Below are 70,545 nucleotides of genomic sequence, written 5' to 3'. Positions count from 1 at the left end.
AAAAGGGCAGTTGGCTACTTTGTGATCCATTTATCACTGAAGACATAATTTGGATCTGGGACAGACATCAAACCCAACCTAACTTTGTCAGAGGTGTTTGAACATCAGTGAGATTATAACCAGGCTAACTGCTATTAGCAATGCAAGCTGACAACAGCTATGTATTTTCTCTGTGTTTTATCCTTTCAACGAGTGTAGCTGCACATTCACTGTCGGAGGTTGTGTAATACTGTGCATGTGTGAAAAATATAATGAGATGCAAACTGCTAGAATTGTTTTCTACCCTGGCTATCAATAAATTTCATGTGCAAGACAGCAAGAGTGGATTTTAAGGTCAGTGTTGGTGAGAAACTCTCCCCCTCTGAGTTTGTATAACTGAAAACCTTTATGTTTAGTTTTTTCTAACGTTTTTTCCAGGGTCCTATTGATATGATTTATTTTTCTCATGCTGATTTTAGTCTGAAGCTGTTAAATCTGATGTCTAAAGAGGTTTTCCTGAGGCCTGGGGAAGTTCTAAAATGTACAGCGTGCATAAGACACAAACTTTCTTCTTAAAAAAATAAAATGCAAACCATGTTTCCACCCCCCCCCCCCCATGTTATAAATATGCACCCATTCTGTGTTGGTCGACCACCGTGAATCTTTTCAAAGTATGTTGGAGTTTGTGGTTGTGATGTGAACGTGTGAAACAGTTGAAGTAATTGGAATAGTTTTGTAAAGCTCTGTAAATCAAAAGGATAATCCTCTGAGAACCTGGTATTTGCTGAGGTGGTACTTGTTAAAACATTATTTTAAAAACATTCAGAACCACAGTGTTACACTGACCTAACCAGGTTACTATTGACTAAGCATCGGTTTAAAAAACAAGGTATTCACCCTTTTGTCCTGGACCCTAATACTATTAACATTCAGTCCATATTCCTAGCTACGCCCCTGTCCTCACATCATATCACGCCTCACTGAGGTTGCCTCCAATGGATCAAACCCGGTGCATCCCAACGTGCCTGAAAGGGTTAAACTCGTAGTAAAATGTCATTGGCTCAGAGCCCGCCTCCCAATTGTTGAGGGTGGGCACCTAAGAAATCACACCATCTCCAGACCCCGCCTACCCCTTTCCACGGGCCCCCCGTGGCCCCACCCACCCAGGGACCACATTGAAATGGGTCTGATGTTGTCAAACACTGTACTGTGTGTCAGATCCAAACGGCGGGAGCACCTACAGAGCTGCAGAGCAACAGAACGCAGCTCCTATTTATAATAACAGATCTGCCACTGCAGGGTCCAATTACTTCCTTGGAAGAACCTGTGGGCTTCTGAGTCCATTCATCCTCCAGAAACATGAGACTCCCCCTACTCCTTCTCCTCTGCCTCATTGGTCACGCCAGTAAGTTCTGATTTCACATTTTTCTGAGATGAAATGTTTTACTCGTTGATTGGATTTTGTTCATCACTGTAGCTGCTTTTAAAATAATATTTTTTTTTCTGGGAACTCCTTGGGTTGAAATTGCCCACTCCTCTTACTATACCGGATGCAAGCTGAGGAGGGGAGGGTGCATTTCTTTATGCGTGTATGTAGGTCATACATATCTTCTCTGGCTCTCTCCAAATGCTCCACGCAGACTTTTGGAAGGAGGAAATTGTTCTTCTTCACTGGCAGCTTTTTACCCCTGTTAATTTAACACTAAGTCTATATTAGCAGTCTGATTGCAATCTACATTAATTGGATTGTCAAGTCATGTGTTGAGTTTCTTAGAGTGATTTAAATTTTGGCCAGGTCTTATTGTCTTGCCAATAAGGTTTGAACTGAAAAAAAAAAAGCCTGCAGCTTTGCAAAGTTCAAAAGTATTCATACCCCTTGCACATTTTGTCAGGGTACAACCCAAAATGCGATGGATTTTATTGGGATTTTAGATTACAGAACAGTGCCAAAGTAATGCATATTTGTGAAGTGGTTAGAACATGATATATATTTTTAAACCTTCTTTTACAAAAAAAACCCATCTACATAGGGTTGGTGTGCGATTTTATTCAGCCCCCTGCTTTTGGACACCCCTAAATAAAATGAAGTGCAGCCAACTGCCTTGAGAAGTTAGCTCATTAGTAATTAGAGCCCTGTCCACCGTAATGCTGTTCTGTGAAGGCCACAGAGGGAACAGCCTCGTGGAAACCAATGAACACCGGGAGATAGTTGTGTTCAAATCATCGTTAGGTTGTGAAACAATATCCTTAGCTTTGAACTCTCCTTGTATCTAAAAATGGAAGGAGTGGGGCACAACCACAGACCTACCAAGACCTAAATGTTCACCTAAACTAACAAGCAGTGCAAGAAGAGCATTAACTGGAGTAGCCAAAAGGCTCATGTTAACGCTGGAGGAGCTTCAGAGAGTCACAGCTCAGGTGCACCTCACCTTAAATACAGCATCACCACCACTGCTGATTGCTGCAAAACACTGAGGACTATCTGTGAGCTTCCAGCTAAATCCAGAACTAGATGTCATTGAGAAATCATGGCAAACTTGAAACTAGATGTTCTCTTTGTCCAGTCTGACCGAGCCCTAGCCATGTTGCAAAAAAGACTGGAGAACTATTTCAGTGTCCAGATGTGCAAAGCTGGCAGAGACATACCCTAAAAGACTAGCAGCTGTAAGTTCAAAGAAATGTAGTTCTATAAGGTTTTGGCGAGGTCACTACAAATTTGTTGCGCACGCACACACACACACACACACACACGCACACACACACACACACACACACACACACACACACACACACACACACACACACAAAAATAGATTTATATTTTTTCTATGTATGTTTTCCCCACTTCAAAATTTGCAATACTGTATGTTGATCTATGACACAAAATGTCTCTAAAATAAATTGAGGATGCATATCGTGATGAGACTGCATTCCCTGAGTTTTGGTTTTACACTCAGACACTCCTAAGTTTACTGTCAGACCAGTTCTCCGTATGCTGGTTTTGGGTATATGGTGTGTGGTTGAAACATGTTGGAACTAGTTTTCACCCATCAACCTTCCCCCAGCTGTCATTCCCAAGGACATGTAACCACTTTGGAAAAGTGTTTCCACCCTGCATAAAATATGTTTCTTTTTCCCTTCTGTGCTCACTTGGACAGAGAAACCCTATTTATGCCAACCTGAGCATAAATCAATACATTTTCGTTAACTCGTAATGTGTTTAAATATTTCCTCTTTTAATTTATGTGACCATCAAAGGAGTCTTAAAATGAGATTAAATTAGAAACAATGGTAACATTTCAAAGATGTTTAACAACCAAGAGGGTGAGCACATTTGTCACTTTCCCAGAAGTGTTTTGCAGTCAGTCAATAACGCTGCCATTTGGTCCAGTTTGTCTTTGGAGCTCTGAACTTTAAGCCCATTAAGTAAACATCCAGCATGGAAATTTCTTTGGGAACATGGCACCAGTCTCAGCAAAATTAGCAATTATGAAATTAAGGTCAAATAACATCATCGTTACATCTAAGATCTTTCTACCCGTTCAGAACCATGGTGATCTTTGTCTGAAGCAGCTCTGTCAGTTTGAAACTGATCTTCTTCATAATATTGTACAGCATATCATAAACAAATACATATATAAATATATGAAATACATATATAAATATATGAATTGAAAAAAAAACAAGCTGCTAAAATTAAACCAACACAATTAGACACAATTTAATTTTTGGGATTTTAATTAATATTTCAGAGTAGAAATGTTTTAATTACTTAAATTCCAATCATTCTTTAGAAAGAACTTACTTAAGCAACTTCAGATAAATTTTAACTGCTTTTTGAGATGATTTTGCTAATTTGGTTTGTCCTCCCATTTATTTAGAAAACAATAAATAAGGAGTAGTTTGTGATTTAGTCGTAAGATCTTAATGAAAATAAAAACAAACATTCAGTTAAATGAACTCTAACAAGGTGATGTATAACATAAGCCTTTAAAGGGACAAGCACGCCTAAAATGTGCTGTTTATTGTCAAAAACTGGGGGTTACCAAGCTCAGCTTGTTACCGCTGGTGCGAAAGCTGGTTACAAACTAATATTCTTGCTCCAACAAAGCCTTTCTTAACCTCAGTTCTTCTGAATATTCTTAACTTCTAATGAGTTGATGTATCCATAGTACTGCCCATCTGAACACATCTGCTGACCCTTTTTCAGCTGGACATAACACAAGATGAATGAGAATGGCTACTGGCTAACTGAACCGACACAAATGTTTATCAAAGCATTTTGGAAGTATATTCCACCAAAATAAGTTGGCTAGTGTTGTTAGAGTGTAACCAGTATTGAACTTTTATTCACAACTGTGAATATCATTGATTAAAATAGAAATTATTTTATAAAATTCTGTTTAATAATGCAATCTGAAAACAACTTCCTCCACTTTAAGAAGTTTAAAGCAACAAAACACACATTGTTAAACAACCTACACCTACAATAACAATGCCAACATGGGCAAGATAGGCATAAAAATGTCTTATGGTTGAATGATGCCTACTGAATGATTCATTTGTTCTCATATGGTGCATATTCAGGATTTACCTTCCTAAACATAAATAGTTACCATTTTGATCTAATTTTATGATGGTCAAAAAGGAAAAATTTAACATTTTTAATAAAATGTCTTATTCTAAGCTCCATGACGCTGTTAAACAGGGGTGGCCCTAGATTGCATGGGGCCCTTAAATGAATAAAAGTTTTGTCAAGCAGTGCTCATCTCTGCATCTCCTTTATATTTGGCCGCAATACTTGAATGCCTATGCAGTATGCTTCTCAAATGATAAATGTTACTTTCTAACTACAAACACATAAAATTAGCAGGGTGAAAAGACAAATATTGAATTTAAAGCCCAACAAGTGATCCTGATGAGTTACTCTTATATTTGTAAACCTGATAAATATGGAAAGTCAAGGATTGTGTGGGGCCCCATGCTGATGTGAAGAACTTGGACCAGTTCCACATACTCTAGCCCAGGGGTCACCAACATGGTGCCCATGGGCACCAAGTAGCACATTTGGTGCCCAAGAGCCTGTTCTACAAAAAAAAAAAAAAGATCAACCCGCCAGTGAGCTGCATCTAAAACCTTATTTTATTCCGTTCCTCTTCCTGTTAATTCGCACTTGCATTTATATATATATAAAAATAACAATATCTATAACAACTCTGACTCTTCTAGTTCAAAGGTCAGTACTGGTAGCCCTTTCGTATGACAGTACCAATGAAGTAGCCTTCGGTTTCAAAAAGGTTGGGGAGCCCTAATCTAGCCTATGTCAGAAACATGAGGCTTAGCAGCAGGGTTTAGAGCTCTCTAGGTGAGTCAGGATTAATGTCTGGTACCTTTAAATTAAACTGTGCTTCCTCTATGTTAGGTCCAATTTAGTCATTTAGTTCAGTTTCTCCATTTTGTCTTTGGAAAATTCATTTTGGAAAGGGAACTTTGTATTTTTGGAGCTTTTGTTTCAGGGAGCAAAAGTCAAGGAAAACAAGGGTCCGGTACATGTTTCTGTTCAACTCGTAGTTTATACAGGTATTCAAAAGGTTTCAACAACTTGTACTTGTGGGTATGTTTTCATCAGTTAGTTGTATTTTACGGCTGAGCCTCTTGGCAAATATATGCTATATCCACAAATCAGGCATACCGTAAGGAGGCCCATCAATGAAATAATTATTATTTCGTTATCATGGTTATCAACTGTATTCTCTGATGGCTGTGGCATTTTCAGCAACACATGTAAAAACAGATTTAAGGATGGTTTGAGGACCACACTATCAAGTTTGAGGTGTTGATTTGGCTTCTGGATTACCCAGATCTCAGCCCAAAGAAGCATCTGTGAGACGTGGTGAACAAACGAGTCCGATCCATGGATGCCCCACCTTGGAAATTATAAAAGCAACTTGGACAAAATTTGCAATCATGCAAAAGTGCATAATGTAGCAAACTCTTATCAGGACGTATGAGACTTATTTAGTTTTTTTAAACTGACTGGGAATACTTGAGTATGATTTGGTATAGTTTTTAGATTATATCCTAAGATGCGTGTTTGTGTTTCTGCCACAGAGGCATTAACATGTGAGACCAGCCAGTTCCACTGTGGGAATGGGAAATGCATCACAGCCCTGTGGGTGTGTGACGGCACAGATGACTGTGGAGACGGCACAGATGAACTTCCTGGTACCTGTGGTGAGCATCATTCAGTGTGGGACTGTATTCATCATAGGTCCCGTTCACACAAATCCAAATACCTCAAAAAGAAAAATAAAGATAAAGTTTGTCAGATTTCCCTATTTTCTTTATTATCAACTCCAGTGGCCAAAACATGCAGACCAACAGAGTTCAGGTGCACGGACCGCCTAACCCACTGCATACCGAGGACCTGGCGCTGTGATGGAGCAGCTGACTGCGTGAATGGAAGTGATGAAGAAAACTGCGGTAAGCATTTATTTTGTGTTGTTTGGCTTTTCTCAGAACTGGCCTTATCGATTTTCGCTGCTGTATCCTCTGCTTTTGCCCCCGGTTATTTGAAATTAGCCCTGATAAACCTGGCTTCCTCATCTTTCCCAGCTCCCAAGCAATGCACGGACTCAGAGTTTCGCTGCACAAGCGGCCAGTGCGTCTCCTCTTCCTTCGTATGTGACAAAGACGCAGACTGCGACGACGGCAGCGACGAGGCCTCCTGCCCGCCGACCACCTGCAGCGCCAGGTCCTTCCAGTGCAACAACACCGTTTGTGTCCCCCAGCTGTGGGCCTGTGACGGCGACACAGACTGCTCGGACGGCTCGGACGAGTGGCCACAGAACTGTGCCACCATGACCCCCATCCACTCCGCCATTCACCAGTGCTCCTCCCAGGAATACCAGTGTGGCAGCGGGGAGTGTATCCACTTCAGCTGGAAGTGTGATGGAGATACTGACTGCCTTGATCGATCAGATGAAGCCGATTGTGGTAATTGTTACTTTCAAGTGTTTCTTTTCAGATGGTTTCCTTGTGCTGCAGGTGCATATGAATAAATAAGAACCATTGAAAAGTTGAGTTTATTTTAGGAATACAGTTCTTTTAAATAAAGTTTTTAATACAGCTAATGAAAACACAAGTTATTAGAATATTACACAAAGCTAATTAAAAGTGATTTTTAATGTATTGCCAAAGAAGCTGGTTGTTTATTACTGGAAAGTTGAGTGGTAGGAAAAAATGTGCTGAAAACAATATGCAAGCCTTATACAGTAACATGAAAAAGTATTTACCCTCTTTCTTCTACTTTTGCTTTTTATTACACTACATGTTTCAGATCATTAAACGCATTTTATATCAAAGATTTCCTGAGTAAAATTCAGCTCTCAAATAAAGATTTCACTTGTGAAGCGGAAAAAGCTGACCTGGACTCTGTGAAAAACTAACTGCCCGAACTGTTAAATCGTGCTTTAACCATAAAAACTGAGCCACACCCAGGTCTCTTAGACCAGAGGTCGCTTAGACAGAACCTGTCTGACAACATCAAGTAGGGTAGTTAATATCAAAAAGCGTCTTATCCCGCCTTGATTGGAAGAAATTCAAGAGAAGATGAGAAAAACAATTGGCCTCTGTCAGTCTGGAAAGATTCACATAGCAATTTCTAAGCAATTTCCAGCAAATCACAGTGAGAGCCATTATTGAAAAAAACAAGTGTTGAAAACTCGCATGACAAACATCTTTCTCACTGGACTGCCATCTCTCTCTCTCTCTCCCTTTCCATCCCTCTAGCTCATTCCACATGCCGTCCGGATGAATTTGAATGTGGCGACGGTACGTGCATCCATGGCAGCCACCAGTGCAACTATCGCTATGACTGCAAAGACATGAGCGACGAAGTCGGCTGTGCCAACGGTACGTGTCCCCTCGCCTACTCTGTCCTCCCAAAGACCTGCAGGATCCTGGCGTCACCTGATCCCTTGTCTGGTTTTCGTGCCCCATCTCCAGTGAGCCACTGTGATGGTCCGGACCGGTTTAAGTGTCGCAGCGGGGAGTGCATAAGCATGGAGAGAGTGTGTGACAACAAGCGCGACTGCAGGGACTGGTCAGACGAGCCTCTCAGGGAGTGTGGTGAGTGCTGACGCTCATTCATTCAGAGCTTTTTGTTTAATTACTACGTTGTGTGTCTAATCACGGCCTCTCCGGCGTGACAGTCGCAATTATATCCTCAGAAAAAATCAACGTTCCCCTTCTCTCTGCAGGCTCCAATGAGTGCCTCTACAACAACGGGGGCTGCTCTCATGTTTGCAATGACCTGAAGATCGGCTACGAGTGCTTGTGTCCAGCTGGGTACAACCTGGTCGGTAAAAGACAGTGTGAAGGTGAGCAGGACAAAATGACACAACACCCAGTTGCTCTCAGTCAAGTTAGGTTGAACTGTGAACTTAGCTCAGACTAAGAAAGATGCCAGAAATCTGTTTACTCTCTTTCTCTGTCACTCACTGTGCTTTTAGATAAGAAGGAACTGGTTGTTTTTTTATAGGCTCACGATGTTCTGTCTGCTTTCTCCGCTATTTTTTTTCTCCTTTGAATTAGACATCGATGAATGTGCAAACCCAGAAACGTGCAGCCAAATCTGCATCAACCAAATGGGCGGCTATAAATGTGAGTGCGAGGAAGGTTATCAAATGGACCCAGCGACGCAAGCTTGCAAATCTATCGGTAAGTATGAGTTTTTGACTTCATTATTTAAGAACTGTAAGATGCTTTAAGGCGTATTCGCAACCCGTGATCTTTAAGTGTGATCTGTGGTGTTAATGGCCACGGGTTCCATTAACATCACAGCGGTGCAGCTACTGCAGCCCTGGAGTCTGCAGACCAACCATGCCTCACAACCCCTCACCCATCCAGGGAAAAATAATGCAAATGCGCCTTACTATATTGTTTTTTTCTGGTGGACTTTGCAGAAAAGGTTCACCAGAAAAAACTATTTCTTTAACGAGCCACTGTTAGGAATCAATGGTGTTTTGAAAATCTACATATTTTTTAATAATAATTCTGAATCAAATTGTTACAGTTTATATTTTGATTTAATTTCCCAAACAAATGCATGTGTTTAGGGTTCACCTGTAGTTTAACAGAGGCGTTAAATGTATTTCAGCTTTTGACATTTATTTTGCAGGTACGATAGCCTACCTTTTCTTCACCAATCGTCATGAAGTCAGAAAGATGACCCTGGACAAAAGTGAATACACAAGAGTGATCCCCCGGCTAAAGAACGTGGTGGCCCTCGACATGAACGTTGCCACCAAGGAGATGTACTGGTCCGACCTGTCCCAGAAGAAGATCTACAGGTTAGCAAGACTGAAATAAGACAGCAGTAAATGCTGTATTTGCTCATTTTGCCCTTCGGTTTTGTTTGATTGCTGCTTTGACTCTAACCCTACCCAGGACTCAAATGGAAGCAGCAGAGGACTTATCTCATCACCACGTAGTGATAGGCAGTGACATTGATGGTCCTGAAGGTATAGCCTTGGACTGGGTCCATGGTAACCTTTACTGGACTGACAGCATCCGGAAGACTGTTTCCGTGGTAACTGCGGACGGTAGCCGCCGCAAAACTCTCTTCCACCAAGACTTATCAAAGCCCCGTGCCATTGTGGTGGACCCACACAGCAAGTATGTTTGTGTTTTTTGGGTTATTTTTTGAACATTTGTTCGATTTGCAGCTGTCAGCATATTTAGGTGATTGCCCTTAAAATGTGTTTGACCTTACAGCTTCATCTACTGGACTGACTGGGGGAATCCTGCAAAGATTGAGAGAGGAGGCCTTAATGGAGTAGACCGCACTGCTCTGGTCACTGACAACATTGTGTGGCCTAATGGCATCACGCTAGGTGAACCTCAAGCCCCATCTGGTTTCCGCTTGTTTATTTATTCATGCGCACATAAAGATAATGGTCTTTCTAGCCTGAACCAGTAAACCTCTCTTCTTATCCGACTCCCATTGTGACCCAGACCTGCTGAACCAGCGCCTCTACTGGGTGGACTCCAAGCTGCACACGCTCTCCAGTATCGACGTGCAAGGCGGTGGTCGGCGCACCCTGATCATCGACGAGGACCACCTGGCTCACCCACTGGGACTCACTGTATTCGAGGTAGAAATTTAAGAGCTAACAATAATAATTATTGACACCCTGAAACATGATGATAAAAATGTTTCTCTGAACATTTTCTTAGCACAACTTACCAACTGTTTGAGTATTTTCTGGGCTGTTCTAGGAAAGAGTGTTCTGGACGGATGTCAGTAATAATGCCATCCTCAGTGCCAACAGGCTGACTGGTGGTGATATCGCACCCCTTGTAGAACATCTGTCATCCCCTGAGGACATCATTCTTTACCATAACCTCAAACAACCTGCTGGTAAGACAGCTTAACCTGATATGCTGCATGCACTCAAATGCACATGAAACTGAAAGCCTTGTACTCAGTATATATCAAAACATCCATCCATCTGTCCAATTGTCTATACCCGCTTATACGTGCAGGGTCGCGGGGATATGCAGTACAGTGGCCTGCAAGAGTATTCACAGTTTTACAAACGATGCAGACAAATGCAATTTAACTTGATTTTATGTGGCAATAGTTTTAAATTTTAAAGCAGCAAGCTCTTTCATTGTGTAGCCTGAGTTCATTTAAAAAGAACTGTATTGAAAAACACAGTCAATCGAAAAACAGCCATCTGAATGGGACTGATGAATTTATGTCCTTGTTGTTTTATTGTTTCACTGAGTTCAATGATGCTCATTCAGATTGCTCAAGGTGATAAAAATGCACTGAAGCCCTGCTTTAAAATTTAAAGGGATGTTTAGTTTGCGAGTGATTATGACATCTGAACCCGTAAAACTGCTCCAAGTAGCTTTTTTTATATCTGTGCTCTATTTGAAGGGAGAAAATATGGAATTACTGTGACTTGAGAGATTAAAGCTCTTGATCAGGGTTTTAGAAAAAAAAGTATTAGTTTTAAACTTGACGTCTGATGAGTAAACTGATACAGATCTATTTTTTTGCATAGCTCAGTCAACCTCCTGGTGGGCTTATAGGGCCACCAATAAGTATTCAGAGCCCTTCACTTTTTTCACACTTTGTTACATTAGAGCATTATTCTGAAATTGATTTGACCACTTTTATTTTTCAAAAAAAAGAAAACTGCTGAAAATGACCAAATCAAAAATTATTTTTTTTTGGAAGGTTTTGGTAATTTATAAAAAAAAATGTGAACAATTTCATTTTACGATGTCACTCAAAATTGAGCTCTGGTGCATCTGATTTCCATGGATCATCCCTGAAATGTTTCGGCAATTTGATTGGAGACAATATCTAATAAGTTAATTTAATTCAAGATGATTTGGAAGGGAAACACAATTGTCTATATGAGATCCCACAGAACAGAAACAAGTAATGATGTCAAAAGGAGTTTCTGTAGACCACCAAGACTAGATGGTTTCCAAACACAAATCTGGGGAAGGACCGAAAAAGGTAGCATTGGATATCGACATCGGTTATCGGCAGCGTCAAATATCTCGTTAGCCTATTATCCCCGTTATTCAGAAATGGGAAAAGTTTGGAACCATTTGGATCCTTATTAGCTCTGGCTAGCCAAACAAACTAGTAATTTTGGTAAGGGGGGGCTCGGTCAGTGATGTTCCTAAAAACCCGTTTGTCACTAAATTGGAGCTCCAGTGTTGTGTTGTGATGTTTAGCAGAACCATCCAAACAATCGTTAAAGCACTTCACCAGTAGCCTTTATTTTAGAGTCGCCAGAAGGATATTGCAGTTTGAGGCTTTGTGAATCATAGGGGTGGCAGCATTATGCTGTTGGGATGATTTAATTTCATTGCAGATGAAAGGAAATCAGATTAGTTAATGCTGGGTAACTAATCTGTATTGGGAGTAAGTTAACAGCAGTAAAAAAAAGAGAGCTAATTTCAGAAAACCTATCTAGAGCACGGTGAGACTCATCTTTCAACTCAATAAGGACCTGAAACAAACGGTTAAAATAATAGATGGAAAGACCTCAGTAAGGCTGGTCTGCAAAGCCTGTCCACAGGCATTCAGATCGAGGAAGATTGAGAGGATCCCCAGAAAAGAACTGTGCCAATTATCTAAAAAAGCTATACAAGCTTGTAGAGACATGCCCTACCAAGATTTGAAATAGTAAATCCTGCAAAGGTGTTTTAGAAGTAATTTAAAAGTTTGCACTTTTTGCATCGTTCAAAATAGTGTCTGCAAACTGTGTTTCACTTTGTCAGCCTGAGCTGACTAACAAAGGCTTACAGATAAATGATTCCACATCCCTAGTTTTGATGACACTGTTAGAGCTAAGCTAGTCTCCCTTTTGTTTTGCGCTCAGCTCGACTAATTAGCTCCTGTTGACCTCTCATGTAAACACTGCCTGTGACAACTGTTAGCAAAAAACAAACATGAAAAGAACCCGACTAAGTGAATGTCAATACCACCTTCCATCTGTAAAGCAGCTGAACTAAAGCTTCATCTCAATTTCCGTTGCAGGAAGGGACTGGTGTCAGGTGTCCAACAGCAGCTGTGAATTCATGTGCCTGGCTGCCCCTCAAATAGGCACCCACCCTCCAAAATATACCTGTGTCTGCCCAGATGGCATGATGCTAGCAGGGGATATGAGGACATGTGTGACTGGTGGGTAAATCATTACTGAATAATGTTCTTTAATATTTGTTGGATAAAATATTAATAGCCACGTTCTTCTCCTCTTTTCTGTACCCTACCAGCTGTTTCAACACCTGCAGCTACTCCAGAGTCTCAGACCCTAACTACCCATGCTCCTCTTGTGCCTACAACGCCACAAAAGACCACGCCAAAGACAACACAGAAGCCCCAGGTTCACACTACTACAACAGTGCCTCCTGTAATCACAAGCACAGTCACCAAGCCAGTGCGGCGTACCACAAGGCCTACGGTCGGGACCACCAGACCTTTACCGAAGAAGCCCTCGCCTAAACCAGAAAAGCCTAAAATCGTGCAGACCACCACTGTTGCTACTGTCACAACTCCAGGCAAGTTGGCAGAGTAGCAACTCTGAAAAGTTTTATTTCAGTTTTTATAGATTGCTTTGCTCTTATATCAGTGATGATAACATTACTGTGTTACTCTCATCCACAGGCGTTCCGCCAAAGGTTGCTGCATCTTTACCCAAAACTACCTCCAACACCACAAAAGCTCTTTACTTTGTCCTACCTCTGGGTAGGTTTTGCCACATTTTGCTCTTACTTATGAAATGATGTAATTAAAAAGTGACAGAAATGTTTTCTCATCTCACACTTTTGAACTGTCCCTCTGAAATAGCGATCGTTTGTCTGGTGGCCGTCGGGGGCGTTCTGCTATGGAGATACTATAGACTCCGGAGCACCAACACGATTCACTTTCACAACCCTGTCTATCAGAAAACCACTGAGGACCAGGTGCACATATGGAGGAGCCAAAGCCTCGATGGCTACTCTTACCCTAAAGTAAGTCTGCCAGGTTGCTGGTAAGGTGCAGAAGGCATTCGTACCATTTGAACTTTTTCCTATTCTGTCACAGTAGGACAGTAAAGTTAGATACATTAGATTAGGGCTTGTTTAATAATATGCCGTTACAAAGTAGAATATTATGCACCAAGACTTTTGAAGCATGTCTCTATCCGCTTTGCACATAGAGCTTGAGATTCTTGACCCTTCTTCTTTGCAAAATAGGTTAAGTTCGGTAGGATTGGATAGAGAGCATGTGATTAACATGAGTTTTCAAGTCTTGCCCCAGAGTCTCAGTTGGATTTAGGACTGGTCGTTGACTGGGCCGTTCTAGCACATAAATATGCGTTGATCAAAACCATTCCATCATTTCACGTGTCCTTTCTCGGTATTTAAGGCATGCCGTATAGAGAAGCTGCTTGCCTACACATGCTAAGGCAGTTTGTTGCACACAAAGGACATCTGAAGGACATGTAGCTTGAAAGTACAAAAAGCCCATTCATGGATTAGGAGCCTGCATTTGTATAGCTTGAATCTTGTTTGTGTGTATGTGTGAATGAGTATGTTTTGGAGTATTGGTGTCTTGTTGGCAGGGAGGGGTTGGAATGATGAGACGGCAAAAATACCTGCAGCGCTCAGAGCCTGACAGCAGCAAAAGGCGGGTTGCCTCTGCTCCTGAAGGCCGTGGTAGGCAGAGTGAGACGGATACAGGTGGGCTGTGAGGCACAGGAGTAGCAGACACCAGGCCAAGGAAGCTCAGGGAGAGACTCCCGGGACAGCCACGGAGGCATAAGCCAACAGCAGTCTGACGGGAGGGAGGGCTTCATACCAGAACCCAGCTTAGGCCCCGTGGCTCACAGCTTTGAAGCCCGCACAAATCAACTCATACCAGCTGAAAGAAAATATCCCCACAGCATAATGTGGGCACCACCATATTTCACCATGGGGATGAATCAGGGTAATATGCAGGGTCAGTTCTCCACCACCTTCAGCTTTTTGCCTTCAGGCCAGAAGTTTAGTTTTGCTCTCACCTGACCAGAGCGACTTCCTCCACATATTTGTTGTGTCCCCGATATGGTTTATGGATACTAAGAGAGAAGACTGCTTCTTAGGACTTTCTTTATGCAATGGCTTTCTTCTGGCCATTCTTCACCTCAGATTTGTGGACTGAACAGCTGACAGTTGTGTTGACTGATTCTCCTAAATGCGACTGGTTGCACTGCAGTTTAACTCAGAGGGTCAGGGCAAAGAGAACTGCATATAAATGCGCTCCACACTTTTTAGATGTTTTTATTTGAAAAACAGGCTGAAAGCAATTATCATTTGTCTGTCACTTCACGATTATGCAACACTTTTTGTTGGTCTGTCGCAAAAAATCGTGTTAAAAATACATATGCTTGTATTGTAATCTCTTGCATGTCTAACATCCTTTGTACTCTCTTTCTTTTTATCAGAGACAAATCGTGAGCTTGGACGAAGAGGCAGACAATCCGATCTTCACTGAGAACTGAAGAAAAAAAAAAGGACCAAGTGGAAAGAAAGTGCCTCTGTGATCGACGGCATTCAGGGGCCTTTATCGTTGTTTTGGATTGTATTACCTCACGCAGTGCTCATGTAAGCCTGCGTCCGACAGCCTTAAACCACTATATCCTCACTAATGAATTTACTGTGAAAATAACAGGGCGGAAAGTTTATGCCAGGGTACGCAGCACAGCATTTTTGCTAGACATAGAGATAAACTCATATTTGTCGACAAAAACAAACCAGATTTCAGAGGATTTTTCTGGGAAGAATCCTCTGTAATCTGGTTTGGTTTTCATCAAAAAAGTGACTCTGATGATTAAACTGGGGCAGAGCAGTTATTTTACCCAAATTATGTTTTGCTTCCAGCTTCACAATAATCTGTTAAAGCTCGTGCTGAGGAGAAGTCAGAGATGCATTCACATTTGTCCAATAGGAATCAAGAAGCGTTTGAAGGAGATTGTTAACGTCTTGTGCTATTTATGATTTAAAATAACTAAAATAGATTCAACAATATATATTTTTTTACCTCTTGCCGCAGCTGTCCGTTAATCATTAGGTGCTGCATGCAGTAACATTGCAGTTACCACACATCCTGTCAAACTTTTCCTCTCATCAAACAGTAAGTCATGCGTGCACTATGTCGACCACTGAGACCTCCTGATGATGGGTGCATTATTTTAAGTTGCACAGCAGCTACTCTTTTAATTCTAATTTAGTTCTTCAACATCTGGTTACACTACACCCATTTAGAAGAAACGGCAGATGCCAACGCTGCATTGTGCAGCAGTTTGGCGTGGTTCCCTAGAACTTCTCCAGATGTCTCCAGTCGGAAACCTCAGCTGCTGATTTGCGATCAGACTTTGTGCGTTGGACGGCCACCTTCAACATTTAACATTCCTCAGCGGCAGGAAGGCTTTGATGCAGCCATGTGGGAACAGCGGTGCTGAGTCTGATGCCTTCACGTGTATATCTATGTGCTCCCTCAGGACTGCTTCGCCAGATGTCAGTTAATATTCTTGTATTGCTGCGAATGTGTGCCTTTTGATGAGACGTCTGGTTGTGCACTGCAAAAATGGATCTAAAAATAAGTAAAATGTTCTTAAAATTAGTGTATTTGTCCTTGATTTGAGCTGGTAAATAAGATTATCTGCCAATGGAATGAGTATTTTAACCCCTAAAATAAGATAATTAGATATAATGCACTTGAAATAAGATGATGGAGATGAGTTGTTCCTATTTTAAGTGCAAAAATCTTATTCCATTGGCAAATCAACTTTTTTACCTGCTCAAATCAAGGACAAATAGACTAACTTTAAGAACATTTTACTTATTTTTAGATCCATTTTTGCAGTGTGTCCACGTTGGTACTATAAGAACTCGGAGTTTCTGTCGTAAATCGGCTCCTCAGCCTGTGTGCAACTCACCATTGGTTCTGCTGGATTGGCATGACTTCAGTGTCAGTGAGACAGAGAAGTGGAGACATCACTGAAGTCCTCTTCTGCTCAATGAATAACCACAGTTTGTAAATATGTTAATAGCTGTACATATTTGTCCTCTACATGCGTGTTCGTGTGTGTCATCATGATGCTTTATCTTTTGAAGGTGTTCTGTAAATAAAGAAACAATTCTATTTATTACAAAATCAGCTCTGTCCAGAGTGTTTTTAGTTAGCTTCTATTAATTCTTTAGTATTTAGTAAACTCAATTCTCCTCTAACATGACTCTTTAGTTTCTGTATGCAATTAAGTTGCTAGGTTAAGGTCGGATTCTCACCAAACCAGAGAGAATGTGTTAAATTTTAAACTTTAATTATTTATTTTTTTGTAGTTAACTTAACTACATACTTTTTAGGTCTTCGTCTTCACACTGAAACCATTTATTTTAAGTTGTGGTCTATATAAAGTGGAACTGCAATGCTTTGGTTTGAATTCCCCCTTCTTACCCCTGTTCTGAGGAGCGTTTGAAAGCAACTTGTTTTGGTGCTGTCTCTTTAAATCTAAAGGAGGCCCATCGCCACTCGCCCACCTCCAGATCGCAGAGCGTTCCGCTCCAACCCATTCAGACATTTTTGGAGTACGCTGGGGGGTATGGTAGAATCAACAACCGTAAACTTTAACTTATCCACTTGTAGCTTCAGCATCCTTCAGCTAGCAAACCGCTCAGAGAAATAAAAATGGCGGCTTCATAAGCTAGAAGTCCATGGCCTTGTTAAGCAGCTATGCAAATATTGTGATGTAATTGTTCAAAGAGCGTAATAGAAAACAGAGAAAACGAAATGGCTTGCAAAATACGACTCAAAAAGAATATAAAGATATCTACGAAGGTCCTGGAGAGACTACATTCAAATGTTCTGCACTCCTGGAGACTTTAAGTTCACAACAAAATGTGTTTAAAGGCCTAAAAAGGTGGATGTCTCCTTTAAAGCAGTTAATTAATAGTAACCTTAAAAATAAACCAGCATAATATGTTCATGCGTTAAGAGTGCATATCTCAAGATTGAGATCTGTAGTCATATGAAAATAGATCAAGCTCAGTTAAACTGGATGAATTTTCAAGTCCTGCCAAATGTATAGTTTTTTTTTATATTAATATGCTGATAAGCCAAAGAAAAGCATCCCCACAGCATGATGCTGCCCCCTCCATGTTGTGTAAAGTGTGGCATTCAGGAAGATGTGCACTGGCTGTTTTCCACCGCTGCTGGTGTTTTACATGCAGGCCTAAAAGTTCAGGTTTGGTCTCATCTGGCCAGAGCACCTACTTATCTCTTTCCTTCCACATCACAAAAATCCCAGCAAAATACATAGAAGTTTGTGGTGGTGAGAGGAGAAAATGGGAGGAAGTTCATGGGCTATGATTACTTCTAAGCCACTGTGGGAGTAGGAGACAAATTGTTTCAGGGAAAATATTTTCTCCTACTTTCCCTTAAGCATGGAGCAAATCCGTCTATCTCTCCCTTCTCTGTGCGGTCATCTGGACCATATGGTTTATATGCAGCCAGAGGTTGAAATGGGAGGCTGTTTTTTTTATTTATTTATTTTTTATTTTTTTTAGAGCAGCTGTAGCTCTTCCATGGAAAGTGAATCCTTTCCTGGAAGAGTCCTGGGTTTCAGCAAAAACAGGACCATGTTTTTGTTTCATTTAGTTTTTTTGTTTTTTTCATTGTGGTTGTCAAGTAGGAGAAAAAAAAATAATGACTCTGTGAGGATTTCTTCAGGATATTTTTTTAAACATAAATTTTCTGTTACAGCTATCAAATAAACCACAGAGTTTTAATTACAGTATGTACTGGGAAAGCATTCAGTTATGAAATTAAGGCAACAATACAATCTGAGCAGGTCTACATTTAGAGCTGTCCTAAAATGTTCTCAGAAACGTTTAAACAGTTGTTTTGAAATTTCAAAGTGACTTTAACTTTGGGTGATCATCACATAAAATCCAAACACATTAGACCAAAAAAAAAAAAAAAGGTCTTTATATCCGATTTATTAGTAAATGACCAAAACTGGCATCTCTGTGAGTCTGCCCACATGTTGTCAAACCCACTCACACTGCACAAATGCCAAGAGCAAAGGTCAAGGCTGAGGGACAGAGGAAGTGTTGAACTGATAAAACTTTAACTTTGGGTGATCATCACATAAAATCCAAACACACTACACCAAAAGAGGTGTCTTTATATCAGTTTTATTTGTAAATGACCAAAACTGGCATCTCTGTGAGTCTGCCCACATGTTGTCAAACACAGTCACACTAGTTCAAGGCTGACGGACAGAGGAGGTGTTGAACTGATAAAACAAGCAAAAATAAGATTTGGCGTATCCTAAATCCACATAGAATGAAAAAGGCAGACGTTAAGGCCAATCTGAATGGAAAATATATACAGTGATGAGCTAATACAAACAGTCGAGGAGGCCACTGCTGATATAACTCGGATAGAAGGTTGTCCTCAGATGACAGAAGATTTGATCAGAATGCTCAAAATCCAAACTTTTTAAACTTTCTAGTCGCAATCCCAGGTACTTGTTTCAATGTTTTTGGGGGTTTGAGAACTTCCCTGGTCCATAATCCCCTTAATATCTAGAGGAACACATAATCCCAAGAAAAAGTGTTTCTTGCCTGTTGTGTATGTTAATTTTAGGGACTTTTGTCATATTGTAACCACAAACGTCACAATGTTTTATTGGATTTGGTATGATAGACCAAAACCATGTTGAGCACAGCTGTGAAAAAACAGACAAAAGAAAATCTGGAATGTGTTTTGACACTTTTCAAATCTTTGTGAGTTTTTTTTGAAAACCATTTCCATTTCTTAACTTTCCACTACTTTGTGTTGGCCTATCACATAAAATCCCAATAAAACACAGGGACATTTGTGGCTGTAACATGACAAAATAGTTCAAGGGGTACAAATAAGTTTTATGTGTGTGTTTTGCATTCTGGGGATCTTTTAACACGTGTCATCTCCCCACCAGAGAGGATGTGACATCACTGCTCACCCGATCTCCATGGTAAACAACAGCACTCCACTGGGTTGACCATTTCCTGGAGATTCAATGAACTTTGCTCTCATTCTGTTTTGTTGGAGAGGGACCACCCACAACCAAAATCCAAACTCTGCTGATCAAATGTTCTACTAACGCTGGAAGGTTTCCCAACTTTACAAGAGGATCCACTGCGTACACCCTCTGACATTTTCCTCTTTTGTTGACCTTAATTGCACGCATGAATGTTTTTGGGAAATTGCTTACAGCTTTAAAAGTTACAAAAACATTGATAAGTGCAAAATATATAACAAAAGAAAACATGTTTGTACTGATAAAATGATCATTTCCCCCCTTTTTAATTGTTTAGCACTTTATGAAGACATACCTGCTCCCGCTTTATCAGGACAAATAACTTTCTGTGGAGCAATTTTAAGTTATTTCACCAATTCTTGTTGTGACAGAGGTCCACAGAGGTTTTACCAAAACTATTGAACCATTGCTTTTGATGGTGTCAATGTTAAGATATTGTTATAGTGAAAGAAAAACCTTTCTGAAAGTTTTTCGCTTTAATATAACTTGCATTCCTTTTCTTTTTCTTTCTTTTTCATTTATAATTTTTTTAATCACCCAAATAACTTTTGCCTACCATGTGATCAGAAACATGCCCACAGCATGATTCCTGACTGCTCGTGGCAGTTTCCTTGTGAACCAAAACAGAAAAGATTTAAGTCCAAATTACATTATTTGTTCACAATATTTAAGTTGCCATGTTTAAGTTAATGTCTTTGTTTATGAGAACACATCATTGACTCCCCGATAAAGATGTTCAAAAATCCTTATCATAAATGTATTTTTTATGCAGTAGCAAAATTTCACACTGAAAGATTTAGGACAGTATATGCAACAGTTTCATGTAATGAGTGTTTTACAAAAATAATTCTATTATCATTCTCATAATTATTAGCTCCAACTATTCTCACAAAGTAAAAAACAAAAAAAACAAAAAAAAAACATTTTTACACACAGTTGAATTCAATGAACTAGAATATACATTTGATTTGTTAGATTTAAAGTACCTGTTGAAAATAACATTTGAGCAGGTATTAAACATAATTTTTCTGTGCCCATATTTCTGCAGTGTTTTTATTGGTCTGATGTCATATTTAAACCTTAAATGTTGTGTTTTGTCCATCCATCCATTAGCCATTTTCTATTAATCATCATAATCAATAGAAGAAAGGCATGAAAATATCAACCTGAGAATGATTAATCCATATAATGTGTTTCACTTATTTAACTATTTAACTGAGTTACTGAATAATGCAATTTGTAATAATATTCCCATTTATTGAATGGGTTTGCATGTAGTAGCTGTCAGGATTCTCTGTGCTGCTCTACTCTAACTCTATTCCACAGGTGTGTCTGGTTGGCTGAGGAGGCGTGGCCCACACCTGCAGCTCGTTGCAGGCGGCTTCCTCTGGCTTCTTAAGCAGAGCGCTGACAGATGGAAGACGCCAGAGCCTTAACCAGTCGTGATTTTTGTGCTTGGATGCACTCACCCGTCTTGACGTCTCGTTCCGAAGAAACAGACCAGCAGAACCGCCTGCTCAGATTTTGCTCTGGCGCTCCCCTCATACTTCCTGGATGTTACCCAGCGAGGCCTGAGTTCCCCTCTCCCGGTTCCTGCTGGTTCTGCATTCACTCTGGTCAATCCATCTGTCAACCGTTGCCGACGAGGTTCGCTCAGGATCCCTCGCCAGTTGCATCAGCCGTCCTCAGCCACCAGCCGCCTAACTCCAGCTGAGTAGAATCATAGAGTATTCCCGACGCTACTTCTCCCCGGTTAGGTCCGCCCGGCTAAATGACTCGCCAGCCTTGACGTTCTGACCCAGCCGACTCACCCGTAGTCCCGTCCTTAGATCTGCTTGTTTCTTATAATAAACATCTTAAAACTGTGTTTTGCCTCCCGATCGTATCTGCATGTGGACTCGTCACCTGAAAACCATGACAGAAGAAGGCTCTGGCCACCAAAGTCCAGCGGATACGTTCGGGCGGCAGTTAGCCGCACAGCAAGAGCAGATGCAGTCACTAGGTTTAGCCGTAAATTCAACACAGGAGCAGCTTCATAGATTAGCCGCTCAGTTTAGCCAGCTCATGGACACAGTTACTTCCGCGATGACGTCGCCTGTCACTCAAAACATTAGCACCCCGCCTCCCGTCGCTCCGAGCACTGATAATCAGCTTTGGGCTCCGCCACTTGAGAGCGCGTCACCTAGTCCGGAGAAATTCTCTGGTGACCATGGGAGTTGCGGAGGTTTCCTTTTCCAGTGTAAACTGGTGTTTAACCAATCCCCCCAGACTTTCGCCTCAGATGAGGTTAAGATATCTTATGTACTACGACTCCTAACAGGTAAAGCACTTAGTTGGGCTGAGGCTCGATTCCCTGATTGTCAGTCATTCGGGGTTACTTTTCAGGAATTCGTTACCGAGTTTAAGACTATTTTTTCGCCCGAGTTAGATTCGGCTCATCAGTCTCGTCATCTCCTTTCGTTAAGACAGCGCGGTCGACGCGTATCTGACTTCTCAGTGGAGTTTCGTACGGTTGCCGCAGCGGCGGATTGGCAGCCAAGACCGTTAAAGGCAGTATTTTTTCAGGCTCTTGATGAGTCCCTTAAGGATGAATTAGCCCGGGTGGAGGAACCCGGGGATTTTGAGGATTTTGTGGCGCTAGCCATCCGGTTGGATACCCGGCTACGTAGTCGGAGCCGAGTTAGACAGAACCAAGTCATGCGATCATCCACCCCTTCCACGCTCACCCATAGGGAACCGCGGTCCGCTCCATCATCTCCTGAACCCATGCAGTTGGGCCAGGTTGGTTTAACCAATAAGGAGCGTCAACAGCGTTTCGCGGGCAACTTATGTCTATACTGTGGAGGGGAAGGTCATTTCCTTAAGGATTGTCCGGTTCGGCCAAAAGATCCAGTCCACCGTTCGTAACGGGGAGAACGGTGGACGTTAATAGTTCTAGCCCCCGATTAGTAACTAAGGCGCCATCTCTTTCTCGCTTACATTTACCAGTGACGTTAATGTTTGATCAGGATACTTTCGATGTCTCGGCTCTAGTTGATTCCGGTTCGGACTTCAACCTAATTGACCAAACCGTAGTGGATCAGCTTCGTGTGCCGGTCGAACCTTTACCCGAGCCTCTCCGGGTGTCGTCCTTGGATGGGCAGAGTTTAACCTTAATCACCCATCGCACTCGACCTCTAGTAGTGATAGTTTCGGGTAACCACCGGGAACAACTTTCGTTTTTTGTGTTCCCTGTAAAGCGTTCACCCGTTGTTTTGGGTTTAGCCTGGTTAAGTGTCCACAGCCCGCAGTTTAACTGGGCCGAGTCCCGGTTAGAATCTTGGTCTCCAGCTTGTCATTCTCGTTGCTTACAGTCCGCTCGTCCTGTATCTGTTACCCCTTCCCCTGAGACAGAGTCTGGGGACGTTCTTGACCTATCGCTAGTTCCGGAGGAATACCACGATCTTCAGAGAGTATTCAGTAAGACTCAGGCTTGTTCACTTCCCCCACATCGCCCTTACGATTGCGCTATTGACCTTTTGCCTGGGGCTCCACTACCGGTGAGTCGGCTCTACAACATCTCCAGGTCAGAACGTCAAGCGCTCGAGAAGTATATAGGGGAATCTCTAGCTACGGGGTTAATCCGTCCTTCATCCTCCCCATTGGGCGCAGGGTTTTTTTTCGTTGGTAAGAAGGATGGAACCCTTCGACCCTGTATCGATTATCGAGGGCTTAACCAAATAACCGTTAAGAACAAGTACCCGCTCCCTCTATTATCCTCAGCCCTCGAACCAGTCCAGAATGCTAAGATCTTCACTAAACTTGATCTGCGCAACGCTTATCATTTGGTTCGGGTGAGACAGGGGGATGAGTGGAAGACGGCCTTTAAGACCCCGCTAGGTCACTTTGAATACTTAGTCATGCCTTTTGGTTTGTGCAATGCCCCGGCAGTTTTTCAAGCATTAGTGAACGATGTCCTTCGGGATTTTCTGAATGTTTTTGTTTTCGTTTATCTTGACGATATCCTGATTTACTCTCGTGACCTAGAACAACATAAACAACACGTCCGTCTTGTTCTCCAGCGATTATTAGAGAATCGCTTATTTGTTAAGGCCGAGAAGTGTGATTTTCACCAGTCTTCTGTTTCCTTTCTTGGTCTGATTTTAGAGGGCGGACAGGTGAAGTCTGATCCAGAAAAGATAAGGGCAGTGGTGGAATGGCCTGTTCCTGAGTCGCGCAAACAGCTCCAACGCTTTCTTGGTTTCGCTAACTTCTATCGGCGCTTTATCAGGAACTATAGTCAGGTAGCATCTCCTTTACATGCTCTCACTTCCCCCAAGGTACCTTATGTCTGGAGTCCAGAGGCCGAGGAGGCTTTCAGTAAACTTAAGGCCCGTTTTTCCCAGGCTCCCATACTAGTTCACCCCGACCCAGCCAAACAGTTTATCTTAGAGATCGATGCCTCTAATACCGGGGTGGGAGCGGTTTTGTCCCAACAGTCGGAGATAGACTGTAAGTTGCACCCTTGTGCGTTCTTCTCCCGTCGTTTATCACCAGCAGAGCAGAACTATGATGTAGGTGATCGTGAGCTACTAGCTATTAAACTAGCGTTGGAGGAGTGGCGGCACTGGTTAGAGGGATCCGAGCAGCCCATCATAATATGGACTGATCACAAGAACCTCTCCTATCTGCAGTCAGCCCGTCGACTCAACTCTAGACAGGCCCGTTGGTCTTTGTTTTTCTCTCGATTCAACCTCACCATCACCTACAGACCCGGCTCCAGAAATGTCAAGCCTGATGCACTGTCCCGTCTGTTTACATCTTCTGAACAAGAGAGGGAGCCGGAACCGATTCTTCCTCCCACCTGTACAGTTGGAGCGCTGCATTGGGATCTGGAGGACAGAATCAGACAGGCCCAACTCTTAGACCCGGACCCAGGTACAGGGCCACCTGGGCTTAAGTACGTTCCCCAGTCTGTTCGTCCTGAGGTTCTACGTTGGAGTCATGACACGAAGTTTTCCGCCCATCCGGGCATTTTTAGAACCCAGTCCCAGGTCTCCCGGCGATTCTGGTGGCCTTCATGGACGAAGGATGTTCGAGAATATGTTCTCGCCTGCCCCGTTTGCGCCCAGAATAAGTCTTCTACACAGCCACCTTCCGGTTTGTTAAATCCTCTTCCCATCCCCAGACGTCCATGGTCCCACATAGCGATTGATTTCGTTACCGGTCTCCCATTGTCCCAAGGTATGTCAACTATTCTGACGGTAGTTGATCGGTTTTCTAAGTCCTCTCATCTTATTCCCATCCGCAAATTACCCAACGCACTCCAGACAGCTCAGCTTCTTATCAGACATGTGTTCAGACTTCACGGCATCCCTGTTGATATCCTCTCTGACCGGGGTCCTCAGTTTATCTCCCAGGTCTGGCGGCACTTTTGCTCTGCTCTGGGTGCCCGTTATACACTCACCTCTGGATATCATCCTCAGACTAATGGCCAAACTGAACGCATGAACCAGCAACTAGAAACTACTCTCCGCTGCCTTACGTCATCTTCACCCTCCGACTGGAACAAGTTTTTGCCCTGGGTGGAGTATGCCCTTAATTCACACATCACCTCAGCTACTGGACGTTCACCTTTTGAGGTTGCTTTGGGATATCAGCCTCCACTTCTACCCACAGAGGAACTCAGGATTCCCTTCACATCCGTAAACGACTACATTGCTCGCTGCCAGGACATCTGGAGATCAACCATCACTGCACTCACTCGCACCGCAGAGCGGAGCAAGAGGTTTGCCGACCAGCACCGCCGACCTGCTCCTCAGTATCGCCCCGGTCAGAAGGTTTGGTTATCTTCCAGAGACGTTTTGTCCAATCCATCCGCTAAAAAGCTTGCTCCCCGGTTCACTGGTCCCTATGAGATAGAGACAGTGATTAACCCGAGCACTGTCCGTTTACGTTTGCCCCCTCACTCCCGAGTACACCCTACTTTTCATGTGTCCCAGATCAAGCCCGTTTTGGACAGCAACTTGTGCCCTCCTTCCGGACCCCCTCCACCCTCCCAGGACAGTCAGAACCCTCGGGTTCTCAGGGTTGTGGATGCCCGTCGGCGAGGTAGGGGTCACCAATACCTCGTCGACTGGGAGGGTCGTAGCTCTGAGGAGCGCTCGTGGGTTTCCGCAGCTACTATTTTGGATAAGGACTTGATTTCAGATTTTTGGGCTACTCAGCCCAGCACCTCTTCGTCTGGGCCGCCAGGAGGCGGCCGTTGAGGGGGGGGTAGTGTCAGGATTCTCTGTGCTGCTCTACTCTAACTCTATTCCACAGGTGTGTCTGGTTGGCTGAGGAGGCGTGGCCCACACCTGCAGCTCGTTGCAGGCGGCTTCCTCTGGCTTCTTAAGCAGAGCGCTGACAGATGGAAGACGCCAGAGCCTTAACCAGTCGTGATTTTTGTGCTTGGATGCACTCACCCGTCTTGACGTCTCGTTCCGAAGAAACAGACCAGCAGAACCGCCTGCTCAGATTTTGCTCTGGCGCTCCCCTCATACTTCCTGGATGTTACCCAGCGAGGCCTGAGTTCCCCTCTCCCGGTTCCTGCTGGTTCTGCATTCACTCTGGTCAATCCATCTGTCAACCGTTGCCGACGAGGTTCGCTCAGGATCCCTCGCCAGTTGCATCAGCCGTCCTCAGCCACCAGCCGCCTAACTCCAGCTGAGTAGAATCATAGAGTATTCCCGACGCTACTTCTCCCCGGTTAGGTCCGCCCGGCTAAATGACTCGCCAGCCTTGACGTTCTGACCCAGCCGACTCACCCGTAGTCCCGTCCTTAGATCTGCTTGTTTCTTATAATAAACATCTTAAAACTGTGTTTTGCCTCCCGATCGTATCTGCATGTGGACTCGTCACCTGAAAACCATGACAGTAGCTTATTTGTAAGTGTAATAACTATAAAGAATCCTAATATACAATGAATACTACTACTACTACTACTACTACTGATGATGATGATGATGATGATGATGATGATGATAATAATAATAATAATAATAATAATAATAATAATAATAATAATAATAATAATAATAATAATAATAATAATAATAGTAATAATAATAATAATAACTAAGCTGAATTTTGCTCATCGCAAAAATGTGATTTTATTACACGATTTGGAACATTTTTTGTATTTAATCTTACCGTTTAGGTGTTTCGTTACTATTGTGTTTGTTTGTTGATTCCATAATATTGTTGCCTTTTTTAGTGATCAGCATTATTCTAAATACGACGTGTCGTGTATTTGAACGAGACCTTTCTGAGACTCGCCACTCGCAATATGGCCGACGCTCTTCCTGGAGGGAAGCAGAAACTGGTGTCACTGCGCCCTCTGCTGGCTACCACGTCTAAATTTGTAACGTTCACCGGAAACAGCGTGTTGGGGCTGCCGACGGGAGGAGGCGGAAGTGTACGGTTGGAAGAGTTGGATTTGGAGCTGCGCGGGAAAAACAAAACATAAAAATATATCGGATTTGGAAAAGGTGGATTTGGCATAAACTGGTATGTGAATGGTTCTGGTGGAAATGGAGGTAGAAATAGAGGAAGGTATGGATTTAGAAGGGTGGACGCCAGTGGGAAGAGGAAGAGGGAGAGGACGTGGAAGAAATAAAACAGATGAAGGAAAGGGAATTCAAGGCAGTAAACGAGAACTGGAAGGAAGTAGTTCGGATGAAGAAAGGATAGTTAGGAGGAAACTTGTGAGGGAGGAATTTAAAATAATATTAAAACTTAAAAATGAACAGGAACAGGATAACATCAGCCCCATTGTGGTGTCAAGAGAAATAAAAAAGAAAATTGGAGATGTCGAAATGGTAAAGATTTTGCGAGATGGAAACCTATTGGTTGTCTGTAAAAACGAAGAACAAATGAATAAGGCTTTAAATGTGGATAATATTTGTAAAAAAACTGTGTTGGAGAAAAAAGTGTTGGGAGAAAATAAAAAGATTAGAGGAGTGATTTATGGGATCCCTCTAGATGAAGATCTTGAGAAACTTAAGAGAAGTATTGGGGGTGCAAAAGTGAACAACTTGAAAAGATTGTCCAGAACAATAAATGGAGAAAGAGTAGGAAGTTTATCGATTCTCATTGAATTCGAAGAAAAAGAATTGCCACAAAACATTAAAATAGGTTATCTCAGTTTTCAGGTCAGACCATATATCCCTCCACCAATTCGTTGTTTCAAATGTCAAAGGTACGGACACATAGCAGCAGTTTGTAAAGGAAAGCAGAGATGTCCAAAATGTGGGGAAGATCACAAGTTTGAAGAATGTAAAGAAGTACAAGAAAAATGTTGTAATTGTGGAGGGCAACATAGAGTTACATATGGAGGGTGTGAAGAAAGAAAGAAGGCGAAAGAAATCATACAGATGAAAATGACAAAAAACATAAGCTATGCAGAAGCAGTTAAAAATGTGAAGGAACAGAAAACAAGGAAAAGTGAACAAACACCGAGTCAAATTCCATTGCAAGCCAAAATACATTCAGAGGAAAATATCACAATATCAGTAGAAAAACTAATATTATTTGTAGCTTATGTAATCAATTGCACTGACCAAGCCAAGCATAAAACTGAGAAGATTAAAATAATAGTGAGAGGAGCTGAAAAGTTTTTGGGGTTTAAAGAAGGATCATGGGAAAATATAAACAAAAAGTTGGAGGGAGATGGGAGACCAGGACCATCAGGTGAAAGTAGTTTATGTTAATATTACAGTGGAACGCAAGAAGTTTAATTGCTAACGGACAGGAACTTAAAGGTTATATTGACTGTCTTGAAGATCAACCAGAAGTTATTTGTGTTCAGGAAACATGGTTAAAAACAACATTAGATTTTGTGATTAAAGGATATAATAGTATAAGAAGAGATCGACAGGAGGGAGGGGGAGGAGGATGTGGAATATTTATAAAGCAAGGGATACAATATCAGATATTAGGGAAAGGCAAAGAACTTGAATTTATAGTAATTGAGATATGGGAACAAGAAGGTAAATTTAAAATAATAAATTTTTATAATCCATGTAAAACATTATCAATTGAAATAATGGAGGAGTTAACTGAATATTTGGAAGGGAAAGTAATTTGGTGTGGGGATTTTAATGCAAATAGTACATTATGGGGTAAATGTAATGATAAAAATGGACAAGTTATAGAAGAATTAATGGAAATGAAAAATCTTGTATGTATTAATGATGGGAGGGGAACAAGAATCAATGTAAGAACAGGGATGGAATCAGTTTTAGATTTAACAATAGTATCAAATGTTTTAGCTGGAAATTGTGAGTGGTTCATTGATAAGAATTCAACAATAGGTAGTGATCATTATCCCATAACAATTAGAGTAGGATTAAATTTAAATAATAAGAATATAAAGGTCAATAAAAAACTCAATTTCAATAAGGCAGACTGGATTAAATTTAGGTACTTGAGTCAAAATAACTTGGAAAAAGTAGATATGAGAATGGATATAAATGATATAAATCTAAACATTTGTAAGATAATCATGGAAGCAGCAGGTCATTCTATAAAGAAAACAGGGTGTAAAAATTATAAGAAAATGGTACCGTGGTGGACAAATGAATGTAAAGAAGCAATAAAGTTAAGAAATAAAGCATTTAAGGTACTTAAAAGTAATCCAATTTATAAGAATTTAACTGATTATAAAAGAAAACAAGCAATAGTAAGGAGAACTATTAAGAATGCAAAAAGAGAGTATTGGAGAAGTTTTTGTAGTACAATAGGGAGAGACACAAAAATAGAAAAAATATGGAAAATAATTAAAAGAATGAATGGCATAAAAAGAGAGTTTGAATATCCTATATTAAAAATAGATAATATAAATATAATAAAAGATGTAGATAAAGTTGAAATATTGGCAAGAACATTTAGTAAAATTCACAGTTCAAATAATATTAGTGAAGAGGGAAGAAAAGGAAGAGAAAATACAAAACTTAAATATAAAGATTTATTAGAAAGTATTGAAGAAACGAATAATTTATTGAATGTCGAGTTTACAAAAGTTGAATTGAATGATGCACTTAGAAAGACAAAAAATACAGCACCAGGTAAAGATGAAATTTGGTATAGAATGATAAGTCAACTTAGTGAAAAATCAAAAGATATAATATTGCAATTATATAATAAAATTTGGGAGGAGGGAAAATTACCGATTAACTGGAAGGAATCAATTATAGTACCAATAGCTAAACCAGGAAAAGATAATTCAAACCCACAAAATTACAGACCAATAGCGTTAACATCAAATCTATGTAAAATAATGGAAAAAATGATTAATAATAGACTAGTATATTATTTAAATAATAAAGGATTTATGTCAAAATATCAAAGTGGTTTTCGAAAAGGGAGGAGCACTAATGATCCAACGTTATGTCTAGAACATGAAATTAGAAGAGCACAAGTAAATAAAGAAAGTGTAGTGGCAGTGTTTTTTGATATAGAAAAAGCATACGATATGATGTGGGTTGAGGGATTATTAATTAAATTATACATGTTGGGTATTAAAGGGAAAATATTTAAATGGATTAAAGACTTTTTAACAAATAGGAAAATACAAGTCAGAATTGGTGAAGTTATATCAGAAAAATATATAGTAGAAAATGGAACCCCGCAGGGGAGTATTATAAGTCCGTTATTGTTCTCAATTATGATAAATGATGTATTTAAAGATATTGGAAAAGGAATGGGGTGTTCACTTTTTGCAGATGATGGAGCTTGTTTGGAAAAGAGGGAAAAATTTAGATTTCATTGTAAAGAAATTACAAGAGGTTATTATTGAAATAGAGAAATGGGCGTTGCAATGGGGATTTAAGTTTTCAGTTGAAAAAACAAAAGTAATAATATTTAATCAGAAAAAAATAAACAGGGAAATAAAATTAAAATTATATAAACAAGAATTAGAGCAAGTAAAGTGTGTAAAATTTTTAGGAATTATGGTTTGATGAAAAACTAAAATGGAATATACATATTCAAAAGATTATTGATAAATGTAAGAAAATCTTAAATATTATGAGATGCTTGGCTGGCAGTGACTGGGGAGCAGATAGGCAATCACTAAAACAGATTTATACAGGTATGATTAGATCTAACATAGACTTTGGATGTATAGTTTACGGTTCAGCAGCTAAAACACATCTGGCTAAATTAGACATTATTCAACATCAGGCATTAAGATTATGTACTGGAGCATTTAAAACCACACCAACAGCAGCAATAGAAGTAGAAATGGGAGAAATGCCATTAGATTTAAGAAGAACAAAACTAGAAATAAATTATTGGCTGAATTTAAAAGGTAATAACTTAGAACATCCAACTTGTGAAATTTTAAATCCATGTTGGGAAAAAGAAAAGAAAGAAATGAGGAGTTTTGGATGGACAATTGAAAATAAAATAAAAGAATTTAAAATGAATAATTTAGAAATTACTCAAACAACACCAATATCAATTATACCACCATGGATTTTACCAGAAGCGACAGTAGATATGACAATAATGGAAAAGAAACAAGATAAATCTAACATTGTAGATAGTTATTCAGTACAGTTACATTTAAACAATTATTATCATTATATTCAAATTTATACAGATGCATCAAAAATAAATGAAAAAATAGGAATAGCATTTGTAGTACCAGAATTCAATATAAGAATGGGAAAACGAATTACAGACGGATTATCAGTATACACAGGAGAAATGTTGGCAATATTATTAGCTTTACAATGGGTAGAAGACATAAAACCATTAAAAACAGTCATTTGTTCAGATTCAAGTTCTGCATTATTAAGTTTAAAATATAATAAATCAGATAGTAGGATGGACATTTTATTAGAAATATTTCATACATTATTCAGAATACAAAACATGGGTTTAATAGTTATATTTGTGTGGGTTCCAGCACATATTGGGGTTGAAGGAAATGAGAGGGCAGATAAATTAGCAAAGAGGGCAATACAAAATCCTATAAATTTTATCATTAAAACAAGTAAATCTGAGGGAAAGAGTATGATTAAAGAAAAACTTATGGAAAAATGGCAAAAAAGATGGGATGAAGAAAAAACAGGTAGATGGTTTTATAAAATTCAAAAAACAGTAAGAGGAAAAAGAAATGGAAGACGAAATAGAAAAGAGGAGAGGGTGATAACAAGATTAAGATTTGGGCATACGGGACTTAATTATACACTTTATAAAATTCAAAAGCATAATACCGGTAAATGTGATTATTGTGGAAAATATGAAACAGTAGAACATGTTATATTAGAATGTAATAAATATGAAAGAGAGAGAACTTATATGAAGAAAGAGTTGAAATGTATTAAGGAAAAGATTAATTTGTTAGATATTTTGAGGAAGCATTTGGGGAGTAAACATATACAAATAGTTATTCAATATTTAAAGAAAACTAAATTATATCATAGAATTTGATTATAGAAGGAGTAAATTATATAAATGAGTAGAATATTAAGGTACATATAGATAGATAGATAGATAGATTGATATATATATATATGTATATGTATATATAGGTATATATAGATAAAATAGACCATTATGAACCACACTCCATACCAGTAAGTGGCGGTAATGCTACTTAAAGTTTGTTGCCAACCGCCATAAAACTCCACAAGAAGAAGAAGAAGAAGAAACAGCGTGTTGAGCTTGTAGCGTGCTTGTTTTTGCTGCTGTGGTGACTTGTCTTCATTAATGTCTGCCACACACTGTGGTTAAAAAAAAAAACAAGATGCCGGGCAGGTCAGAGCTAAAAATCAACGCCCAGTTTGCGCAGAGATACGAGAAGTACCGACAGAAAGAGGAGCTGCAGAAGCGTAAGTGTGGTGCTGATAGCCAACTGTGAGGCTAACCACCCAACGTGGGTCAGAAAGTACCGTTGCCTTTAAAGCTGTCGCGTTATCCGCGGCTGTGAGAATTAATGAAGTGATCTGTGTGTTTATTCAGTGAAGGACCGATTCGGAGACCGAGCCGATGACAGCGCCTCTCATTCCTCCGAGTCCAGCTCTGACGACAGTGAAGTGGTTAGCATCCCGCTGCTAACGTGGCTCCGGACAACGTGTGTGTGCAGGGTGCTTGACTCAAAGCCTGACCTCTACCTGTTCCCCTCAGGAGCTGGACCCTGCTTTGGAGAGGGATTTTTACAGAACCCTGTCCCTGTTGAAGAAGAAAGACCCGAAGATCTACGAGAAAGACGCCAGGTTCTACTCAGAAGGTGAGCAGCAACCTCCCGACAGCCCGGGCCATAGTTTACACCGTCAGCTGATTTGATCTCCTTTGCTCTCAGATGCATCCCAAGATGAGGACCGTCCCTCTACATCCAAGCAAGCCAAAGTGAAACCCATGTATCTGAAGGACTATGAGCGTAAAGTCATTCTGGAGAAGGAAGGGTGAGGGCATTGATTCAATTAAATTTTACTTATATAGGGCCAATTCATGAAACATGTCATCTCAAGGCACTTTCCAAAGTCAGATTCAATCAGATCATACAGATTGAATCAGATCATACAGATTGAACCTGACTGAATCCCGGGAACTCCACAAGTGACCCTAGAGTTTGAAGATTTATTATTAACATGAATAAAACTGGAATCTGTCAAACAGATTAGATTTAAACCAGCCTAATGCTTTCCCCTTAATCCCTACAGTATGTTCAAGCCTTTCTAGGAGAATATTGTAATCAACAGGACAAGTACAGACACAAGTCCATTATCTGAGGCCATGGGAATATCATTAGTGACCTTCACCAGAGCTGCCACATCACATGTACATGTCAGGGTCTGTGCTTAGAAAGGGCTGCTGGGACAACATGGAGGATAGAACATGTACTTTCTTCATCTCAGACAATCATCTCATGTAGGTGTTATGGGAATTCTAAACAATAGTAACTGTGTTCCCATCTTTTCTAAATGAACAGCGGTGATGAAGTTCCAGCACTTTTATTGACAAACAGAGCAGAGATCACATAGATGGAAAGTAATCGCACCCCCACGGTCCCGCTGCAGTCTGCCCTGTGTCTGCCTGTCTCGCTTTTCTGGCTCCCCCTAATACTGCGTCTGTGGTGACCGTATGAAGACGGCTTTGCTAAATCAACCGTGTTCCTCCATACCTGTCTGTTGACAAACTGATTGTTGGCCCTGCGAAGATCGCTAAAATGCGTCAAAACAAATACTTCTTATTGCGGTAGATTAAATCACGCGCTGAAATAGTTTTAAACAATCTAACCTTTAAATTGGGTTTAATTTATTCAGTGGAGAAAATCCAATGTTTAGTAATGACCGGGCTTTTTTTTATTATTATTATTGATACGCGTATCACTCCCTATGCACATAATAAATGCATCTGAAGGATGAACTACAGTTTCTGCCAACACCTCTGGTTGATTTGTTATGAAACAACAAAAAGAATATGTTTAAAAGGACCTCATGCCCACTGTTACGTACAGATGGAGATCAGTGATGCTGTGGGCTTTTTCTCTCCCAAATGCCCTGGGAAGCTTGTTAGTGGCATCATGAGCTCTTTCGATTGCAAGGATCTTAAAAAAAAAAACTAATCTGGTGGATATTTCAGGAAATCTTGATCTTGGGTGATTTTTATAAATGTTTGAACAGGATAATGATGTGAAACGTTTTAGCCAAATCGGCAGAGAAGTTAACCCTCTCTCTGTGTGCTCCAACCTTTTTGTAATGTCACAGGTGTAGAGAAAGCGCTCTTGAAATATGTTTTTGGCAACAGGGAATTTATTCTAAGCAACTATTCATTGTCGAAATTATCTGTGTGAGATTACGGTTACTGCAATAAAATCTGAACTGATTGCACGGCCCCTCACGGTAGGTGGGGATAAGTGTTTAGATCAGCATTAGGAGCAGAACCAGTGTCCTAATACAGAGGAAATCAGATTTTCTCTTCTGGATTACAGTGTTTTTTGTGACTTTAAATGCTACATGCTGAATTTACCTCCTGATTGATTAATCTCACTGGTGTAGAGAAGGGGTCTCCAAGTCCAGACCCCAGGGGCTGGTTCGTCACAGCATTTCCATTCATCTCTGGTCCAAGGCACCAGAAATCAGGATTATTTTCTGTTTAAACTTTGATTTGATTTATCTGACAAGTGAAAGCTTGGAATTAAAAGAAAAAACGTGGATTAAAAGAGAAGATCCTGCTTTATTTCAGGCAGTAAGGTTGTTTTTTTTTTCCCTCCCCTCCTTTGCAGCAAATATGAAGACGACGATGACAGCGATGAGGAGGAGGCAGCCAAAAGAAGAGAGGTGTGCGGCCGTTTCTAAATGACTAATCCTGGTTTTGACTGAGAAGCGGTGTCTCATTAAACGGCGTTGTGTTCCCTTCAAAGAGAGCGGCCTCGCCGAGCTACATCCAGGAGCAGAAGCAGCTGAAGGAGAGGTGAGATCAGACGGCCGCAGAGCGCTGTTGGTGCCCATCGGGACGACATTCACCCAAATCCAAACGTCCCCGCAGCTTCCGGAGGTTTGTCGAGGACAGCGACGACGAGGCCGGCGAGGAAGGGGGCACGTCCACGCTGCTCACCAGGAGGGTCAAGACGCAGGAGGAGAAGGTCTGAAAACGCCCCAGGCTTGTTGGCGTTGCTCATCTTTAAGCTGACAGAACCAGGCCTGGGCTTTTGTAACAGCGTTTTATTGCTGTTGTGAAAGATTTCTTGTCATGATAAGAATTTGGGCTTATCTTGACAACGATAAATCCCAACTCGTGGTGTCTAAAAACTGCCAGGATTGTTATTTTTGCTATTTTCCCCGCTGTTGGTTTATTAACAGCATCAATAAATATAAAAAAGAAATAGAAAATATGATTAAATGTAGTTACTGTGATGAGTTTAGTAATAAAAATCACTTCTTTATGTCCTTTTGTATAATATGTTACATTTGGGCTATAATTGACAGCAGTGGCAGTTCTGGGCCAAATTTACCAGGGGGGCCAAGGTGGGGCCAGTGTTTTTTCACAGGAGCACAAAAAATAAAAAAATAACAATAAAATGGCAATATTTAACTGTAATAATATTAAGTGAGCCACTTGTGGCTCTGGAACTGCAGGTTTTTGACCCCTGATCTAGCAGTTGAAAACTTTTCCCCGAGATCAATACAGCTAAAGCTAAACGTGAAGCATCTTAAGTTTTAAATTCTTTTTAGAGTAAAACTGTATAGGTAAAAAATATTTTTCAAAGTGACCAATCGGTTATGGTTTCTTTGCCATTGCAAATAATTGAGAAGTGTATTTAATATCATGTCTTTAGTACAGGGGCCATAACAGGGGCCAGGACTATTTCTACAGGGACATGGGCCCCTGTTGGCCCCTTTCTAGAACCGCCCCTGCAAATTGACAAGCAGTCACAGCCACGGTTACCTGAAAAAGGACAGCAAGAAGCTGTCAATATTCTTTTATCATCACTTTTGTCATCACCACAATATATTGTGATCATATTTAACATCCAGCCCTAACCAGAGCCACGTTTCCTGCGTGTGTCTTAGGATAAAGAAGAGGCGGATTATCTGGACTGGCTCAAAGGCCAAGCTGAGCTGGACGGTCCGGAGGAGGTGAAGGACATGGTGAGCTCACTCAGTCAGACTGGAAGGAAGGGGCTTCTGTCCCGTTTGGGGATCATTTGAGAATGAAATCCTGTCGTAACAGAAATACCTGCGGGACTACTGGAACGACCCGCAGCTGGACGAGAAGGAGCGATTCCTCAGAGACTACGTGCTGAATAAGGGCTACCTGGACGAGGAGGAGGACGACGACGAAGAGCGGTTTGTGTTTTCCCCCCTAAACGCTTCAGAAAACCGTAGACTCGTCTAACCGCGGGTTCTCCGGGTCTGCCCAGGATCCCGACGTACGACGAGGTGGTCCAGGACGACGCGGAGGACTCCGAAGAGGAGGGCGAGAGCTTCCTGCAGCGTCAGGAGGACTTCGAGAGGAGCTACAACTTCCGCTTTGAAGAACCCGACGCTCAGGAGATCAAGACCTACCCCCGAAACATCGCCACGTCGGTGCGCAGCAAGGACGACCGCAGGAAACGCAAGAGGGAGGAAGTGAGGGAAAGGAAGCAAAAGGTGGGTGCAGCCGTAAACGCTTCACTGAAAGAGAGATTTTTCCCTTCCGCTCGGCTCACGGAGCTCTTCCATGACGACTGATTGCAGGAGAAGGAGCAGAAGCGGGAGCAGCTGAAGCAGCTGAAGAACCTGAAGAGGAACGAGATCATGGAGAAGCTGAAGAAGCTCCAGGAGCTGACGGGCAACGAGCAGCTGGCTTTCAGTCAGGCTGACCTCGAGGGAGACTTCGACCCGAGTCAGCACGACCAGCTCATGCAGGTCAGGAGATAAACGCTCAGACCGTAGATGAGCAGCTTCAGCCGGGGCGGTCAACGCGTGCTCCGAGCTGAACCTGGAACCTCAGGGTTCTGCTAGTTTGGGGAACTCTCTTCCTGTTTTCATCTTGAGGGATTTTCTGTTTTTTTTTTTTTTTTTTATTCTCTTGGCTTTTTCGTATATAAAAGCTCAAAAGAGATTTCAGATTGAATCCATTTAGCTGGATGTCAACATGCATCTGCTCCTGCGTTTTTTTCCCTTCCTGCCATACTTTAAAATAGGTTCTTACATGATTAACACAGAACCATGAATATTCTCAGGGGTTGGTGTCCCGCTCTTTTACAGACCTGCTTCTAATGAAGCTGTGTTGTTGGGACATAATAATCTTTTCCCCCTGTTTCTGTATAAACTAGACCTTATCTGAGGTCTACCTTTTGTTAATCTAAAAGCAGAATGATGGTAACTGCTTAATTATTCTGTTTGCTGGGAAACCCTATCACCAGGCGACATCCGTCCATCACGTTTTCCTGCTGTCGTGCCGCTGTAGTCAGTAATGCCAGTCACTAATATGAGTTGGTACATTTTTAAAACGTCTACTTGGGGCTGGACCATATAGGAAAAAAGTATATCAATAAAATAGAAATCATTTTGAACGATATCGATAATTATCAAAAAATTTAAAACATGTGTTTTTAGTGCAGCCCTGGCCTTTTTATGCTGTTGCTTAGCGACCTGTTTTTATTTACAGATACACACAAACACTGAATTCAAACTCAACCTTTTATTCAACCAACGTTTTACCAAAACTGCAAGTTTTTCTAAATAGAAAAAAGAACATGTTAGCTCTGAACTCTTTAAAGGGGGTGGAGCTTGATTCCTGGGTCTGCGTTGTGATTGGTTGGGGGAATGTAATGACCGTAATATTAACCTGAATGGCTAGAATGCAAAAGGAAGGAAAGGTGTTAGTCTATTGAACTTTTTATTGACCCTTTTTTTCTATCGTCGATATACGTCTATCGATTGATAAATATTGTTATTGAATTATCATCCAGCCCTACGTATACTCTAGAATAAGTTTCTTAGTTTTATAACGTAAGGAAAACCCAGCGACTGCTTTCTGACACGCGGCATGACGTCGCGTGACTGCTTCTCCCGAACTAAACAAGAAGCTCGAGGACCGGAAGGCGAAAAAAGTAAAAGAAATAAACCGCTTCTTGTATTCTAGTTGTTAAAATAGAAAATGGCTTAAATCGGCATCGGCAGATCGAAGCTGTTCAACAACCACAGATCCAATCTTTTTTGATCTTTTATTTGATGAAATGGAAGTGGGTGATCCGCTGGGAGCTGTATCACGACGCAGAATGAGCCAATCTTTTCTTTTGTGTTGTCTGAAAAATGAGAAACGGTAGTGGTATCGAGACTTTCTCTCCCTGGACTGCTTTTTATAAAATTTGGATTTTATAAAAAGCAGAAATTTCCTGCTTTGTGTTAATCTGAAACGTTTTGCATTTGCAGAAGTTCTTTGGAGACGAGTACTACGGTGAGGAGGAGGAGGAAAAGCCCCAATTTGACAACGATGGCGATGATGAGCTGCAGGGTGAGCCACTGTTGCTGTTTTTTTTTTTTTTTCTTGCTCAAATTCTTTGAATCTGCTGCTTGGTCGCGTGTTTGTAAAGTTCTTGTGGGTTTTTCAGAACCCTGGAATTGGGACACTTGGACAGGGGAGGAACAGGAGGCGGCATACGGTGAAGAGGAGTACAGTGTCTCTGGAGCTCACTGTGACGATGAAGATTTCATCGTGAGCTAACCTTCATTTTTCTAAAGCAGAGTTTCATATATATATATATATTTTTTAGCTGTGCTTTGGGAAACAAATGCAGTGAACTTCAAAACTCCCCTTTGTGCAGATGGATGCAGACTACGACCCGAACCAGCACGCAGCCTCCAAGAAGAAGAAAAAGGAGAAGAAGAAGCTGAAGAAGGAGGACATGCCGCAGATGGGCAAAAAGAAAAAGAAGTCTCACTTTGCTGAGGTCATCACCAAAGCCAAGCCAGTGTTTGATCCTCGTAAGTGTCGCCGGTGCCCATCCGGAACCCAGCCGGTCCTCCTGCGCTAGCCTCTCCTCACTAAGAGCTGTTCTCGTTGCATCAGAGGAGAAGTCCTTCGAGCAGTACTTGGACGAGTACTACAAGCTGGACTACGAGGACATCATCGACGACCTTCCGTGCAGGTTTCGCTACCGGCAGGTTGTGCCCAACGACTTCGGCCTGACCACGGATGAGGTGAGAGGAGGTCCCTGAAAAAGCCGAGGGAGACGGTGATTTGGTTAAAACCGTTGAGTTCAGGGTCCAGAGATTACGGTGGACGTCATCCGATCCACGCAGGGCATTGCGTGTATGTGAGCTGTAGATCTGGCGACGTTTAGGTTCCCGTCTCTGCAGTGACGACACATGTGCTGACTGATCTGGTATTGCCTCCCTCTGGGGAGAGCTCTGACCAGGGAATGATCTCACTCAGTCAATCTTCTCTCTGAGCAGACCACATTGTAACGAGACGAAGCAGCTACGAAGCAGACAAACGTTGTTGTCCACGAGAGTTGTGTGGAAAGAGTCATCTGGATTCCTACAAATATTTTAGATTTTCTCCCCACTTTCAGATCCTCAAAGCCAACGACCAGGAGCTGAACCGCTGGTGCTCGCTGCGGAAGACGTGCATGTTCAGGTACCGACTGGAGCGGCTGACATGTTTGCGTCATTCTGGGTTGGTTTTTTTTTTTTCCGGTAACGGCCGTGTTTGCTTTCTTAGGTCTGAAAAAGAGGAGCTGAGTGACCTGAAGAACTATAAAGTGAAGGCGCAGAACGAGAGGAAGAAGAAGGAAGTCCTGAGCTCTGTGTATTCTGAGTGAGTAGCATTCCTGGGAGCCGAACTCCGTCGCTGCAGCGGTCAGAAGGTGACGGTATTTATCTGATCCTGATCTGCAGGGAGGATAAAGAAACACCAGAGGCCAAGACCAAGCTGGGGAAGAAACGGCGAGATCGCGTGAGGAACGCGGAGAAGCAGAGCAGAGGAGCAGAAGAGGCCGGCGTGGACTCCGCAGAGGAGACGATTCAAGCTCTTAACGAGGCTGTGGACGGCACAGAGGAAGGGGAGGAGATCCTGGTACCCAAGAAGAAGAGGAGACAGGAAGCAGAGACCCAAAGTCAAGCAGCAGATAAGCAAAAAGAAGGGGAGAACCGGACTGAACGGCCGGCGTGGTCCAAGAAGAAGCCCAGGCGCTCAGGTGGACGCCTCCAATCAGGAAGCAAGAGAGTGAGAATAGGCGGCCAGGAGTTCAGCAGACAGAGACTGAAGGCCTACGGGCTGAACCCAAAGAGACTCTACTTCAGACAGCTGGGCAGGCAGAAACGGAAAGAGCAGGAGAAGAAGCTGAAGCAGAAGAACAAAGAGGGATAAAAGCTTGCATGAACCTGCTGTCAGAGCTTTCGGTACGATCTGTTTGGTTTTATACTCCACAATGGGAAAATCACCTGTAGATGGATCTCATCATAAACACTTTTACATGGTTGTGATGGAATAGAAATTTTTTAATTTTATGTACAATTTTTGGACCTTTGACTTGTGTTCCTCTGCAGTGTTTAACGTGGTTTAATATTTGTAAAGTAAAAGCATATTTGTCCTTTAAATCAACTGTCCTTCATGTGCTTCTGTCGGTTGTTTAACTTGGCCCACACAAGTGAACCTAATGACTAAGGCCTATGATTTTTACCAACTGGACTAGCTGGTAACAGCTTAGTTCTGTTGGTGAGATGCTAGAGAACGGGCAGGAGTTTGTTACAACCCAATGAAGCATGGAGTAAAGGAGCATCACCCCCACCCCTTACTCTGCACTTGTCAGCTAGCTGAAAAAGACTAGTACATTTTCCCATTTACTGACAAGAAACATTCGGCTGTTTTGGAACATTTTTAGTCACGAAAACCCATGCAATTCTTGGAAAACCTGTGTTGTATCCGCAGGAGAAAGGTACAACAGTCTACACAATAAGCATGTTTTCGAGAAAAGTACCACATATGCCCGAGTAACATTGTTATATTACACTGAAGAAGTCAGTGTAATCGTAATGGTATCTAACCCTAACCCAGTGTAATCGAAATGTAAGAGCAGCCACGACACAAATATAATCCACAAAATGTAAACATGGCAAATGCTCAACTCTGCTCGATGTGTCAGGGGTGTGCCACAGATTACCTGCCTGAGGAGACTCGTTACGTGTACGTTTTACAAGTGACTGGCATACAGTCAAGTGACCCCCCCCCCCCCCACACACACACACACACACACACACAATTTTTTTTATATATATATATATACCCCTTGATAATTGTTATATTATGTAGTTGTGACATAACCAATACAGAACTGCATAAACAGCATTCACAGAAAGTGTATAAAGCATATCTTAATATAGAAGAAAGCCAAAGATAAAAGAAGAGGGAACAATAATAATAATAAAAAATAATATAATAATAAAGGGCAACATTGTATTATGCATATATTCAAGAACAGGGCATTAAACCAGCAGATTCAGTTTACTCACAAAAGAAAGAAAATTACCAGCACTTTTTGTTCTTACAAATTCTAAAGATTTTACATCAGATTTAGTCAAATTTTTCCAATGGGATATAAATGGTTTACATTTAAAGAAATGGCATTTGTGTGAATAAAATTATACTAATAAAATTAAAATATAACACCAACTTCATTGCCTCCAGTTTTCGCAACTATACCAAATAACACTTCTCTTAGGGTTAAGGTCAGGTAACTGAATTCCTTTAGACTGGATCCACAATAGAAAATCAAGCCAAAAGCTTTGGACTACAGTGCTATCAAAGAAAAGGTGTTAGGGGCGTTAGTAGGGTAAAATCTCTGAACAATTTTAAATTGAATTTCTTTTATTTTAGGAGGTACCGATTGTGAAAAGAATTTAGTTCTGATCATCTTTTTTTGTTGGCAGGGCCAGTTAATCTCAGTTGTATCACTCTGCATTACGGTGGTTGCCAATTAACTTCATACAAACTTTATCTAGATTTCTCTCATCACATGTTGGTAGGTATGTCTGTTTTCTTTCACAGAAACACACTTTTAACCGTACAATGTGCTCCCATGGTTACCACTGTGTGCTCATTGGAGCTACCTGTGCTACAAGTGCCGTTGGTCAGGTTTTTCTTGCTCCCATAGACCAGATATTTACATTTCATGTGTTAAAGGTTTTATTTGGTTGTTTCATTCAACTTCATTGGGGTAGTACAGAACTATGGCTCCTTTATCCACCTAAAATGTGTCTTATAGAGGCCTAATTGGAAACTTATGATACAGGCCCTTGCAAAAGTATTCACACCCATAGAAATCTTTTTTTCACTTGATCATGTTACAACCACAAACTCTGTGTTCATCAGTCACATAACATCCCAATACACCAAAGCAGGACATCATCGCGAAGCGCGACTTTTCTTTGTTGTGAATGTCTTAGTAGAAACAATGTTTCTACTGAGCAAAGGTGATGCAAAATTATTTACCAGAGTCCATGTGTCTTTCGAGAAAATCTGCAGCATCTTTTATTTTCAAGTTTTTATTAGATTTAGTCACACAAACTCATAAACATTTGGAGTAGCTAAAACGTGTCATACAATAGTACATTATTTAAAATGGGAAGACATCACAACAGGAAGTTGTGATTTTTGTCTTCAAGAAGAGACAGTAAAACATGTTTTGTTGTTCTGTTCTAAATATTCTGTTGAGAGAAGGGAATTAGTATGTCAATTACAAGAAAATAAATTACATTTAAAAATACAAGATATTTTGGACAAAATTTCTACTTCTGAATATTTTTGTTATTTAATAAATGACCTGAAGAAAACCAAATTGATAGAAAGGATATACGTTTTATTTATTTATTTAGTGGGAGAATATGTATGTAGCATCCCTATCCATACTCCATTCCAGTAGATGGCAGTAATGCACATCAGTAAGTTGCTTGGCAACCGCCATAAAAAAGAAGAAGAAGAAGTAGGCGCGCTCAAGTCTGAATTTGAATCAAGAAAAACAGCGAAGGGTATGTGTTATTTTCTGGCTAAATCTGTGACTAGTTTCGCTCCTTTTCCTCCTCCACGAACGGAGTTCAAGCTGTTTGCGTTCAAAATGTTCGTCTTCGCGTCGCGAAAGTTAGAAAGGTTCTACGTAACCTGCGTCAATAACGTAAACAAGACGCGTGGAAGCTGTCTGTTTGCTCTCCTTATTTTTATTCATTTTATTTATTTTACAGAGACGTGAGCAACAGAAGCTTTTGCTCAGACATCTTAGAAATGCGTGTAAACGCCGTAGTCTGGTGGTTTGGGCTAACTGCTACCGTGGCGGTGGGTTTTCTTCAACCCGTTTGAGGTTTCAGGCTGTTGGGTTGAAGCGGCGCATCGGTCTCCGCTGTGTTTTCAAACCGGGAGACTGTTCACGCTTCCGGGAGAGTGAAGCTTCCCGTGTTTGTCTGTGTGGACACTGAGGTACAGCGCAGGCTGGTCCTGTCTCTGTGCATGTCGGGTAGACTGAAATAACGCAGCAGTTGTTGCTACTGAGGGCTGGTTGTTGTCTGTTCAGACATCTGAACCACACCAGGATCCTGTTTGTAGACTTCAGCTCGGTCTCCAACACCACCAACCCAGTCATCTTCCACCAGAAGCTCACCCAGCTCACAGTGCTAGACTCCACCTGCGCCTCACTGGACCTGTGTGAAAATCCTCAAGTTCCCAGATGGCACCACTGTCATGGATCTGATCCAGGACGGTATGAGTCTGCAGTCAGACTGGTGTGATCAGAACCACTCCAGACCTTCTAGATGATGGTGGACTCCTGGAGAACATCCTGCAGACCACCTTCCCTCACCATCCTCAGCAACACTACTAGATCACTTCTAGCTCTTAGGAACCATTCATTCCTGGGACATGAGCTAGTCCTCTCCTCACACACAGACACTGTTAGGAAGAAGGGCCAGCAGCGCCTGAAGAAGTCCACCCATCCACAGGAGCTGCTGGTCATCTTCTGCACTGCCATCATTCAGTCTGTTTTTGTCCATCATTGTGTGGTTCGGCCAATCCACAAAACAGGACATGTCCAGACTGTAACAAACAATTAGGTCTACAGAGAGGATCATCAGGACATTTATTTAACCTTTATTTATGCAGGTTATCTCTCTGAGATCCAAGATCTAATTTACCAAAGAGACCAGTTTGATAAAACAATAAAAAAAAGTTACAAACACAGCATTGATACAAATACCACATTCAAGTAAAAAAAAAAATTACATTTTGTTGCTCCAAAGTGACAACACTGGCACGGCTTCCTTCAAACGGGCTCTTTAATAAATGCCGTGAAAACTACAAAAATAAAGACAAGCTTTAGAAATGGATACATTTACAGACAGTCAGGTGACACATACTGTAACAAAGTTACCTCGTGACCGCCTGCCACTTCGGAGGTCTTTAATAGATTAATTCTTCTTTGTCCACTCTAAATTAAATATTAAGTAATTAAAACACCATAACCAATAAATTTACAAAATATTACAAACATAAATACAAATACCTTGACAGCTACAGGAAATACGAGACTGCTACTCTTTCCCAGATTTCTGCTCCTTCTCTCATATGCAAATCTCGCTACCTTTCTTATATACACAAATCTCGCGATAACTTTCAACAAATAGTTTCAAAAGAAATAAAATACAATAATTTTACATAAACCTCAAAATTTGAACTAAACAACTTAGAATACATAATCTGAAATAAACATACATTTTTCCAAGAAATAAATAATTTCACTGTCACTTACAATTAGGTCTACAGAGAGGATCATCAGGACATTTATTTAACCTTTATTTATGCAGGTTATCTCTCTGAGATCCAAGATCTAATTTACCTAAGAGACCAGTTTGATAAAACAATAAAAAAAAGTTACAAACACAGCATTGATACAAATAATACATTCAAGTAAAAAAAAAAAAGACATTTTCCTAGAGGAACCAATGTGGATAGTTTGAAATTCTGCCATGTAGTATTCAGAATTAATGGGGCATGGCAAGCCAATGCTTTTTTTTCTTCTAAATTCGAACTAATGGATTCCTGAAGGAGTAACGCCCTGAGAGCGAAGCCTGTGGCTGATCTGTCTAAATGACATGTGGGAAGATTAATAGAGCGGAAACAAGCCAAAGAAACGGTTAGATAAAATGTACCATTGCACAAGTCTATGGCCTGATAATGACGGCCAGTTGACCCAAGAATATAAAGAGCAGAGACGAGTGAGAGATTTATCGCCTGGGATGAACCGTAATGCTCCGTGATAGACTGCGTCCAACATATAAGGAGATACAGCAGATGCTTTCATATGAACATAATCACAGTAATCTGACAGAGACAGGAAGGTCATTAAGATGCTTCCTTGCACCTTCCCTCCATCTAAGACCTGTTTATATTCATATCTACAAGAAAACAGATTATATTTCACTTTTTGTATATAATTAAAATACCTTCAATTAGAGTGAAGCTGAACTGAAGTCAAATTCGTTGTAGTGTGAAGCCTGATTCTGAAATAAAGCCACGTTGATTTTGTTTACTTTCCAAACTTTGGCTGTGTTTTTCTGGAAATATTTCCAGACCGACTCATTTTTACCCCAGTAGTTCCTCTGGCTCCTTTTTTTTTTTTAGAAGGAAGGGTTTCCCTGAAACTTGAGTTATTCCAAGGTTTTAAAAAGTTCATCACTGGTGATCAGCCTTTGCCTTTTCTCAATACTTTACAAACACAAGGTACATTTTGTTCCAATTGCAGTTCATGGCGAAACTCTAAACACTCACCCTTCCAATGTCTTGAATGTGGGCAGTGCAACATCGTGGACCGATCCTGTAGGCAATTTTTTTTCCCTGCTAAGGTGCACCGAGATGTGTTGGTCTCCAATGGCAAGTGAGGAGGTAATCATTCTGCTCGTCTCCTTTTCTGTTTCCCAACTAGCCACCATGCTTCAGGCCCACAAGTTTCAGGACCTGGAGGACACTGGGAAGGCACTGGTGGAATTCATCCAGAGCAGTCAGCCCGACAGGCTGAAAAAAGTCAAAGTCGAACAACAGGCCCTTTTTGAGAAACACTTGGAGACGAAGAAGATGGTGACAGAGATTCTAAAAGGCAAGAAATCCACCGTTGAGTTGGTTCTGTGTGTTGTTGTTGTTTTACTTCTTTATTTATGTGTGTATGAATTATCCTGGCCACAGTGATGCCATTCAGTACGAGGCATTAGACTTCAGAAGGTCAGTGTTGTCATTTCGAGCTTCTCCCACTGTCCTTTCTAAACAGACATGGCCCAGATTGAGGAGAGCGTGGGCCAGAGGCTGCTGGACATGGAGCAGGAGAAGAAGCACAGGCAGAGCGAGCTGGAGAACCTGGAGGAGCAGCTGCAGCAGTGCACCGCCAAAAGCCAGATCATGGACTCAGAAATCCAGTATCCTTTCTACCTGTCCGCGCGCCGTTCTCCGCGCTGCTTGCTCGTGCCGTTCCCCGGTTGCATCCTTAACCGTCCCCAAGGTTCCTGCAGAAGGAGCTGGAGAGTCTGAGGAACAACGAGAGGGAGCTGGAGACTCTTCAGCACGAGGTGGATGAAGACACCACCGAGGTCATCCCGACGGCAGTGTGAGTAGCATGTGGTAAAGCTCCAGTTTATGTGGGGAAATCTACATTCTAGTGAACCACATTACGACAAGCCTCAACACATTTTGAGATTTTTTTTATGAGCCGATTAACACAAAGGTTACGTTTTTAGTTTTTATTCTGAAAAGTTTAGCAAATTTTGGTAGTCCACTTCCTTTTCCCTGATACTGCTAAATAAAATCTAGTACAACCTGCACCCTAAACACACCAATCATGGGTCAAACATGGCGAGGGCGGCGTCATGCTGTGGGGATGGTTTCCTTCAGCCGAGGCAGGGAAGCAGGTCAGAGTTAATGGGAAGATGGATGGATCTAAATCCATGGTAATCCTGGAGGAAAACCTGTTTTCACCAGACCTTAGACTGCGGTGGAGGTTCTCCATCCAGCAGAGCAACAACCCAGAACATGCAGGGAGAGCTGCAATGCAAGGGCTTAGATAGAAGGATGCTTGTACGTTAAAGAGCTTAGTCAAAGTCCAAACCCAAGTCCAGCTGAGAGTCGGAGGCAAATCTTGAACATTGATCTTTGCAGATGGTTTCAGCTCCATCTGACTGAGCTTGAGCTTTTTTTCCAACAAAGGATGGGTAAAGTATCAGTCTGTGCAGAGCGGAAACATAGCCTAAAAGGCCTGCACCTGTAATAGCAAATGATGGATGTGTCCAATCAGGATCCCACACAATCAGATTTTTGTCCTTATAGAATTGAGGAAACTGACTTAGTTGTGTTGGTTTGTCACAAAATATTTATAGAAAATACACTTTTTGTGGTTGTAATGAGACAAAATGGCAAAACTTTACGGGTGTAAATACTGTGTTTCCCCCTTTTTCCTGCAATAAATGGTACTTTACACATGTCAGCATTTATGCTCTAGTCATGATGGGACACTGTTCAGTGTGTTAATTTATAAGAAGACATTAGGAGACATGTGGACTTGACCAGTTTAAAAGAAATACCAGCCATGTGTCGGTAACTTCAGGTTCTCCTGAGTGTTTTATCATCTGTCTTTTCTATTCAATATTCTGTGTTTTTGTTTTTTCTTACCCTAAATGTTTCATTTCCAGATACGTGGCTCAGGTCTACTACATAATCACCAATATCAAGTGGGAATATAACACAGAGCCCAACATTTTGAGAGGAGGTAAAAAAACAAAACAACTTCTAAACTATCACAGTGTTCTCTTTTTCTTCACATGTTTACTAGTTATGACTGACTGGTTGCCAAAAAAGCAGGAAAATACACGTCACTTCCAAAGTCAAATGTGGTTTTATTTCATATATTTTGGTCAGAACACACTTCTTGTGTGCGACATTGACTCTTTAAAGAAATTTACGACAAGTAAAAACGTGAATTGAAGAAAAAAAACACAAATAATGTTTGTATAATTGGCTATGCAAGATTGTCTTGGATATCTTTTAATGATAAAATAATCCACCGGGATAAATATCTGGATCACACGTCAGCTTAAGCTAATATTAAAATAACACACAGGTCTGCTGCACTGGTGTGTGTGTGTGTGTGTGTAACTGCAGTGAAATAATTTTTGTAGGTTGGATTTAGCGCTGAGAGCTTTAGTCAAAGGAGCGGAGACTCCTCTGCTGCCACTGGGAGAATACCAAACCACCCAAGAAAAGCAGGAGGCACCTCAGACTTCACAAGCATCTCCAAGACACACGTTTTGGTCTCCACAACTTGTTCTTTCAATAAAAACTAGTTGACTATGTAACTAAGACTGAAATGAAAGTTTCAGTTTAATAAAATGGACCGTTAAAATAATTTCTGCCAAGACTGAAGCCAGTGCCTGTATTTATCATTGGCAGCAGTGTAAAGATTCAGCTGGAGTTGGTCACCTAAACAGCAGCCAACATTATGTTATGATAATCCTAATGGATTCCATTTAAATACTTTTTTTTTTAGCAATCTAACGTTTCAGTGTGTTGTTACAGACTCCTTTGTGGCGCTTTAGTCAACATTGCAGTATTTTTTTGTTTTGCTTTGCCATTCCTGATTCATGTACTGCCCTTAATATTCTCATGCTTCTGCTCCTTATTGTTTTTATCTTGCAGTGCACTATGGTCCAGATCTGGCCACTCCCATCAGCATTGACACATCTGCACGCTCGCGCTGCGAAATGAGCGACCAGCTGTGGGGCTTTGTCAGCACCGAGTGGTAGATGAACAACATGCGTTGTAGTTTGTTGGTTTCTTTTTATGTGTTGATCTGCTTTTTTTTTTTTTTTTTTTTTTTACAACTTATTAAACTATCTTAAACTTTAGCTGTTGTGCTTGCTTGATTTGTTAAAGCAGCATGGACAGAGCGGTGCGTGCTGAGGGCGAGTTGGCCACTAGATGTCGCTATAGAGCTGTTTGGTGTTGAAGCAGGTTTAAAGAGGCATGGGTTACTCAATCACTTTTTTTAAAATCTTCAAAAAGGTACAAAAGGGGCTGCTGGAAACAGGAGCCGAGACTTTTTCAGACTACATGACAGCAATTTAAATCAAACAATATTTCTGGTATTCTTGATCTGCCATCAAACAGCTTGTGATCAAAGTGTTTTTAATCCTAATGTGATTTCTCTTTGGGTCCTTTGTGTGCTTTCTGAGTCGCCGCTTTCAACAAAATGTCGTTATGGTCTCGGAATAATTCTTGATTCATCTAATGTCTTAGATGCAAGAATATTTAACCGTCCTTTTAACTTTAAGCCCCATACTTCAGGATGTTTTTAGTCAACTCATCTCTTTTCTATGTTTTGTTATTTTTATGCATCTAACAAAAATAACATGTCAGATACATTTTTGCATTTTGTACATTTTTTTTTTACCTTAACTTTTTACCTAAAATAACCTTTAACAACCTCTAAAATAGATTAAATGTATCTGAAGTGTACATAAACACAAAAACGATGTGTAAAATATGGAAAAGTTTTAAAGTGACTCCAACCTTTCTACTGCTATGAGATCCAAGAGGCACAGCAGCAATTAGGTGGCTGCTAATCAAAAACAGACCATTAGCTGATCATCAGTAAGTGTGACCGTTTCTATATAAGGTACTGTTTGGAAAGAAAAGAGCGCACAGGTGCCACAATGCCAAGATGGAAGGTTATCAGCAATGAGCTTAAAGTAAGGCTCCATCCAAATAGGTCTTTTGGGTAAAGCCTCTAGCCAAAGGAGAAGTGTGTCAGCGGTCGCCATGATAACTGCTGTCCGAATAGCGCACTCGGTGAGGAAGGAGGTGGGAAAAAGAAGCAATCCCATAATCCTTTGCGTGGCATGCCATATTAGCACAGCCCACCTCACAGAAATTAACCAAAATGTCCAGAGAGAAGAGAGTGTGCACTTTATAGTTAATTTTCAAAAGGCTGTAGACCAAGATATGACTAGAACCCCCCCCCCCCCCCCCCTTTATAATAGAGTTGTTACTGTTGTCCCCATGAAAGGTCAAGGAACAGGAGCTGGGAGCTAACATTACAGATGTTTTCGGATGAAGCCTAAACGTTGCTGACACATCTGGGAAGGGTTAAAAGACCACCTGCCCAAAGGCTCCATCTAAATGCAGCTAGCATGATAAAAGTTCATGACAGCACAATTTGAAAAAGCATCTTTGAGTTTGAAGGGTTTCCGGCATAAAGCCCCTACTCGTTAAAAATGATTCTAGCATAAAATTTGGTTTGTAAGGAGCTGAATGCACCACAGGGATTCTGACCCATGAGAGCAGAGTAGAAACGCTTTACCGTGTGTGTGCAGCATCATGGGTGTCAAAAGCCAAAAACTAGCACCTCGCAACTGTTAAACGCGGGTGGTGGAGGAGCGATGCGTCGGCTTGTTCAGCAGCAAGAGGCCATGGGCCACCCTGCTGTCATTTAGTCAACCACAAGCTCCTCTGCGCATCAGTGTGCTAGAGTCAATCGTGAGCGGGTCTGCCTAAAACAGGAAGCTTGGACGCCATTGGACAGCGCAGCAGCAAATCAGACGAACGGTCAGAAAAGGGAGGGATTAATGAGCTGGAATGGCCTAGTCAAAGTCCAGACCTCAGTCTGATTAAAAGGCTATTGATTTTTTTTTAGATGGTTTTGCAGAAACACGTGTCTATAAATGAATCAAATAGAACAATGTGGTTGAGCAGAAAACACCAGAATTCCACCACAGCGATGTGAGAGAATGATAAGGTTTGCCAGAAAAAGACTACGATTAGGTCTTACCGGGAAACTGGTTTTGCAATCCACTTAACCATATGTTGTGCTTAGTTTTCCACACATGGCTTCTCCATTTTGGCATCATGTCTGTTCAGCGTGAAGAGGTAACATCTGCTGGATTTCAGTAATTTCAGATAAGCTGTCTCGAGCCCTGGATTTGAAAGAGGGTTTATGTTTTTTTTTTTCATGACTGTATCTGTATGTTATGTGAAAATGAAGTACTGATAGTAGTGATTCAGCAGTGGAGGGTCTGTAAATTGGAGCAGGCCGCTCAGACAGCATCTCTCCTCCCCGTCACCTCCCACACATGGGGCTGCGGCTTGTGTTGTTCACACTCAGACTACAGGAACCCAATCTTCCCCTTTACATGAAAATGAGTCGTGTTTTCTCTCTCTCTCGCTCTCGCTCCCTCCACTCAGCAGCATGACGAGAGTTTCATACTGAACAGGATGTGGAGCCACACCGTCACACATACCATCGTGTGTGGTTTTCTTACCGTAAATTGAGCATCAAGGCCCGATTCTGCAACTTCACTGGTAGCTCTGCCGCTCGGTGGCTTTAGCACGTGGTTTGTCACTTCAGCTCACTTGAAATAACTTTAGCTTTCTTTTGATCCTTCTGCTCACATTGGAGTAGGTTTCGATACTAATGAACCCAAAAGCTTTGAATATTGCCCAGTCATGTGTTAAATTGCAACATGGCAGTTTTATCTTGAATGCGCACATAACACTTGGAAGGGATGAACAGCATTGGTAAGACGTAGCAAAGTTGATTACCACATTATAAATCATAGGGCAAACCTGCATGTTGCCTCATCCGTTACATAAACGTAACATATTTAATATAATATCTATATATCCGTTATCTACACCTGATTATCCTTGCAGGATCATACGGGCGGGGCTTGTGTATACCTCCAGCGGTGACCGACGGGGCTGAGTACACCTCAGCAATATTAATAGTAATAATTATGTCGACTGTATGAAATTAAATTACAGTCTATATGATAGAAAGAAATGGTTTATTTCTCCATAAATTGGATCAAGTGTTTAGTAAAGTGAAATTTGTTTCAAATTGAAACTATATAAATAAAATTATTACATAGTGATTATTTAATTAACATGTTTATTAAATGTATTATGAATTAATATTGCATCCTAATAATGATGATGCTGTTGTTCTGTTAGAGTAAATAAATAAATAGTATATATTTATTTATTAAATAAATGCCAATAATGAATTGCCATTTATTTCATGTAATTTTTAATCAATGTAAGATATATCAATAATACAATTTTCCTTCGTCATTCTTCATTTAGACAGTATTGTAAGTTATTGCATTGTGTGCATATCCTAATTTAGTTTTCTAAAGAGAAGAGCTAATGAGGGAAGTGAAAACCAAAAATGTTTTTAGTCATTTTACAGCTTATAGAAATAAACACAAAGACCTGCATGTAAAAATCATTCACATACTTTTATTCAGTGCACATATAAAACTGGCATAATTTATGTAGGGCTTTTATAAAAGAAGACAACACATGGAGATTATACATATTTACAAAATGAATATAAGTAAATAGATTTTTTTCTTTACATTTAAAAAAAAAAAAAATGTTAAAATGAATCCCACCATATCAGGGTACGGTTGTACGGGATAAAGTCTTACCGGCAGGCCTTCACGGCAAGAGTCCTTGCGTATCATTTCACAGAATAAAGACGAGTTTGCTCTAAAAGAAATGTCTATAAAGCTATAACGTTTATCTGCCACGCTCCCGTCTGCACACGTCAGAAGGCGTCTCCAAGCCTCGGCTGTCAGCTTTTATGGCTCCGGTCGTGTGTTGCTACATGTGTTGGAGGGACCTCCAAAGCTGAAAAGCCACCCAGCCCTGGCCCCCGCAGTCTGACATCTTTAGAGCCTCTGATGTCCCCGGGCCTCAGCGCTGACCAAAACTCACATGGCAAGGATTTCATTGGTTTGGCAGCCGCTGCTTTTTGGGTGTGGATGCTCCGTGATCACGACAACGTGTCATTATATGCTACAAAGGCAGTGGGAGATAACCCTAAATTTCGAGCTTGGGCTTTCCCTTCTTCATCAGATGCGCAGATGCAGATGGTGTAAAACGTCAACACACGGTCTCGGACTTTTCTTGACGATCTGTGTTTTCTCTCAGAAGGAACTCCCTCTGATTAATACTGGCCTTGTTTAACAGTCTGGTCATTGGTAATGCTAGTTTTTTTAAAAAGACAAACTTTCAGCTACGACGAAGGCACAGACGTCTCTATAGAAGTGGTATAAATATAAATCCAACAAAAAAAGTTCTTTCTCCCAGCTTTACACACATGGATCCTTTTAAAACTAGAATCATCTCAAAGTGCAACACCATTTCCTCCTTCAGATATTTCTTTAAATATGAGTCTATAGCACAGATGGAAGCACAGGATGATCAGTTTTCAGTCTGCATGCTTGCTCTCAGTCCTGAGTCAGAGTGTTATATCTTGGATATCCTTGGATAAATAACTTTAATAGTTGAAGGAAGGTTCCCAGAGGAAACCGTTGTCTCCATTCCCTCCGGTCTGTGGGAAGTTGCGTCCGTCTTAGTGGTGCTGAAGTCGAGGAAGGCCAAGCCGAACTTCTTCATCCTCCCGTCTGCGGTTAGGAGGCAGCGGTGGCAGAGCAGCTTGAGGATGGCCTTCCGCATGTCCCTGCTGGTCAGCGTGTAGATGATGGGGTTGAGGAGGGAGTTGAACACCGCTAATCCCATGAAGTAATCTGCCTTGAAGAGCACGTTGCAGTTTTTGCTTTTGACCGGACAGCTGAAGTCCAGCAGGAACAGGACGAAAAGGGGCAGCCAGCACGCAATGAAGACCCCCAGGACTATAGTGACGGTTTTCAGAAGGGCCATGTACTTCTGGGACTTACGGTAAAGACCTTTGCGCTTGGGAACAGTAGCAAGGCGCTGCGTGTTGGACTTGACGATGCGGAAGATCCGCACATAAAGCACCACGATGGACAAGAGGACGGCGCTGAAGATGGTGATACAGAAGAGGATGTAGCTTTTGGCGTAGAGCGGGAAGACAGTGGAGCACTTTTCGAGCTGACCGATGCAGTTCCAGCCCAGGACCGGCAGGATGCCCAGGAACACTGACAGCACCCAGCTGGCTCCGATCAGAGCGAACATCCGCCCCTGCTTGTGGCCCTGGTACGGCTTCATCCTCACCATGGTGACATGGCGCTCTATGGCGATGGCCAGCAGGCTGACGATGGAAGCAGCTAGCATGACAAACACACAGCCCTCCCTCAGGAAATACAGCAGAGGGGTAAGTTTCAGTGTGTGTGCGCCAGATGTTACGATGTTTATCATGTAGGTTAAACCTGCGAGCAGGTCCGAGAGAGTTAAATTGCCCAGTAAATAGTACATGGGGATGTGGAACTTCTTGTTCTTCCAGATGGCAGTAAGCACCACAGCGTTCTCTGCAACAATGAGCAGACAGACCAGCAGGAAAGCAATGGCGTCTGACTGGAGTCCATTCGAGTACTTGCCCCCATTGGTTCCATTCAGCTTGCCTGTGTAACAGTAGTGCTCAACGAGGGTGTTGTTGCACAGGTACTGACTAAACATGGAGGTCATTCCTGCAGAGGAAGATGTGGGGATGGCGGGTGGGACAGAAACAGCACAGGGATCTTTGATAGAAACAGAGCTCATTGTTGGGGTTCCCATTAGAGTGGAAGATTTGCTCGCTTCACCGCTTCTTTCCGGATTATGAAGTTAGATCCACAAACAAGATGTCAAAGAGTCTTGCGGTCATGCATTCTTCCGTCTCTTGGTACGTACGCAGGGGAAAAAAGTGTGGCTCTGTTGCAGTCAGCTGGGCTTTCTTGTGGTTTCAAAAGTTTCCTCCCAAAAATCTTTTTTGTTCAGTATCTGGGATGCGCACGGAGGAGAGGCAGCCTGCATAACAAATAAAAAAAGACGATTTAGACGATATTAACAATGGTAACCACAAATAGACATGACACTTTAAAAATTCATTTGACAAATCATTGCCTGAGCTGGTGGAATGAATACGCAAACTATGCCGTTCCTCGGTGTCCCCAGGCCAGCAGGGGGAACCCCAGAGCACTGGATCTGTTATGCAAAATATGATGTTTGCTATTCCTACAGATTACAATAGTCAAACTCTTATAGTTATACAGTTGTTGTAGTTATTGAATAGTAATAAATTAAACTGTGATTGTGGTAACCTAAATCATTCATTGATGTTGCACACAATCATGGCCAAATAAAGTTGACTCTGATTCTGAGATAATGTGATGTTGCACCATAAATCATCTCAGTTGATTGAGTCACATTTCAGGAACAATGCAATTGCAGATGAATCAATAAATAAATTATATATATTTTTGCAGCTGTACATAGTCTGCATCGAAATGCTATACTCTGGACACTATCAGAGAAAAAAACCTGCATGTCTTGACAATTTATTACCAGGTTATTAAATAATATGAGCTGGCCACAAATCAAATTTTACTCAGGGCCCCCCAATTAAACTTGGTCGGGTTCTGATGAGGTAGAAAATCCTGGTTTGCTGTTATTCCTCTTTAACACTTTAGATAAAGAGGCCGGAGGAAAAGAGGTTAAACTAAAACTTTCTCCTGAACATGCTGGGAGAAAAGTGGAATATTTTTTCGGGTCTACGTTGCTATAAACTACAGATAAGTATATAAATTAATAAACAATAAAGCGACACAAATCTAAATAACTGAAGAAAAAAAAGTGTAGATTTATGTTTTGCGAGCCATTATCATTTGGGTAATAGCGCACATCCAAACAATTTGCTCTTTAGAATAAAGACATTTTCTGTTTTTCATTATTTTAAAAAACACACCCAGCTTGCTCTAATTATTAACGTTTAGTTAGTTACACCCCAATAAGGCGTTAAGGAAAACTCCAAAAAGGGTATTATATTTCTAGAATGTGAAGACTTTAGAAAACACAATGGTTCTACATAACCCTACTACCGAGATCAGTCACACTAAAACTACGCGTGAAAAGTTGAAAGGTACTGAAAATAGTCACACAAACGTAAACGCTTACACCCACCGTTGAGAACTTTCACGGCAAATATCCACGCATCCTAAGAACTGTGCAGAGGTGAATCCACGGCCGCAGGAGAGGACGCTGCGCTGCGCTACGCTCCGGGTCTGTCGATCAGAGCGCACCATGCGAGTGAATGCGATGTGGGAGCGCAGGAGGGCAGGACTCAACATGCGGGGGTTGGCTCAGTGTCTATGCCCTTCAACCAGTTTTTCCTCCCTCCTTCTTTTTGACCCCCGCAGTTTTTCTCTCTTCCTTTTTCCCCCTCTGAGGACAAATTGAAGCTCGGTGATGGATGAGGAAGAAAGCCAAAGCTTTACCTTTATCAGTTTACCCTTAAGGGGCTGGCAGCCTGCAGGCGACAGTACAAAGCCAAGTGCGTGTTTGATACCGTATTACTCTTACTTCTAAGGTGTAATTATGAATGTATGTTGCTCTTCTGGTTTGCTAGTTTACACAAAGAGATTTACACTTTCTCTGGAAAGGGAAATGAAAAACAAGATGATCTCAAAACTAACAACCTTCACTGTAAAAATGAACCTTGAAGGACATTCATTTCAAGTTTGATTTTTTTTTACACAAGTATATTAGTTTGTGAACATAATATTGAAAACGGATTTCATTTTAACAAGATGAACTACTTTGTTTTGGTAACAAATCCCACCTAAAGCTTTAGATTGGAATTGAAAGCTACCAGCCAGTCTTTTTTGCAAGACCACCCAAACTCACTTTAAATTGTTTAACACTTTAAGAACAACATGGCACGATCAGTTTTGCTATTTATTTTTTAACTTTGTTGCAACACATTCCTTTAATCAAGATCAAATCAGCCCTCTAAAAAAAGCGCTTCACTCGCCTCTGGTGACATCACAAAAGGCTTAAAGCAACAGGTCAGAGGTCTTTTGAGTACATTCATCTATATTTTTCTTGTCTTCATCCTATTCAATGTTTTGTCTTTTTGAAATTATTATGTCAAAAGGGTTTACATGTGAAAATATTGCACGGGTTTTAGGAAAACCTGGCTACAATAAATACAGGGTAGCATTTTATTAAGGAGACAAGGGCCGACAGCAATAAAACGAGGATGTTTTAGAATGTGTGTGGAGACCGTTCAAAACTCCATCACTTGTCTTGTTTATGAATACCAGGCTGGGAGACATTACTTGTGTGCGAAACGCATCGCTCCAAACAGATTTTTTTCCTACCATACATGCTGCATAGAGGCCGTGTAGAGCCTCTACAGACCACCGGACTAGCGAGATCGAGTATGTAACGGACATTGTGGCAGCATAAACATGTAAAGCTGGAGTTGCTGCTGAAAGAAGCTCAACGAAGATCGCTGCTTCACTTTCTTATCCATTTTATGTACTTCTGATCTACTGTCATGGATGCATACACTGTTTATTGAAATGTTTTAATAACTATTCATGAACCTGTGTGGGAATGAACCTGGTCGGAAACGGCATATTTTATTTTATATTTTCCCCAAAGCAGATGTGTTTTATTTTTCCAACCTGCCTCTCTTCCTGTGTGATTCGTGACTTTCCCATCAAATTGCCGCGTAGTTCTGACCCGGATAGACCAGGGGCCTACCTGGGTCGCAGCTATGCAGCCACATTTGTGTAAAACAGCAGGCAAGTCTGCCCGGCTCCGTTCACTTCAACCAGATGTATGTGCTACAACTTCATACAATCCGATTTTCCGTTGGATCGGGCGCTAACTCAGATTGGGTGTACCTTTAAGTTGCCATTGACCCAAATACATGTGAAGCTCAAGTCCTCTGTGCGCTTTTAGTACACTTTCTATTTTGTGAAATCCAGAAGATAAACCCATGATATATGTTTATTTTTAGCACACACTGGATAGTATATTTTACTGGAAAACTTGTTTCAAATTGTCGTTAGCTATTCTTTGTTGTGTGTGTTGTCAAGCAGACACTGGTGAGGCTGATATGTTTACAGGAAATTGTACCGTAAATGTATAGGTTGACTCAGTAAACATTTAGAATTCCCATAAGAGTTGGAGAAAAATGTATTGTGCTGGAACAATAATTAAAGTTTGTATTCCGCTTTAGCTAGTTTAGCGATTAAGGCTATTGTCAAACCTGCTAGCAAGCCGAGCTTGTCAACTCTGGAGGGAGTTGATGTCAACGAACAGAACGTTGGAACATCTTGGGTCTTGTTGTCAGGCAAAACGTTTCCACATCACCTGGTTGAAATATACTTAACTTTTCGACTTATTTCGTATGACGTTTTAGTTTCTTTTTATAACGGGAGGAGATACCAGATGAACAAAATAGCCTTCATAATTAGAACTTAGAGTTGGCTAAGTACATTTATTAAAATTGTTTGGTTCTTATGTTATTTTTTCTGTTATTTATTAAAAGTTCAATGTTCTCCTCATAAACATTGACTAAAATCTGCCCAAATTAAAAGATGCAAATGGCTATGCTGCTTCTTTAGATGAACTTCTTCCTGCTTGTTTCTTAGAGCACATTTTCTTAGTTCACATCATTTGTCAGTGAAAAGAAGCCCATATTTGTGAGAGTGGTGCATCTGGGTCTGTTTAGCAGCTCAGAAAGCCCACATTTCAGAAAATAACTCACCCAGATAGACTTCATCTGTAATTATCCTTCACTCACGCATCAAAACTTTTTGGGGGTAAACATGCCTTTTATGGGGTTTACTTTTGAAGATCACGCATCCTTTCGCTTCATAACCATGCACTATTAATGAAATGCATGAGTGCTTGTCTTTGTAAAATGTGAAAAACCTCCAGTGAAATTAATACTTGGTGGGCACCATGTTTTCCTTCTATGTTTGACTGTACTTATGAGATGACATATTGGAGTTTTAGACTTCTTTTACCATGTTCATGAGCATATTCAAGCTTCTGTCCACCCTTTCACTTTTTTTGTAAAAATTGACTCAAACTTTTACAGGAATTTGTTTCCAGTCTGCCATGCGATGGACTGGTGACCTGTCCAGAGCGCACCGAGCTTCTCGTCCAGTGACAGCTGGAGAGAGGTGTCAGTGAGTCTGCATGGATAAGTGGGTATAGACAGTGAATGGATGGATGTTTCTTATCGATTTAGTTTTTATTTAAATAACTTCAAAATAGTCTTTAAAGTTATTAAGATGTGTCATGGTTTTGTTTACCGATGAACTCAGGACGCACACACGGGACTAAAAGTTTGAGTTTTTATTGAAGGAAGTCTGCTGGGTGGTGAGTGATGAAGACCGGAGGTTCAGGACTGCAGAAGGTCAGGGATGAATGTGATGGCAGGAGCTGACGGCCCGGAGACAGAGTCCACACTTCCTAGGTGCTGCTCGGCTAGCAGGCCTCATAGCACTCAGGTTAGCAGTTCATTTGGAGACACCAGGGCACAGAGCTGAGCTTCACCAGGGCGGCTAGTCAGGTTAGCAGAACTTGAGAGACACCAGGGCACAGAGCTGAGCTTCACCAGGGCGGCTAGTCAGGTTAGCAGAACTTGAGAGACACCAGGGCTCAGAGCTGAGCTTCACCAGGGCGGCTAGTCAGGTTAGCAGAACTTGAGAGACACCAGGGCTCAGAGCTGAGCTTCACCAGGGCGGCTAGTCAGGTTAGCAGAACTTGAGAGACACCAGGGCACAGAGCAGAGCCTTTCCAGGATGGCTAGTCCAGCTAGCAGTTCTCTGGAGACACCAGGACACAGAGCAGAACCTCTCCAGGAACAAACAGTGAACGACCAGTCTTTAGAGTGACTGACAGGACTAACCTTAACAACAGGAGCAAAACAAAGCTTCCAAGGCAAACCGGGGACTGGCATGGAGAGGTGTGGAATGATGACGGCCCAGTGCTGAACTGAAGGCAGAGGCAGGTTTAAATAGAACACTTCACAGGTGGAAACAGGGTCTGGCTAATTGACTGGTAAATGATAACAGGTGTGACTGACTGCTGAGGAGGTGAAGTGAAAAATGACAGAAAATAACTGATGACTGAAAACTAACAATAAATAAAGTCAAACCTAACCCAAAAGAGATGAAAAAAATGAAAATAACAGAAAAACAAAGCCAAACCAAAACTCAACCATGACATTACCCCCCCCTCAAGGCCGGACTCCGGACGGCCTAAAATCAAACAAAACAAACTACAAAGTGACCGAACCAGGGTGGGTGGAGGGACGGCAGGATGGCGGGCAAGAGTCATAACCAAGCTGATCTAACCTGGGTGGGTGGAGGGAAGGTAGGATGGTGGGCTAAAATCAAACCAAAACTACCCACTAGGGCGAACTAAAAAGGATGTCTAACAGATGCTGGTAGGCAAAACAAAAGATGTCTAACCGATGTTGACAGGCGGACAACGCCAGAGGGAAGAACAGGCGTACGACAACGCCAGAGGGAAGAACAGGCGTACGACAACGCCAGAGGGAAGAACAGGCGTACGACAACGCCAGAGGGAAGAACAGGCGTACGACAACGCCAGAGGGAAGAACAGGCGTACGACAACGCCAGAGGGAAGAACAGGCGTACGGCAACGCCAGAGGGAAGAACAGGCGTACGGCAACGCCAGAGGGAAGAACAGGCGTACGGCAACGCCAGAGGGAAGAACGGGCGTACGACAACGCCAGAGGGAAGAAACGGGCGTACGACAACGCCAAAGGGAAGGAACGGGCGTACTTAACGCCAAAGGGAAGGAACGGGCGTACTTAACGCCAAAGGGAAGGAACGGGCGTACTTAACGCCAAAGGGAAGGAACGGGCGTACTTAACGCCAAAGGGAAGGAACGGGCGTACTTAACGCCAAAGGGAAGGAACGGGCGTACTTAACGCCAAAGGGAAGGAACGGGCGTACTTAACGCCAAAGGGAAGGAACGGGCGTACTTAACGCCAAAGGGAAGGAACGGGCGTACTTAACGCCAAAGGGAAGGAAACGGGCGTACTTAACGCCAAAGGGAAGGAACGGGCGTACTTAACGCCAAAGGGAAGGAACGGGCGTACTTAACGCCAAAGGGAAGGAACGGGCGTACTTAGCGCCAAAGGGAAGGAACGGGCGTACTTAACGCCAAAGGGAAACTCGCCGGGGCGTGAGGAAAACGCCGGGGCTGGGGAAGAGAACGTCGGGATATGAGGGAAGCAGGAACGTCTAAAACGCCTAGGAACAAGAACGGAGGGCGTACTTACACGCCGGGGAACCGAGAACAGAGGGCGTCCTAACACGCCGGGGAACCGAGAACAAAGGGCGTCCTAACACGCCGGGGATCCGAGAACAGAGGGCGTCCTAACACGCCGGGGAACCAAGAACAGAGCGTGTCTAAACACGCCGGGAACACTAAATCTAACGCTAGAAATCTAAACACCAGGGAAACAGGAACAAAGGGCATCCTAATATGCCAGGAAACAAGAGCGGAGGGCATCCTAAAATGCCAGGAGACAAAGGGCGTTTTAACACGCCAGGGGAATAAGAGCTAGGGGGCCAAAACAAAACTAGGAAGCGCTGGGAAACTAAAGATCTAAACCAAAAACTAGAAAACCAGGCATGAACTAACCTATAGAACAAAACCAGAAGAACTAGGGCAGGGACAACAAAAGAAAAACCGAAGCAAAAAACTAGAAAAATCAAAATAAAACTAAAAAAAAACTAGGAAAAAGAGCAAGACGTACAAGAGAGAAAAAAAACAACTATAAAACTAATGCAAAAACCAAAACAAAGAAACTAGGACAGGAACGGGTAAACTATTGTAACACTAGATAACTAAAGCTAGAACAAAAACTAAGAGAACAAGGCAAAAAACTAGGATTCTAAAGCAAACAGAAATAACCAAAGCAAAAACCGGAAGACTATAGGCAAACCTGGAACACCAGAACAGAGGTGGAAAAACAAACGAAAATAGAAACTCAAGTACTCTAAGAAAAAACAAAGAACCCCTTAAATAACTCTAAAACCCCCAAAATCCTAAGTAATCAAAACTGAAATCGAGCCCAAAAATTAACAAGGCACTGGCCTTAAGGGCTCAGGCAAAAACGGCTGCTAAGCAAAAAGAAAAGTCTTCGTGGAGGTCGTCCTGGACGAGGCAGGCGGCGGAGCAGCATCGCCCGACTAAACCCTCGAGGAGGGCGGCCCCGACGAGGCAAAGTCAAGCGGCCCGGAGACCGCGGTCGGCGGCTCCGGCCGAACAGGAAAGTCAGAGGCGGGCGCCGTGGTGGACGGCCCCGACGAGGCAGAGTCGAGCGGCTCGAAGTCCGCGGCTCCGGCCAAACAGAGAAGTCAGAGGCGGGCGCCGTGGTGGACGGCCCCGACGAGGCAGAGTCGAGCGGCTCGAAGTCCGCAATCTGCGGCTCTGGCCGAACAGATCAGTTGGAGGCGGTGCCAAGCTACAGGTCTCGGTGGAAACCGAGGGCGGAGGCAGGTCCTCCTGGACCTCCTCACGGGACTTGGGCCGAGGCAGGTCCTCCTGGACCTCCTCACGGGACTTGGGCCGAGGCAGGTCCTCCTGGACCTCCTCACGGGACTTGGGCCGAGGCAGGTCCTCCTGGACCTCCTCACGGGACTTGGGCCGAGGCAGGTCCTCCTGGACCTCCTCACGGGACTTGGGCCGAGGCAGGTCCTCCTGGACCTCCTCACGGGACTTGGGCCGAGGCAGGTCCTCCTGGACCTCCTCACGGGACTTGGGCCGAGGCAGGTCCTCCTGGACCTCCTCACGGGACTTGGGCCGAGGCAGGTCCTCCTGGACCTCCTCACGGGCCTCGGGCTGAGGCAAAGCGGCTCCCTCGGAGACCTCGGGCTGAGGCAAAGCGGCTCCCTCGGAGACCTCGGGCTGAGGCAAAGCGGCTCCCTCGGAGACCTCGGGCTGAGGCAAAGCGGCTCCCTCGGAGACCTCGGGCTGAGGCAAAGCGGCTCCCTCGGAGACCTCGGGCTGAGGCAAAGCGGCGCTTACGGTGGCCGGCAGAGCAGAGTCCTCTGGTGGAGGCGGAACCAACTCCTCGGCTACCTCGGGCAGTGACGGGCAACAGGCTTTGGAGGGCGGCGGCGCGCTACAGGCTTCAGAGAGCGGCGCCGGGCCACAGGCTTCAGAGAGCGGCGCCGGGCCACAGGCTTCAGAGAGCGGCGCCGGGCCACAGGCTTCAGAGAGCGGCGCCGGGCCACAGGCTTCAGCGGACGCCGAGGTTGGAGTCGGATCCTCCTGGACCTCCTCTTGAGCCTTGACAGACCCTCCGCGCCGGTGGTTTTGCTGTCTTCGCCGGGAGGGGACAGATGAGGAATCCGGGGCAATCTGGGGGGTGGCAGCTGGCCAGCAGGGCAGAAGGTCGTCTCGGTCACCGTAGAAGAAATCCCACAGCTGGCTCTCCTTGATGCGTGGAGCTCCGCTAGGTGGAACGATGAGCCTCACTCGAGGGGCCAGCTGCGAGTCATGGAGGTGATGACCGAGACGACGAGAGGCTGAGTGGCTTCTCTTCCTGGGTTCCGGGGTAGCCGTAACAACGCCCACGTAAACCACCTGGGGAGTGGAGTCGGTCCGGACGGGTGGCGCAGGGTCCCGGGCGGAAGCCATCTTGGCATACCTCTCCCTCATCTGGCGTTCGCACATCTCCACATATGCGAGGATATCCGGGTCGTCAACTCCTGCAGGTAAGTCCCGCATGGCGCCTGAGTTCACCTTTTGACTGGGCCGTACTGTCATGGTTTTGTTTACCGATGAACTCAGGACGCACACACGGGACTAAAAGTTTGAGTTTTTATTGAAGGAAGTCTGCTGGGTGGTGAGTGATGAAGACCGGAGGTTCAGGACTGCAGAAGGTCAGGGATGAATGTGATGGCAGGAGCTGACGGCCCGGAGACAGAGAGTCCACACTTCCTAGGTGCTGCTCGGCTAGCAGGCCTCATAGCACTCAGGTTAGCAGTTCATTTGGAGACACCAGGGCACAGAGCTGAGCTTCACCAGGGCGGCTAGTCAGGTTAGCAGAACTTGAGAGACACCAGGGCGGCTAGTCAGGTTAGCAGAACTTGAGAGACACCAGGGCTCAGAGCTGAGCTTCACCAGGGCGGCTAGTCAGGTTAGCAGAACTTGAGAGACACCAGGGCACAGAGCAGAGCCTTTCCAGGATGGCTAGTCCAGCTAGCAGTTCTCTGGAGACACCAGGACACAGAGCAGAACCTCTCCAGGAACAAACAGTGAACGACCAGTCTTTAGAGTGACTGACAGGACTAACCTTAACAACAGGAGCAAAACAAAGCTTCCAAGGCAAACCGGGGACTGGCATGGAGAGGTGTGGAATGATGACGGCCCAGTGCTGAACTGAAGGCAGAGGCAGGTTTAAATAGAACACTTCACAGGTGGAAACAGGGTCTGGCTAATTGACTGGTAAATGATAACAGGTGTGACTGACTGCTGAGGAGGTGAAGTGAAAAATGACAGAAAATAACTGATGACTGAAAACTAACAATAAATAAAGTCAAACCTAACCCAAAAGAGATGAAAAAATGAAAATAACAGAAAAACAAAGCCAAACCAAAACTCAACCATGACAAGATGAGTTTAATTACGAAAAGTTTGAGCTACAGCATGCCCGTTGCCTTATAGTAAGACAAAACACCTTCATGACCTACATTTCATCACACCAGAAAGTGAAAGCTCTTCACTTACTGTCACTTGCCCCCTCTCTTCTAACTTTCAGTGGAGGAACGGCTATTTGAACAAAGAAACAAGGCTGCTTTTGCTTATTCATGTGTTTTTATTGCTTTGTTTTCCACAGTTAGGAGAACTTCCAGACTCACTCTGTACACAACACGTTTCTCCTCTTAACAGATCACCAAGTGTCTTTGCAGGGACGGCGTCTGAAGAAGCGGGGAAACTGCGTAGGTTGAGCTGTGGACTGGACCGAGCCTTCACTTAAACAGGAAGCAGGCTCATTGTGATGGGAAAAGAGAGGGATATCCTTGAGGAAAAACACAGATGAAGTCACTGTTGGGGTCTGACACACAGGACAGTCGGGTTGTGACTACAGAGTGACGTGCGATAAACAATTCGTGCACATATTTGGCAGCTTAGTCACTTCCACGCCCTGTTATTAATGAGAGACTTTATAAAACATGTTTATGTGGCTGTTTGGCGGACAGATTTGTGGTTCATGCGTCTAGATTTCAGTTTGTATGAAAAGAAATGCGCTCTTGAATTTTTCTATTTCCTCTGATAGATTTTCTTATTCTACTTGCTATTCTGTGGTCAGCCTTTTTACCACTGTGGAAAAGAGGAAGGAATTTCTAGACAAGCTTCCTGCAAATTTTTCATGGAAAAATTCCATATGTTTCCAGACCCAACTTCCCAGTCCTTCACATCCACCTTTATTTAAAAAAAAACCCACAAACAATTGCTGTAAATTAAAGGCACATATTTTTATAAACCGGGCTGGCTTTAAATATTTAAACTGCATTAATTGAAAATAATATTTATTTTTACTTTTGGGTTAATAAAGTATTTTTGAATTGAGTTGAAATTTAAGGAAGGAAGGAAGGATGGAAATAAGAAATGACACTGAGAAGCTTAGAAGACTAAAAGGATGAAAGAAAAAAGGAAGATAGAACAACAAATGGAGGGAGGAAAAAGGGGATAGAAGTAAGCAAAGAAGAAGAGACAACAAATGTGGGAAGGAAGTAAGGAGGATACAAAGAAGGAAGGCAGGACACAAGCAGGGAAGGAACATAGGAGACAAGGAAAGGAAAGGACGGGATGAAGAAATGAAGGCAAGATAAGGAAGTGTAAACTATGTTTCTGAATGTTTACAGGCCTCCTAAGTCCACATCAAACTTTTTTAATGATTTTAGTGACCTCATATCTGTGATATGCGTTGATTATGACTATTTAATTTTTGTAGGAGACTTCAACTTTCACGTTGACAACCCTGAAGACAGAAGTGCAAAAGAACTGTGTGACACAGAAACTTTGGTTTAAGTCAACATGTTAAACAGCCAACACACAAACAAGGACATATTTTAGACTTGATCATCACTAAAGCTCTAAAGATTTCTAAGGTCAATGTAACTGATGTTGCCTTATCTGATCACTTTTCTGTTACCTTTGAAAGCATAATTACCAGTGACTCATTTAGCCAAAGGGACATCATAAGAAAACGCACCTTTAAGGACAATGCCACAGAAAATTTTATTCAAGCTTACTATGATACTTCAACCTTGGCCTGCAACTCAGTAGATGAGCTAGTAGATAACTTTCAGTCTAAAGTCTCAGACATCATTGACTGCATTGCTCCAGTTAAAGTGAAAGTTTCTTCCGGGAAGAAAAAATCTCCTTGAAGTGCTTCAGCAGTTGGAAGTGAAACAAGGGAATGTCCAAAAGCTGAACGAAAGTGGAGAAAGACGAGACTCCAGGTTCACTATGACATCTATAAAGAGAGACTTTACAGATATAACTTACAACTGAAAAATGCAAGAGAATCTTTCTTCTCTGAGATCATCAACAAAAACATAAATAATGCCCGTGTCTTATTTGCCACAGTCGATAGGTTAACAAATCCTCCTGGGTCTGTTACTTCTGAACTGTGTTCCACCAGGGCCTGCAATGAATTTGCTAACTTCTTTACTGAGAAAATCCAAAAGATCAGAGGATCAGTATGTACGTCCATATCAAATTCAGTACCAAAGCTGTATCCAATTGGAACTTATCTTGACAAAATGTCTCAATTCAGCCCATTAAACTACAAAAGCTTAGAGGAGATCATTCAGCAGCTAAGTTCCTCCTTCTGCTGTCTTGATGTTCTACCCACAGTTTTCCTTAAGAAAGTTTTGCCTGTCATAGCGTCTGATTTGACTCAGATAATAAACGCGTCCCTTTCTGTCAGGTGTTTTTCCCCCAGTCACTAAAAACAGCAATTATCAAACCACTGCTGAAAAAGAACAATTTAGACAAACTTCTACTCCAGAACTACAGGCCCATCTCAAATCTCCCCTTTATCAGTGAGATTATTGAAAAAGCTGTATTTCAACAATTAAACACCTTCTTAACAATGACCAGCTGCTTTGACGTTTTCCAGTCTGGCTTCCGTGCTCACCACAGTACAGAGACCGCCCTTATCAAGGTGTTTAATGACATCCATATAAATACAGACTGTGGAAGAACCACAGTGCTGGTACTATTGGATCTCAGCGCAGCATTTGATACTGTTGATCACTCCACTCTGTTAGAACGCCTGGAGAACTGGGTCGGCCTTTCTGGTACAGCTCTCCACTGGTTTAAATCCTACTTAAAGAACAGGGACTTTTTTGTATCAGTAGGTAACTTTACATCAGAGATGACAAAAATCACATGTGGGGTTCCCCAAGGGTCCATCCTGGGTCCCCTCCTCTTCAATATCTACATGCTCCCTCTAGCTCAGATAATAAAAAACAACAACATCAGCTACCATAACTATGCAGACGACACACAGCTCTACATCACCATGTCACCAGGTGACTATAAACCAGTTCAGGCACTAAGTAAATGCCTAGAAGAAATCAATGCCTGGATGTGTCAAAATTTTCTTCAGTTGAATAAAAACAAAACGGAAGTAATAATTTTTGGACCAATGGAGGAGAGATCAAAAGTTAGCACACAGCTTCAGCTGCTTCAACTAGGAACCACTGGTCAGGTCCGAAATCTGGGAGTAGTGATGGACTCAGACCTGAACCTTCAAAAGTATCTAATTACAAAGTCGGCTTTCTATCACCTGAAGAACATTTCCAGGATTAAAGGACTGATGTCTCAGAAGGATCTGGAAAAACTAATCCATGCGTTTATTTTTAGTCGAATTGATTACTGCAACGGTGTTTTCACAGGTCTGCCTAAAAAGTGGATCAGACAGCTGCAGCTGATCCAGAACGCTGCTGCCCGCGTCCTCACTAAGACTAAGAAAGTAGAGCACATCACCCCAGTTCTAAAGTCTTTACACTGGCTCCCTGTATCTCAGAGAATAGACTTTAAAATAATTCTGTTAGTCTATAAATCCCTAAATGGCTTAGCACCTAAATACATCACAGACTTGTTATCAGTGTATCAACCCTCCAGACAACTCAGGTCTTCTGGCTCCAGCCTACTCTGCATACCTAGAACCAGAACTAAACATGGAGAAGCAGTATTTAGTTCCTATGCTCCACTGATCTGGAACAAACTTCCAGAAAACTGTAAAAGTGCTGAAAGCCTGAGTTCCTTTAAATCAAAATTAAAAACACATTTGTTTAGGATTGCCTTCGTCTGTTCTAGTTAAACTGTTTTACTGAAATATCATTAGTCCAACTTTGTAGTCCAACTGTTTTTATTGTTTGCTTTTAGTTTCTATTTTCCCATGTTGTATTTTGTTTCTACATTTTATTCCTACTTGCTTTTATTCCGTTTTTTTCCTGTATTTTAATCCTGTAAAGCACTTTGCATTGTCTCTGTACTGAAATAAATGTGCTATACAAATAAATTTGCCTTGCCTTAAATACAAGTACATTTGGATTAGTGATCAAAGTATTGAAGTATGAATAGTTTTCCATACTCTTGTTTGCTTTTCAATACTTTTCAAAACTCTGTAGGAGACCTTTTAAGAAGAATGGACCCCCCACCACCCCCTCCCGGTTTCCTCAGGCCCAGCCATTTGATAAGCAGGTCGGAACGCCCTTCTCTTCACAGGTCCTCTCCGCTAAAGAGGCTGTTAACCCCCACAGTGGCTCTCAGTGTGCTGCCTCTCTGATTAGTTAGCACACAAAGACATGACAGCAGGACTCTCAGCCCTGCGCTCCCCCTTTACTCCATCTGGGAGCTGCTCCATCCCTGCTCCTCCCTCAGGCCACATGCTTTTGGAGTACAGAGTTTAGTACAGAGTGACCAGTTCGGACCCACCCAGCCGTCACACTCTGTATTCAGCATGTTTTGTCCCATGTGCAGGGCTCTGGATGGTTTTCTTTTTTTTTCCTGTGACGTTAGTAGGCTTGCAGAGAGGAAGCCGGTCAGCACTGCTTTTGTCGTGATACTAAGGAGTTGCTCCTGTTAGTGTTGCAAACCTTGCTTGTCTGGCTGCTGCTGCAATTAAATAATGCTTTTTTCTTGCAAGGCATGCACCTTCTCTGTTATGCTCGTCTTGAAAAATACCCTGACCGCACATTTGAGAGGTGTTGTATCACACAATAGAGCCTGTCTCAGAATGGTGCAAGATTCACACCTAATGTGTGATTTTCTGAAGGCCAGTCTGTTAACACAATAGAGCGAATTTGCATCACTTGCAATGAAATGATTTGTGATTATGCCTGAACTGACTGTTGCTGAGGGAAGAGATCATGGGAAGCTTTTTTGGCAGGTCCCGTACAGCAAATGTGAAACTCAACTAGCTTAAGGACGCTTGAAAACGGAATCTGCATGTTGGGACTTCAGTTCAATGCAGTGAAGTCCAATTCAGCTAAATTACCATGTTCAGTTCATATCCAGTTATCTAGAAATATAAAATCAAATTGTTCCAGTTCCTTCAACCTGTGCATATGCAGTACCATGCAACAGTATTCCCTTTTTCACGCTATCTTATTACATCCACAAACCTCAGTCTATTTTTGTGGGATTTTATGTAACAGACTAACACAAAGTTGTGTATATTTATGAAGTGGAGGGAAAAAGACACATAGTTTCCCAAAGTTATTATATATAAAAATCTGACAGTTATGCCATGCATTTGTATTCACTCCCAAGCCAATACCTGGAACCATTTTTCATTCAGTTAGAGTCAGGTCTTTTGGGGAATGTCTCGCTACCATCTTTGCACATCTGGACACTGAATGTTTCACTTTTTCTTCTTTACATAACACCTCAGGCTCAATCAAGACTGGACGGAGAGCAATTCAGAACTCGCTCCAGAAATTCTACACAGGGTTTAGACTGGGCCACTCTAACACATGAGCATGATGAGATCTGAACCACTTGATTGGAGCTCTGGCTGCACGTTTAGGGTCACTGTCCTGGTGGAAGAGTTTAACTCGCTTTCCTTTGGCATTTCCCTGTATGTGGCCCCATCGATCTTTCCATCAAGTCTGGCCTTAAGGAGGTTACGTACATGGTCGATAAGAAATGACGCGTTGCAAGCGTGCCCGAAAAAGTCCTGTGTGACAAAAGAACAAAATTCCAAAGAGCAAATGACCAGCAACTGTGTTGTCTCAGTGGGGGGGAATCCATGGTGATCAGCAAAACAGTGCAAAAAAACTACAAAAAAACATGCAGGAACTTAGTGAAGTCAAATAGTGTCCAACTTTCACATTGCTGCGACAGATTTATGGGAATCCTAGAAATAGCTAGCTTTTGTCCGAGTCCATCTCTGCTGTCACGCTGTTTAATGTGCAGCTGTGCCGGGCAGCGACCTCGCTTTGAGCTCCTAATAACGGGAAATGGGAAAAGCACATGGAAATGTCGGGCCACCGCTTCCATGTTTCATGCACAAAATACCTCACAGTCTGAAGTCTCCATCTGGCCCTGTCTGCACTTTGGCTTCCTGTCCTTTCCGTCTGCTTTATGCTTCAGTCAAAGCATTCAA

The 70,545-nt window shown here is 42.2% G+C and overlaps 4 protein-coding genes and 1 non-coding gene across 8 annotated transcripts; 4 read left to right on the top strand and 1 right to left on the bottom strand.

Moving 5' to 3' along the window:
- The first annotated feature begins 1,150 nt into the window (after window positions 1-1,150).
- On the top strand, window positions 1,151-15,036 carry ldlra (low density lipoprotein receptor a). Of its 3 annotated transcripts, XM_012867848.3 has the most exons (18): window positions 1,153-1,384; window positions 6,091-6,213; window positions 6,340-6,462; window positions 6,595-6,975; window positions 7,771-7,893; window positions 7,987-8,109; window positions 8,241-8,360; window positions 8,575-8,700; window positions 9,161-9,332; window positions 9,430-9,657; window positions 9,757-9,875; window positions 9,997-10,136; window positions 10,261-10,402; window positions 12,551-12,694; window positions 12,787-13,071; window positions 13,178-13,258; window positions 13,361-13,524; window positions 14,979-15,036. In XM_012867848.3, the coding sequence occupies exons 1-18, from the start codon at window positions 1,339-1,341 to the stop codon at window positions 15,033-15,035; spliced, it is 2,697 nt and encodes an 898-aa protein (XP_012723302.2). In that variant the 5' UTR covers window positions 1,153-1,338; the 3' UTR covers window position 15,036. The 3 variants fall into 3 exon arrangements, with proteins under 3 accessions (XP_036004291.1, XP_036004290.1, XP_012723302.2); XM_036148398.1 differs by having other exon boundaries at window positions 1,151-1,384; window positions 7,771-8,109; window positions 12,787-13,073; window positions 13,192-13,258; XM_036148397.1 differs by having other exon boundaries at window positions 1,152-1,384; window positions 7,771-8,109.
- A 17,268-nt stretch (window positions 15,037-32,304) lies between these two features.
- kri1 (KRI1 homolog) lies at window positions 32,305-40,698 on the top strand. Its single transcript, XM_012867854.3, has 18 exons — window positions 32,305-32,482; window positions 32,613-32,689; window positions 32,778-32,880; window positions 32,953-33,055; window positions 34,879-34,933; window positions 35,017-35,066; window positions 35,142-35,238; window positions 36,167-36,244; window positions 36,327-36,442; window positions 36,517-36,745; window positions 36,833-37,003; window positions 38,516-38,597; window positions 38,695-38,798; window positions 38,908-39,067; window positions 39,153-39,283; window positions 39,658-39,722; window positions 39,807-39,902; window positions 39,983-40,698. The coding sequence occupies exons 1-18, from the start codon at window positions 32,398-32,400 to the stop codon at window positions 40,452-40,454; spliced, it is 2,274 nt and encodes a 757-aa protein (XP_012723308.2). The 5' UTR covers window positions 32,305-32,397; the 3' UTR covers window positions 40,455-40,698.
- LOC118566506 lies at window positions 39,437-39,538 on the top strand. Its single transcript, XR_004933082.1, has one exon. It is a non-coding gene; the product is annotated as a Z30 small nucleolar RNA (small nucleolar RNA).
- Window positions 40,699-43,003: 2,305 nt separating the features above from the next.
- On the top strand, window positions 43,004-48,978 carry spc24 (SPC24 component of NDC80 kinetochore complex). 2 transcript variants are annotated; one of them, XM_021319181.2, is made up of 6 exons: window positions 43,004-43,111; window positions 46,047-46,221; window positions 46,390-46,534; window positions 46,618-46,722; window positions 47,801-47,877; window positions 48,804-48,978. In XM_021319181.2, exons 2-6 carry the CDS (start codon window positions 46,056-46,058, stop codon window positions 48,908-48,910), a joined length of 600 nt encoding a protein of 199 aa, XP_021174856.2. In that variant the 5' UTR covers window positions 43,004-43,111; window positions 46,047-46,055; the 3' UTR covers window positions 48,911-48,978. The 2 variants fall into 2 exon arrangements, with proteins under 2 accessions (XP_021174856.2, XP_021174855.2); XM_021319180.2 differs by having other exon boundaries at window positions 43,010-43,111; window positions 46,051-46,221.
- Window positions 48,979-52,383: 3,405 nt separating this feature from the next.
- Window positions 52,384-56,201, bottom strand: s1pr5a (sphingosine-1-phosphate receptor 5a). Its single transcript, XM_012867877.3, has 2 exons — window positions 56,031-56,201; window positions 52,384-54,878 (listed from the first exon to the last, which is right to left on the bottom strand). The coding sequence occupies exon 2, from the start codon at window positions 54,645-54,647 to the stop codon at window positions 53,418-53,420; it is 1,230 nt and encodes a 409-aa protein (XP_012723331.2). The 5' UTR covers window positions 54,648-54,878; window positions 56,031-56,201; the 3' UTR covers window positions 52,384-53,417.
- Window positions 56,202-70,545: the final 14,344 nt, after the last annotated feature.

This window comes from Fundulus heteroclitus, chromosome 16 (genome assembly GCF_011125445.2).
Source record: "Fundulus heteroclitus isolate FHET01 chromosome 16, MU-UCD_Fhet_4.1, whole genome shotgun sequence".
Lineage (NCBI taxonomy): Eukaryota > Metazoa > Chordata > Actinopteri > Cyprinodontiformes > Fundulidae > Fundulus > Fundulus heteroclitus.
The sequence above is the reverse complement of the archived record's forward strand: the minus strand, read 5'-3'. Positions and strand labels throughout refer to the sequence as shown.

What these genes read in the sequence shown, in the direction of transcription:
- ldlra (XM_036148397.1), top strand. Translation starts at nt 1,339, where the DNA reads ATGAGACTCCCCCTACTCCTTCTCCTCTGCCTCATTGGTCACGCCA. An exon ending in AAGTGATGAAGAAAACTGCG is followed by an intron (nt 6,463 to 6,594) that starts GTAAGCATTTAT and finishes CATCTTTCCCAG; the next exon opens with CTCCCAAGCAATGCACGGAC. An exon ending in GTGGTGGACCCACACAGCAA is followed by an intron (nt 9,658 to 9,756) that starts GTATGTTTGTGT and finishes TTGACCTTACAG; the next exon opens with CTTCATCTACTGGACTGACT.
- kri1 (XM_012867854.3), top strand. Translation starts at nt 32,398, where the DNA reads ATGCCGGGCAGGTCAGAGCTAAAAATCAACGCCCAGTTTGCGCAGAGA. An exon ending in GTCATTCTGGAGAAGGAAGG is followed by an intron (nt 33,056 to 34,878) that starts GTGAGGGCATTG and finishes CCTCCTTTGCAG; the next exon opens with CAAATATGAAGACGACGATG. An exon ending in TCGGCCTGACCACGGATGAG is followed by an intron (nt 39,284 to 39,657) that starts GTGAGAGGAGGT and finishes CCCCACTTTCAG; the next exon opens with ATCCTCAAAGCCAACGACCA.
- spc24 (XM_021319180.2), top strand. Translation starts at nt 43,015, where the DNA reads ATGCACATCAGTAAGTTGCTTGGCAACCGCCATAAAAAAGAAGAAGAA. An exon ending in ATCAAGAAAAACAGCGAAGG is followed by an intron (nt 43,112 to 46,050) that starts GTATGTGTTATT and finishes TTTCCCAACTAG; the next exon opens with CCACCATGCTTCAGGCCCAC. An exon ending in GGTGACAGAGATTCTAAAAG is followed by an intron (nt 46,222 to 46,389) that starts GCAAGAAATCCA and finishes CTTTCTAAACAG; the next exon opens with ACATGGCCCAGATTGAGGAG.
- s1pr5a (XM_012867877.3), bottom strand. Translation starts at nt 54,647, where the DNA reads ATGGGAACCCCAACAATGAGCTCTGTTTCTATCAAAGATCCCTGTGCT.